The sequence below is a fragment of the Centroberyx affinis genome, unplaced genomic scaffold (assembly GCF_046629955.1).
Source record: "Centroberyx affinis isolate AG114_WGS23_722 - 3 ecotype Tasmania unplaced genomic scaffold, CSIRO-AGI_Caff_v1 ptg004623l_1, whole genome shotgun sequence".
Classification (NCBI taxonomy): Eukaryota; Metazoa; Chordata; class Actinopteri; order Beryciformes; family Berycidae; genus Centroberyx; species Centroberyx affinis.
Window position 1 is genome coordinate 1 of NW_027282230.1, and position 57,500 is coordinate 57,500.

The 57,500-nt window shown below is 43.3% G+C and overlaps 7 protein-coding genes across 13 annotated transcripts; 4 read left to right on the forward strand and 3 right to left on the reverse strand.

Annotated features, from left to right (window-relative positions):
- Nucleotides 1-1,460: 1,460 nt before the first annotated feature.
- On the reverse strand, nucleotides 1,461-14,185 carry LOC139665582 (alpha-N-acetylgalactosaminide alpha-2,6-sialyltransferase 1-like; the record flags this gene model as incomplete). Its single annotated transcript, XM_071544643.1, has 10 exons — nucleotides 14,166-14,185; nucleotides 4,966-5,049; nucleotides 4,392-4,713; nucleotides 3,881-4,043; nucleotides 3,600-3,762; nucleotides 2,588-2,726; nucleotides 2,324-2,427; nucleotides 2,048-2,131; nucleotides 1,841-1,940; nucleotides 1,461-1,652 (listed from the first exon to the last, which is right to left on the reverse strand). Coding segments are annotated over exons 1-10 (1,371 nt in total), but the record flags the coding sequence as incomplete, so codon positions are not given.
- On the reverse strand, nucleotides 5,243-9,443 carry mxra7 (matrix-remodelling associated 7). 3 transcript variants are annotated; one of them, XM_071544648.1, is made up of 5 exons: nucleotides 8,966-9,443; nucleotides 8,023-8,056; nucleotides 7,785-7,893; nucleotides 7,014-7,089; nucleotides 5,756-5,883 (listed from the first exon to the last, which is right to left on the reverse strand). In XM_071544648.1, the coding sequence occupies exons 1-4, from the start codon at nucleotides 9,218-9,220 to the stop codon at nucleotides 7,056-7,058; spliced, it is 432 nt and encodes a 143-aa protein (XP_071400749.1). In that variant the 5' UTR covers nucleotides 9,221-9,443; the 3' UTR covers nucleotides 5,756-5,883; nucleotides 7,014-7,055. The 3 variants fall into 3 exon arrangements, with proteins under 3 accessions (XP_071400748.1, XP_071400749.1, XP_071400750.1); XM_071544649.1 differs by having other exon boundaries at nucleotides 5,792-5,883; nucleotides 7,009-7,089; XM_071544647.1 differs by lacking the exon at nucleotides 7,014-7,089 and having other exon boundaries at nucleotides 5,243-5,883.
- srsf2a (serine and arginine rich splicing factor 2a) lies at nucleotides 10,473-13,539 on the reverse strand. Of its 2 annotated transcripts, XR_011696877.1 has the most exons (4): nucleotides 12,974-13,539; nucleotides 12,211-12,527; nucleotides 11,069-11,163; nucleotides 10,506-10,528 (listed from the first exon to the last, which is right to left on the reverse strand). XR_011696877.1 is itself a non-coding variant. In XM_071544623.1 (3 exons), the coding sequence occupies exons 1-2, from the start codon at nucleotides 13,330-13,332 to the stop codon at nucleotides 12,236-12,238; spliced, it is 651 nt and encodes a 216-aa protein (XP_071400724.1). In that variant the 5' UTR covers nucleotides 13,333-13,539; the 3' UTR covers nucleotides 10,473-11,163; nucleotides 12,211-12,235. The 2 variants fall into 2 exon arrangements, 1 of the variants encoding a protein (XP_071400724.1); XM_071544623.1 differs by having other exon boundaries at nucleotides 10,473-11,163.
- Nucleotides 14,186-14,305: 120 nt separating the features above from the next.
- Nucleotides 14,306-32,120, forward strand: rnf157 (ring finger protein 157). 4 transcript variants are annotated; one of them, XM_071544631.1, is made up of 19 exons: nucleotides 14,306-14,633; nucleotides 17,759-17,877; nucleotides 20,190-20,278; nucleotides 20,648-20,797; nucleotides 20,921-21,038; nucleotides 21,151-21,217; nucleotides 21,372-21,415; nucleotides 21,722-21,769; nucleotides 21,928-21,999; nucleotides 22,133-22,292; nucleotides 22,753-22,865; nucleotides 22,964-23,193; nucleotides 23,638-23,746; nucleotides 24,001-24,109; nucleotides 24,807-25,021; nucleotides 25,157-25,222; nucleotides 25,346-25,394; nucleotides 27,798-27,908; nucleotides 29,896-32,120. In XM_071544631.1, exons 1-19 carry the CDS (start codon nucleotides 14,546-14,548, stop codon nucleotides 30,042-30,044), a joined length of 2,106 nt encoding a protein of 701 aa, XP_071400732.1. In that variant the 5' UTR covers nucleotides 14,306-14,545; the 3' UTR covers nucleotides 30,045-32,120. The 4 variants fall into 4 exon arrangements, with proteins under 4 accessions (XP_071400732.1, XP_071400731.1, XP_071400730.1 ...); XM_071544630.1 differs by adding an exon at nucleotides 29,117-29,151 and having other exon boundaries at nucleotides 24,807-25,222; nucleotides 29,896-30,021; XM_071544629.1 differs by having other exon boundaries at nucleotides 24,807-25,222.
- A 1,340-nt stretch (nucleotides 32,121-33,460) lies between these two features.
- On the forward strand, nucleotides 33,461-38,003 carry LOC139665565 (5-hydroxytryptamine receptor 3A-like). Its single transcript, XM_071544618.1, has 10 exons — nucleotides 33,461-33,543; nucleotides 34,315-34,475; nucleotides 34,666-34,710; nucleotides 34,926-35,035; nucleotides 35,687-35,856; nucleotides 35,984-36,144; nucleotides 36,269-36,479; nucleotides 36,572-36,736; nucleotides 36,951-37,036; nucleotides 37,503-38,003. The coding sequence occupies exons 1-10, from the start codon at nucleotides 33,504-33,506 to the stop codon at nucleotides 37,728-37,730; spliced, it is 1,377 nt and encodes a 458-aa protein (XP_071400719.1). The 5' UTR covers nucleotides 33,461-33,503; the 3' UTR covers nucleotides 37,731-38,003.
- Nucleotides 38,004-42,244: 4,241 nt separating this feature from the next.
- Nucleotides 42,245-47,234, forward strand: LOC139665567 (5-hydroxytryptamine receptor 3A-like). Its single transcript, XM_071544619.1, has 9 exons — nucleotides 42,245-42,281; nucleotides 42,942-43,102; nucleotides 43,225-43,269; nucleotides 43,588-43,697; nucleotides 44,094-44,263; nucleotides 44,413-44,573; nucleotides 44,777-44,987; nucleotides 45,080-45,297; nucleotides 47,007-47,234. The coding sequence occupies exons 1-9, from the start codon at nucleotides 42,245-42,247 to the stop codon at nucleotides 47,232-47,234; spliced, it is 1,341 nt and encodes a 446-aa protein (XP_071400720.1).
- A 657-nt stretch (nucleotides 47,235-47,891) lies between these two features.
- LOC139665568 (5-hydroxytryptamine receptor 3A-like) lies at nucleotides 47,892-52,053 on the forward strand. Its single transcript, XM_071544620.1, has 10 exons — nucleotides 47,892-47,928; nucleotides 49,029-49,189; nucleotides 49,517-49,561; nucleotides 49,777-49,886; nucleotides 50,266-50,435; nucleotides 50,575-50,732; nucleotides 50,876-51,086; nucleotides 51,189-51,365; nucleotides 51,619-51,704; nucleotides 51,823-52,053. The coding sequence occupies exons 1-10, from the start codon at nucleotides 47,892-47,894 to the stop codon at nucleotides 52,051-52,053; spliced, it is 1,386 nt and encodes a 461-aa protein (XP_071400721.1).
- Nucleotides 52,054-57,500: the final 5,447 nt, after the last annotated feature.

Here is a 57,500-nt window from a genome sequence, read left to right on the forward strand (position 1 = left end):
CTAACTAAGTTGTGTCATTGCACGCATTAACGGGTTCTATTAGACAAACCAAACACACGAAGCCAGCAATTCACTTGGTGAAGATTTAAATAGGAAATAAAGGTACTTAACTGATCAACACAACCATCCACTTGTACTTTTCCAGTCCCAAATCCACTCAACAGCAAATTCAACGGTCCGAAAACTGCCCTGTCCAACAGGGTTCACAACTGGGGATTTAAAAAAAAATAAATAAAGAAAAAAGAAAAGAAAACATACAAAACAAAAGTAAACCTATATTTGGAGCTGCCTTCAGTCGCAATGTTTAAATTCACTGGACAACTAGCCTTACATGTAGGCTACTCTAGCTAGCTATAATCGCGAACGGAACAGGTAACTAATGCACGTGCACCTCTGCACATTGGTCACGTGGTTCCTCAACTTGTAAATTTAACGAGGTGAGTAGCAAAAAATGCACAAATGCACTTTTGTGCGTTCTGTACATAATATGCTACCTACAAATTTACTAGGCCAATATTTGATCTTTTTTTGACGATATATCAGAAGTGTAGACATTTGTTGGACACTTATTCTGTTGCATTTATTTATTGAATTTATTGAAAGGAGGACATATAACATAGAATAAAATATGACATGTAATAAGAGATAACCGTTTTTTTCTGGCTTAACCTATTACCAACCCGAAAATGAGTCACATATGGACAAAAGAGCAAATGAACAATGTGAAACCTATATAGTAAATGTCTAAGATAGTACAAGGAAATGGAACTGACACAAAAGCAAAACAGCTCTTTTCATAAATTTGTGGATCATGAGCACTTCAGGTGCCCTAACATTAATATCACAAATCAGCAATGCATCCAATAATCTCTAAAACTGATGACATCCTGCATGAATATAACAGTTGTAACTTTGTAGTTTATAAGCCACCACATAATGTGTCCTATGTGACAGTTTATTGATCCACATTCTCTTTTTGTTTGCCCAAGGTCCGGGTCAGGGTCGACTACAGAACAGAGATAGGGATTCAGTGTCTTGCTCAATGGCACTGAAGCAGGGAGGATGTTCGCTTACAATGGGGCTTGAACCCAGGTTCTCCAGTTGGAGGGAAGTCACATAGGCTATTTGTTCACAGTGATTTTTAATAAATGTCTTTGACAAAGCTGCTCTGCAACATCACCATGTATCTTGATGTTTCCCAATACCTGACAGACCTTGGGCAAAACATATTTACAAGTAATTCTTAGCATAACCCAGACTGAGTAGCAGAATTTAACACACCAGGACAATTCAGACAGTACCATGAATGAATGTTTAAACTTCCTTGTTTTGTCCTATGTGGCAAACCCCACCTGCCTGGTACTGCAAGCAGGGTAAAACATATACAAAGAAGTATTTACTGTTTGACCCAGGTCTGATGCCATTACATCCCCATTGTGTCAGTGTGGCTTCTCTGTTACTCTTTCTGAGTCTCCTGGGTCTTTTCTTTGATGAAGCCTAATGATTTTAGTGTTGTGTAGTTTTTTCCATGTATTCATTTCCATGAGGTAGTCATGGTTGAGGTAGAAGACAACGTGGGTTTTAGCATGCTTTTCCATATAGTAGTTGGGGTATTTACTGTAGTCCTCTGTCATGAATCCATATGCATCCACCTGAGATAGACAGAGAGGGAGAAAGAGAGAGAGAGAAAATCTTTGGTATATATGGTATATATATTACATACTAGATTTCTTGATCTCTATACATTATTACAGGTTTTTGTATCATTCACCATGGTAACCAAATTGGAGGCAGTGATAACTAGGAGATATGTTGACATTCTTAAGTAATGTTAACTTACCACGTCACAGGTATGCAGAGCCAGGAAGAGAGTGAATGCCCCGTTGGTCGGTCTGACTACAGACCAGTTCACATCATTGAGCACTGAAGACTTCAAGAACCTGCGAGCAATGAACAGTGGCAAGTGCACACGCACACATTGAACAGCCTAATAGACACAAATCTATGAAGCAAGTTTGCATATGATTAAATATGAAAGGAGGCTGACCTGTTCCGCACATATCTGAGAAAGTCTGGGTGCAGAACATAGAAACGACTCTCATCAAACTGTCCGGCGTAATACGTCCACGGCCTGGAAGGTAAAGACACAATATTCAGTAATCACCCAGACAGTGTGGTGAAATGATGAGAAGTGGGTGATGCTAAAATGAGAGGGTGAATACTGTCAGAGCTAAAGGAAAATATGTTCTGTAGCAGTGTGTGTGTGTGTGTGTGTGTGTGTGTTACTCCCTCTACTAATAATGTGCAGAGGGTAGATGTTCACCGCAAGGAGTAGTATGGGCCACTGAAGACTCTTTGTCTACTGAGAAGACCCTGCAGCCACTGGAAATCCCTCATACCCTCAGGAATCATCACATACTTTATACCCTGCAAAAGGAAGAGGAGGATAGACATGGTTGGCATGGTGTGTGTGTGTGTGTGTGTGTGTGTGTGTGTGTGTTTGTGCATGTGCGGCTGAGCGTGAAAAACTCCCAGCTTGAAAATGAACCATGATAATATTGCGCCACTGTTGTTTGAGTTTCAGTACTTCATCGTGTGGGATCTTTGTGAATCCATACTTCTTGAAATAATACAGCGATGCGGTGATGGAGTGGGCTGTGTGAACGTATACTGCCGTTTTGTTTCCTACGTCTTCCTCGTAACCCTTAGTGACCGCACCGTTCATCCTGCCAGAAAAAGGGTCAGAGCATCAAAATGACTTTGAGATATCAACACAACATGCACAGGGATTTTCCTTGGCCTAAAACAAAATGGCGTGACACTCACAGAGCCGCATTAGATGTCACATACCCCATGTGTTCCGGGTAATATGAATAGGTCCAATTATATTCTCTTTGTTTGTGGTGAAGAGCACCTCCCATGTTATAATCTGATTCCGACTTTTTTTTTTATCTTGCCTGTGCTTGGCTTGGTCAATACAGGACCTAGATGTGTTTGTTTAGGTGGATGTGGGTGTTTGTCATAGCGTTTCACAACTTATTAATTTTAAGTCTCTCTAACAGAAGCTGGGTGTGAGTGAAGTGAATAAAATCACGTATTTACATTGTGGTGTAGCTCTAGTGCTCTTTTATCTCCTCTTTCCTCCAAAAAGTTAACCTCTTGCTGGGCTGTCTGCGTAAATAAGAATTTCTTCTTAAGTGACCTGTGTAGCTTCAAATACTGTTTACTCTGTATTGTTTCAAATCATCATGATCATTGTTAAAAGATCAAAACCTTGTATCTTCGAAAAAAGAGAGGCATTGTGACTGACTGGCACTACATGTAATGCCACCACTGCTACAGTACACACACTACAGTTTGTGTGTGTGCGTTTTACAAATCTGTGGAAGTCAGATTCTTACAGGATCCCCACCATAGGCAAATATTACCTTGACAAATATTCAGTATAACTAGAGGGAGTGGTCCCAACGGAACTTGCTCATCTACTATAAACTGTAAGTATTGCAATCTTATTGGCCTCGAGGTGATGACTAAGAAAAAAACACAACCTAATGGTTTGGCAGCGTTCCCTCCCTTGTATTTTCCTGTGCCCCTCTTACCTAAACACATAATCGTGTGCGTCTATCTCCTTGCCCATGCCAGAGCCATAGAGGATCCCACCAGTGCCCACCACAGCACAGCGCACACAGCCATCACCATCTCCTCTGGGAAGGAGTAGTGGCTCCTTTGGCTTTGGGATCAAATCCACAGCTGCCTTCACCTCTGCAAACCCAAGCAAAACATGCAGATTAATACACAGTCTCTGCTTAAATTAAAATGCACAACACACACTATGCAATACTGCTATTTGCAGACACACACAACAAACACACACCCCTACCGTTGTATTTGTACTCCATGAAACCAAAGGGGTTGTTGAAATGGGAAAGTCTGTTCCACTCACTCATGTTGAGATTGTCTTTGTGCATAAACAAATATAAGTTGGGAATGAAAGCCTGCATAAAGCTTGGATCTTCAGACTTCTGCAGAGGCTGGGGACAGGTCTTAGAATGCAAAAGAAAAGACTATATTAATCTATTCATCCTAGCAGGAAAAATATAAATAAATAATTGTCATCATATTGGCTAAACCTACTGATTTAGTGAGGGCTCCATACAGTGGAGAAAGAGAGGATGCGTCAATCATCACATAAATGCAGTTTGATTGACTGACTGATTGAAGGAAGCGACAATGATTGTATTAGGAACAGAGGCAAGCTGAAAAACAAATGCAAGCAGGTCACACCATAGCCACACACATATAAGCATATTGCCAGAAGATATCAGCCATGTTCACCCACTCCCGTATTTTTATTAAGGGTCATCTGACCTCTCTTGCTACAGTCTGCTTACTGTCTGTCTGGGTTGGGCATCCTGGATATACACATCTTCAAAATCCCATTGAGGCAGTTTCTTAAAGTCCTTTTTGAAGAGGATAGGCATGGGAGTCTCCTTGAGGGAACCTACAGCATGTGTAGTGCTGTCTCTCTTGACCATTTTATCGGTTTTTAGCTGTGTCAATAGGTGCGTTTTGGGTTGGTTTCTTGCGTTCAACACAGCAGGAGAAGTGAAGTTGTCTTTTTTATCTGAGAATACAGTCGTATAATGGACAACCGACCCATCTTGTCCTCTCTGTTTGGTTTTCCCTGAGATAACAGTCCAGCTGAATTGGAAACTTGGCAAAGAGCAATAGATGCAAAATACCAGCATTAGTCAAATATCCTTTATTCTAAACAACTGCACATGCCTGTAATCGTGAGACTGATTCACTAAATATTTGCTCGAAGAAAAAATTGATACCAGCGTTGGCTACTTATTCACCAGGAAATTGTCACTGCGTCCGATGTCCTGCTGGGTAATTCAGTCTCTTTCATCACCTTCCCTTTTTCAATTACCCATCTCCCACTGCAATCTTTCAACAACTCACCTGATTCTTTGTGATATACGTTCCCATGACAGCGTATACAGCATGATGCCGACTGAGACCACCAACAGCAAAGGGAAAATTCTCCTGAAATGTTGAAATGCCATAGCGCGAGATAGAGGCTTTGTCCGTATAACTGAACACACTGAGTTGTTTGCTTTATACACCACTGGAGAAATAAGTGGGAATGGCTCCAGTACCCAGTCCACACCCTGCCACGGTGAACTAAAGTACATTCATACGCAAATACAGAACTGAAGACAAAACAAGGTGTAAGATGGTTTATTCACAGCAGCTGGTTGTTCATACAGAAGCAGCTTTACAGGTGCCATACCTGCCACAGATGAAGAGTCTTTAAGAAGATACAACAAGATGAAAAAAAATCATGTAATAAATGCATCATATTTATTGCTTTTATTAGTATATAAAACTAATAGAAAGAATAGTCCTTAATCCCTTTTAGTCCTTATTTACATAGGGGTAGCTAGTAATGTCTGCTCTGGGTTTCAATAGATGCAGCTGCTTTGTTTTTTTTCCATGTGGACTGGTCTTTGGATGACAGGTGGATGGAACAGCAACAAAACAAACAAACAAACAAAGCAAATAATATGAAACATAAAGATGGATGGTCGGTCTTGAATATTGTTGAGTGGATTGTATGTACTGTATGTTTCTGCATAACGTGTAGAATGGGTGTATGGAGTTTGTACTTGGTATAATGGAATAGTCCTTGATTAGGGCTCATAGGTATTGAGCACAATCAGAAGATGCATCACAACAAGGAAGAGTGGAGCTGGAGAGCAGTCTTAGATGGAGTAGAGTTTGAGCTGCTCCTCTATGTCTCCCTCGGACACGTCCCCAAACGTCTCCTTGTTGTCCTTCAGCAACTGGAAGATGGCGGCCAGCTGCTCACGCTGCACCCTGGGAAGAGAACACAAATATCGAACAAATCTTGAGAACCCACTCTTGTGAAAATGTTTCAAATATTCAAATAGTTTATATAATTTGCTTATGTAAAGCTACCGAATGAGTTACAGCCTGCATTGCCTGCATGGGCGTAACAACAGGCTAGAAAATGTTATTTTGTGCTCCACCCACCATCTCCATGGTGATTTTACCACCTAGGCCTTACTATAACACAAGGAAAACTCTGGAAGGAAAGATGCAGAGGGAAATGGGAGTGGTGGATTTGGAATATTGGCAATTCCACAAACATGATGAGGTGAAGTGAAAAGTGAAAGGTCATGGTGCAGCAAAACCAAAGAAAAGCCATGCCACATCCAGCCAAACATGCATAAGCAGCTAATAATGACAAGATAAGCAGCATTAATTTGATGTAAGTGAAAGTCCATGGCCAGCATTCACTGACTAATCTAGGACCATTTGTCTGTTGATAGCCACATTACCTTACCTTAGGGTTATTCAAGGGGCAAACAGATCTCATATCACCACTGCTATTCTAAAATAAAATAAATATGAGCTTTCTAATTAACTGACAATATCGCTTAGATATTACTTACCACACAATATAAGCTGTGTTTACCTTTTCTCAATGCAAAAACTTTCTATTTTTCCTCCATCTTTACTATTCCCATGTTACTGAAAAGCTTTGGAAGCCAATTTCTTAAAACACAGGTCACAGTATTGCGTTGCAGTGACTCCTCTAGTGGCGGGACAGAGGAGAGTCCTCAGAGGATTAACTAACACTCCTCTGACCTTCAGTCAGAGGTGACAAGTGGAAACAGCCAATCAACACCTCCACACACCTGAGGAACACCTGCTTATATACACGTCTACAGTGGAGTGATGGGACTGGGCAGCGGGAGGCGGGCAGGTGGGATCAGATAAGCATGACAACACAGTATGTTGGTCGCTTCATGGCCACTTTAGGATCGACATTTGTGGCAACAGCTGCCAAAAATCACTGCTGAGGTCAAAATTTAATGCGTACGCAAATTGAACTGAAGCATCCCACTGGAATAGTTTCCATACAATGGCCAGAAAGTGACACCCCTGGGAGTAATGGGTGAGAATGATAACTCATACTTTACCACATATTTGCTCCACTCTCCCTGCCTGCCTGTCCAACAGGTTTACAGAGAGGTAAAGTCTGTGGTGAACTCTATCCTGCAATGATAAGAGCAGGAGATGCATTACAAAAAAAGAAACCATCATTAACTTCTCGAGTGTCATTTAGTTACTCCTCTGTTTTCCATTTTTCCTCTCTTCCTTGAATAAAATAAGCCACTGATCTATGGACTTGATGTGTAAATGTCATTTAATGAAAAACATACCCACAGAAGCCACAACATGCTTTGAGTAGTTTCCTTAAGTCCCTGTACGTGTTTTTCAATCTCAACCTAATGCCTGGCACAGACTCAATCTGGCCTTACTCAGTCTAGCCCCAAGCCGAAGGGTGACACAGCAGCTAAACGTGGAAGGCTCTCAGTGAAAAGCCAACAACACACACACACACGTGCAGAGGGTGTAGACAAGGTTAGAGGGAGGCAGAAGAGAAGTCGACACTGGACAGTAGGCAGGAAAACTGAGGGGAAAACAGGGAAATTCAGAAAAACTTCTGAAAGTAACTACAATTAATTAAATTTTAACATGTATTTTCAGCAAACTGTTTTGACAAAGAATCTTGTACAAAGGTTTACTACTAGTTTTGGAGCATAAGGCGAAATCGAGTACATTGGGAAAGTGTGTTCTAAATAGTAAAGGTGTTCAAATTGTGGAATACTAATGTTCTGGATTTTTGATAAATTCTGAAATATTCGTAGTTTTCTGTGACACAGGACAGCTCAGGCATTGGCACTGACCTCTGCTCCTCCTCCAGCTCGTCTTTGGACATCATCATCTGCAGATGGTTGGTTCGTGCCTTGCCTGGGACGTAGTTCATGGAATTGTTCGCATTTGATTCCAGCTTATCTAATGAAACAGAGTCATCTGTGATTAGAAATCGACACCTAACCTTTACTTAATTTGATCAAATTCTGAAAAAAAACAAAAACAAAACAATATGCATATATACATGATTTTGAAAGATTTTGTGCTCACCGTTGATGCCCGGGCTCTCTGCGGCTCCTTCGGTCTGGGGGTAAGAGAAAGCACACTTTAGGAGCTCCTTATCAGAGAGCCCAATGATTGACCTACGGCTCCTCTCTGACGAGGCCGCGGATGACGAGTCTACGTCTAAGCTCATGTCCCTAGATGCAGGCCTGTGGATGGACAGGCTAGATGTGGCTGTGGAGTGCAGTTCTTCAGTATGAGGGTGGGGATGTGACTCCTCCTGTCAGAGAATTAAGGGGTCAGATGAGGGGTGTAACACCATCATTTCAAATGTTTTCCCCAAAAAATGTATGCCAATAAGCTTTGTTTTTGCTTCTCAAATATCTGTATGTGCTTGGATCTTACTGACATTACACAGCACAACACCCAACGCTTCTAAAAATGGGTGTCCCAAGGATATATGAATTGTTAAAACCTTGCGGGCAGGCTCAGGCTATACGTTGCAATACAGGGAAAGCTCCAAACAAATCAATTGAACAACTCATGTTACCTTTATACCCCATCTCTCCTGGATGCTGATCTGGCCTAAGATCCCCACGTGTCACCTCACCGGTGGACAGGCCAAGGTCACCTCTCCATACTTGGCCCCCTTGGGTGCTGATTTGACACCTCCCTCCCCATCCTGTTCTGCCCACCTTTATGGTCCTCTACTCTCAGTGAGTTTTAGTAGCAATGGCAGCCATCCAGACATGCTCAAGGACTAAGAGGCTATTAGAGGCTAAAAGAGGGCTGAGGAGATTCATGACAACTAGCTGAGTACGATGCAGTCTAGAAAAAAAGCCATCTGATTGGAAATGTAAATTGTGTTTGTATGTGTGTGAGTGACAGAGATTGACAGAGAATCATTATATTCTATACAATTAAACTACTGCCTTATTATGGCACAACAGACAGCCAAAACTATATGGAAACTGTATAGCAGACTACTTACTGATTGCACAGATTTCACTACATCCCAGTGGTCATGTGAACTCCCCCAGTCGTCCATCGCATTCTTCTTGTCGGGTAGATAGCCATTCTGCTTTGGGCCAGATTTGCCTAATCCTCCCGCTTTAGCGTCTCCCGTGTATCCAAAATAACTCATGGCAAAGTCGGCTGAAGATGACGAGCCATTAAATAGCGATGTTGCCACGACAATAGCGAGAAGGGTGAAAATAATGGCTGATAATATAAAAGTTAGATCCATTGTTGCGGAGCGCGTTGTCTTTTATTAGGCCTATAATAAAAGCCTGTACAAGTCTTTTAAATAGATCTCGGCGGTCTGTGCTGTCTAGTCTGGTTTCCGTTTCTTCTTTGTCTCGGTTCACCTGACTCTTGCATGCGCTCACTCGCTGTTCGCCATCCTGCGGCTTACAATACGCCTCACCAAACATCAACGTTAACGACCAGCGTTTACGGTACACGGTGCAGAGTACAATCTCCCCTCCGTGCAGGACGTCACATCCTCTGGTCCCGCCCCCCTCGGCCCGCCCCGTCCCGTGCGCTCAGTCCTCACCGCTAGATCCCCCGTCTGCAGCGGATCAGGTGGGCTGGCATGGCCGGCTGCAACGTGCTCCACTCGTTACTTTACAGGTAATCCCATCAGCGGTGTGTTGTACAAACAGGGAGATTCAAATGGTTTGTGACAGGATCCGTGCAGCTCCAAGTTGATAAAGTCAAGCAGGGTTTACGTCTGTGCGGGCAGTGTGATGTGCTCACCTGAGGATACACTTCCAGCACCTTCAAATCCGAGTCTGTGCCAGGGACGGGATTGAGACAATAAAGGAAATACAAACAAGAAAACTAAAAAGCTGCATCCATTACACCCCGAAACACCATATCTGTGCTGTTCTCAGTGGTGAGTGTTATTTATATAGCCTACTGACCTATAACCAATGACAAATATATTCACCCATTGGATTGCCAAGATCTGAAGTAGAGTGAAATCACAATTATCTGGTTATTAAACACCAGAAGCAATTATGCAGAAGTTAAATGCATGATATAATCTCACACAAAACTTGAGCCACAGGCTAGACAAAACTCACACAGGCAACTCGTTTACCACAAAGATTTTTTATTAGCATTCACCTGAAGCAATTACAAGACGTTTGAGGGGCTCACAAAGGAATGCAATACACAAACTCATTCATTAAGCAGCCAGAGCTGCCCTTTCAACCCTTCACCTGGAGTCACACTGGACCCCAATTCAAAAGCGAGCAATACCATCAGGAGTGGATAAACCACAAAGGAAAGGGAGAGGAGAGAGGGGGTAAAGAGGAAGGATGAGGGGAGTATTTTGTACAGCACATGGAGGGAAGGAGAGGTCACAAGACAGGAGAAGATGGATGATCTGCCACACCTGTGATCTTACAAACCGGCAAACGGCAGCGGAGGGTCGAGCCCCGGAACAGCGCCGGGCACTCAGCACCGCAACACGCCACACCATCTCACCACCGCACTGCACCGCATCTTAACAGCTAACCAGCATTACTCAACTGCTACACAACTGCGCCTAGTGCACAAAAGATACACAAGAAAGAGGGTTAGAGTCATAGGAAAGCAAATTTGACCAGACAGAAAAAAGAAATTTGACAGAAAGAAAAGAAAATGCTATGCTGCCAGATTAGCAAGTCAGCAAAGTTAAAATGGGTAGCACTGTGATAGTTTCACATTTTGCTTTTGTTACTGTACATTCTCCTACAACAGTGGTACATATTTCTGTTAAGGGTCTGTACATCCAACATGGCACCCTGTTCTACACCAACTCTGCAAATAAAACAAAAACTCCTCTACATCCATCTCAAAAGAGTATTAAACAAGGGATTCGATGAAAACAAATCTACGCAATTCAAAATGAAGAATTTATTAACAAGGAGGTACAAATTAAATCCATATGCAATTAACTCAATTCAAAGGGAGGAAACACCTCACAATTCCCTTTCAATATGCTCACCTAAATGAACAGTTATCACATATACAACAGTACAGAATTTGCCGAAGTAAATTAAATCAAATGAATCATTTAAAACATTTTAGACCAAGTTCCAATAACCTTTTGGTCTGTATTCAGTGGGTGTATAGTGGAGTCCACTTGCTCAATGTTAGGCTCTTCCTGATGTCCTCAGCAAAGGCTCAATCATCTGAGATCTGGAAGGAAAGACAGCACAGCGTTAACCAGAGCAAAGCAACTATCTGGCTTAAGTTCTGCAGCTGACCTGGATATAATAACTATAATACCTTTACTCGTTCCAATATCCGTTTGTTCTTCTTTCCCCCCCCGAGGCTAAACATTATGTAATACACATGTTCCAGGTTGTTGGGTAACCATCTTCTGGAACTGTTCCTAACAGCCTTAGTAATTTTTCATATTTCTTCACACACCTTCCGTGCCCCCCTCCCAAACCCCAGCTCTAACAGACTATAAGACTCTTACACTCGGGCATATTTGAAAAACAAACCTCGGGGTCCGTTCCCTCTGAGTGGCCGGGAAACCACAGACACAGACGGTACAGCGCTCAGTGCGTCTGCCTGTGATCCTGTGAACGTACCTCACCACACCACCTCATACACCAACTGACAGCCCGAACCACCGCCATGACGACCTGCTCCATAGCAACCACCGTTGCCTTGGTGACCTGCTCCTTAGCAACTGCCATCGCCCTCAGCAAACAGGCAGGTCACATGGGCGGGTCACACACTAACTGCTCTCACACTGCCACACCCCCAACTCCTCTCTTTGCAAACAGGACTCCGCAGCTTGGAGGAAAGAATTCCACATTTAGGTGAACGTTTGAGTGAAGCACCCCACGCCACAACCCCCCTCATACAAACCCCCATGACTACAAAAATGTTAATTCTCAATCTTATAATAGGTGACATAGCAAATCAAGTTCAACTAAATCACCAATCTGTATGTGCTTTAGAATGGCTGAACACACAACCAAGTAAAGTACATACAGAACTGGGACTGTAGGGTACATCAATCTCCTTCACTCTTGTTTTTTTTTTTTTTTTTACATGTATTTAAAAAAACAGTCTAATTTCTAAAACAGTCAGAATTCTGCAGTCTTGGGTGCTTATGTGTGAGTGACTGCAATGTAGCATCAAGACTGCAGAATACCAATTCCAGTGAGGACAGCTACCCATTTCACCACTCTAAAGCATTAAACATAATCCACCCCTTCCCATGAATACCGTCTCATCGTGTCCTGGTTTGGGGTTAAGACTCAGCTCCATTGTCCTCTGGGGATTTGGGCCTGCTCTTGGACCTGGATCTGGACTTGGACCCTCTGTTGGAAGGCGGAGTTCGACTCCGGGACTTTGACCGGGACCGTGACCTGGAGGGGGACTTCGATTTGCTCCTTCGGGGGCTTCTGGATTTGGACTTGGACCTGGACCTGGAGTAGGAGCGGGACCTGGAGCGGCTGTAGCGGGAACGGCTTCTGGACCTGGACCGGCTTCTGCTCCTGGACCGGCTGCGTCTGCGGCGGCGACCAGGGCTGGCTGAACGGCTGGTTAGAGACAGAAGAAACATTATGTAAATAACACAGCAAGAACAAAGTATGGTCAAAACTGCATATTAAAGAATATGACTTGCAAACATTAAATGAAACTGCTGTAATAGCCTTGCTTGCGATACGTAACAAACAATTGCTGTACAAGATATCTTGAATAACACGTTTGGTTCAGGACACCATTTCCTGTTTATTTGGAAAAGACAACTAGACGCTTAGGTGTATTGCTGCCCTCCACAGGATAACCTGCTTTTATTTTATCATCTTAAAAGCTTTGGTATATTTTTGTAGTCTTCAGAAACATATTACACTACATATGAGCGATTATTCTCTTTCCAATTGATTTCAGGACACCATGTGCCTATCCATGTGTTATGTGGACCATAATTTCCCCTCACACGGTCGCGAGCTCACCGTTAAAAGGTTACTCAAAGTATTATTACCTCCTGCTTCTGCGTCCGTAGCCTCCAGACCTGCGGGGCGGGCCGCCACCTCTGCGGCCGTAGTGGGAGTCCGGCGGGCGGCCGTAGCGCGCCATCTGCACTCGAAGCTCCCGCCCGTCGAGCAGCGCACCGTCCATGGCGTCCATGGCGTCCTCGGCATCGCGCTTATCGTGGAAACGTACGAAGGCAAACCCGCGACTTTCCTTGGTGTACCTGTCCCGGGGGATGTACACGTCCCCTACCCGGCCGTACTTCTCAAAAACTCGGCGCAAAGTCTCGGGCGAAGTCCGGTAAGTCAGGTTGTCCACTTTGAGAGAGGTCATCCCCTCCACATCAGGCGGGGGCCTTCCGTAGCTCATTTTCTTCCCCTCACAACAACACAACAGACCAGTAAAGACAAAACCTTAAGGTCTTACCGTTTGGTAAAACCGTTATTTGGTGGTTACCAAGCTCCCGTTGAAATATTTCGTTCAAGTTTTAACGGATTTTGGCTCGTTTCGTCCTGGGCGTCGTAGCCCGCGCAGCATGCACGTGAAATGGCGGCAACAACGCTTCCTTTTCGTCTTTTTTTCCCTCTTGGTTCTTTCCGCCTCCGTTGGCCTCCTCTGATTGGCTGCTTGTCTGTTTGACTTCCTGCACATGAACCGACACTGCCCTCTGTCGGCTCGGAGTGGCACAGTGGCAATTTGATTCACTGGGTCGCAATTCTGCCATTGTTCCATTTAGTCTTATTATAAAGCTGTTATATTACACTATTTCACCGTTATTTCTTACACGAGTCACTCCAGACGACAGAATGGCAGTTGTTGATTAATCGATTAATTGACTTTCACATTTTAATTTCTATTATCCTACTTGTTGCCAAAAATAGCGGCAGTCAGCCCATAATTTCATCGTGAGGATCTGTGCCTATGTTCGGCTAAAATATTGGGCCATATGTTCATGGGATTTCCTCTTATGTCCAGGGGAATTATTTTAATTTAGGTTCAGTGTGTATTCCACTGAGCCTACACTGCACTGCAGTCAGGGCTGTTCACACATTTGGTGTAGGAAGGTCACGTTATAAAGCGGGTCGGAGCTGCTGGAGAGGACTGCGCAAAACCACGGTCCGGATTTGTGCCTGACGTCATGGGGAGCAACAGACCTGGTCTCTGACAGGATCCAGCGAAAAGCACCAGGGATAGATATCAACATCCCACGGCCGCGAACCATGTCGAGCACATCGCTGTTTTGTGCCACATAGCCCCGAGCCGCGGACGGAGATTTTCGGTTTTCGCCGCCGCGCGCCGGAGATGCGATTGCGTCGCACAATGAGAGCGGCTCGCCGTTAAAGGGAGTCGGGCTGCTGCCGTTTCTGCCTCAAAACAAGCTGCACCGTTGAACAGGGAGGGATAAGCAGCCAGAGAAACACGACTAATCCCCGGGACGGTCACATTCACACAGGGCCTCGGACCCGACAGACATGGACAGGGCAGCACGAACTGGATTACATGATAGGGAATAAGGAGACGGCGCACACGAAGCGAATGTGAAGTGTTATGCTCATGAATTTGTGCTTTTATTTGACTGGAAATGGGAGCTTTAACGAGCAGACAAAACATAGGCGTGGAAGAAGTGGACATTCCGTCCAATTCGGTGTACCGTTATCCACCGAAATCTGGTAAGTCGCCACACAACAGGTTCGACTGGGGAGGGACACATTCACCAAGGCTTACTGCAGATGGGTTTTGTGCTTTAAACATGCATGGGGGGAAATATGAAAAGTAGCCTAGACATCAGCACCATCATACACGGGGTGATGACAGGCCCGCAGGACGTTTCAGCCCTCGCCTTTAACCTGGAGCAGCTACCTGTGGAGAGAGATGTGCAGAATATTAACTTCATTTCAGGTTCATAGTCTTTTTTTTTTTTTTTTTTTTTTTTACCGTAGGTGGACTGGTGCCTTGACTGCATCTCTGGCATTGCATCATTGCTGTATTGTCTATGGAGTTATAATGGAGTATATTATGACTGTCTGTAACAGAGGGTCTGGGTGTTTATTGTAACCATTTCCACCATGTGTTCATTAATCTGTTATGCCCAGAGGAAATAGGACGGTTCACTCTTTACCTTGGATACTGAATACCACTGACTTGAAAACCAAACCCATCATTTTCCTCCCAGCTGTCTGTTTTCTGAGTGGCAATGACAGAACTGAGCAGCAACTGGGATGGGTCCTTCTGTTGTTGAACTTCTATTGATGGCATCATGACTACCTCTACCTATAAAGTAGTTAAGTCATGATGGTTCCTAATAAGATGAAAACAAATCATCATCATCAGAGATATTTCAGAGCTAGTTGCTGGTTAATGTTGAGTATTTTGAGGAGGTTTTGACCTAAAGACACAGAGACATCCAGTGTAACAGGACCCCCTCCTCACCTGACTCACACACTGTCCTTGGGACCTAAAAGTGTGTGTGATTTTGTCAGGTTATTGTTCCTCTATGTGACATTGTTGATACACATTGTGTTCAAGCTGGCTGCCTGGGCTTGGCAATAATATAATATGCTGTATCCTTGTTCAGTAAAATCGTGTTGTGGAGAAATACTGATATTGTGTTATGGTGATATACAATTCTGCTGTCTAAATGAATGAGAGAAAGATAATACTGATCAAAATCTCTGACAAAATTAGATCTGCAATTAGGGAATATTTGAAAATTAGAGAGTTTTGCCATACTTTATATAACTATGCAGTTCAGTGCGTTGAACATCAATTTAATTATTTGCCATGATTTTGCATGTTATTGTTGTTATTGTTATATATTAATATGATAGTAATTTCTTAGAATTATTGTGATGTTAATTTTGCCCATAACACCCTCTGCCCACCATGCCCCATTTTGATTAAATTCCTCAGTTAGTAAGCACTAAAACCTTTCCAGTCATTCCCTGTCGGTCCCCACCTAAAGGAGGGATGGAAGGGAAGAAGAAAGAAAGTGTTGGCACGTGGCCCGCGTGGCAGCCATTTGTTCAGCTCGCACCCTATTTTCGGTTGAATTAGTCACAGGCTGGGTAATTTTGTGATATAATAGTCATTGCTCCGACCTGGAGGAGAGGTGGGGGGTAGCTGGAGGTGGAGGAAAGGTGGGAGGTGGAAGGTGGAGGCTGCTGGTGAAACTGATCTGTCAGGCCCAGTTCCTGTCTCTGGGATCTGGTGACAGCTAGAGCCTCGGCTCCACTCACCTGTCCCACCCGCTGTAAATAATAATAAGGTGATGAAGGTAGGGAGCCCAGTCATCGGGTTAATCATAGAGTGTGTGCTTATGTTGTGTGTGTGTGTGGGAGGGAGTGTGTTTGTATGGCTTATATGTGTCACAGGCTGGCTGGCTATCTATCTATCTATCTATCTATCTATCTATCACATATAGGGGTTTATGGGTGGATCTTACAAATGAATACGCCATTTGCAAATTCACGTCTTCCTAATTTCATTTGGTTATATTCAATTTGTGGTTTTACACACATTCTAAGTGTTTCTGCTGTGTCAGTGCCTTTTGTCCCTAATCCCTTCAGTCTCCTCATTAGTAATATTAGAGCATCCAAACTACGCGGCCCCTCCAGCAGCGATAAGAGAGATTCAGATCAGCGATGCCAGACCAGATGTCCCTCAGTGCCAGCAGATAGATGACTTGGCTGTCTACTAGTGTGTGTTTAAAGCCCCCCCACACACACACACACAGCCACCGATCCACTATTACGGTCTTATGATATTAGCTGACCCTGTGATTAAAAGGCAGAACCGCTATTTACCCCTGTTGTCGTCAAGCCCGAGTCCTGGCAAACAGGTGGACAGGCTCTTATTCCCAGCCCAGTAACAACCTGACTTGACTCTGAAAGTATTTACCAATCCTTCTCAGGGTTTCACTGTTTGTTAACTAAACAAGGCCGTCTTGAAGTAACTCTATCATGCATAATAAGGAACATTTTGTGCATCTATTATCAGGATGCTCTGACCCTTGTAAAGCTCACTAGTTGTTGGAGATCTAGGAGCTTGAGCTTAGTCTGCTTATTCTGGGTGAGAGTGTCAGTGATGGGTAAAATATTAAAGGAAAATGTCAATGTTTTATCCCAGTTAGGTGCCAGATGGGTAGGGTTTGCACACATAGTCTTCAAATCTTATTTTTTCTCAGAACGAGTGAAAGAATCTGCCAGAAGGGTGAGATAATTTCACTTGTTTCCAATGCAGCTCAAATGCTTTTTTCCAAGAATTTTCTTTAATGAGTGATCTGGCTTAGTCTGTCTCATTTCAAGATGTTCAGACTAGAAAATTCCTGAAACAAGTGAAACTAATCAAGAGGGTGGGGGGGTAGGGACGTCTCACTTTATTACTGTCACTATTATCACTTTTTATTTTTATATGATACTACATTGATGTATATTTTGTAACAATGTGGAATATGCCTGCCCAACCCTGGGAACTTTTGTTGAAAATCTCAATAAAAAGATTTTGAAAAGAAAGAAACAAGTGAAACTGCATTGGAAACAAGTGGAATTATCTTTGTCTTATCTTAGATTTTAAGACTGAATAGGAGACTAAATGACTTGTTGAAAGTCAATTTAGTATACATCAGTGTGCTTGACAACTGATCTGACACAATCTGGATTGTCCTGACATGGTGAACCCACCTGCTACTCCAAAGAATGAGTCACAACTACTATATGTGACCCAGGTCTGGTACAGACACATGTGTCTCACAAGTTTAACGTGTAATGTGTTTGATTGTCACCCTGTTTGTCCGCAGGGAGTTACTTTGCCAGCCATTTCATCATGGGGGGAGAGAAGTTTGACTCCACCCATCCGGAGGGTTACCTGTTCGGGGAAAACACCGACCTTAACTTCCTGGGGACCAGACCAGTAGCGGTTGGTATTCTCACACTGCACACTAACACCTAATTGTTAAATATTGGATGGGACATCAGGCAGTATTGAAATGAAATGCCAAGAAAAGATGTGTAAAAAGATATATCTTATATAATAAAGATACGTAGGCTATAAAAAGAGATATTAAGATATAGTGAAGTCCTGCTTTATATCCTTGTGTTAAGGCTGGTGATCTACTGTAGCAATCTTTTTGCCATTAAACAGTAAGCAGTATATTTCAGCAGCCGTGGCTCCTGCAGGGACAACCAGCGGGATTTCAAAGTGCCGCTGAATGAAATGTATTCCAACGTCTCCTCCTGTCAAACTAATTAAAAGTGAAGCGACAATCTGCCGGCTCCTCACGCCGTGAGGTCGCTAAGTGACGCTTCCTCCGGAGGGCTCGTTCATCTTAATCGTGAACCTGAAGGTCAAACTGATGAGAGCCGCGGTTCAAACGGAGCAGGAGTCCAGAGAGGAGAGAAGAGGGAGCCGAGCGCTCGCCTTCTGCTCGTCTCAGTTTCACACACACTGAGGAGGGCGTTTGTGTTTTCACTAACTGGAGCTCAGCAGCCTGAAATGGGGAGACTGGGCTCTATCCCTCCATTTGCTAATCTCAGCCGCACTGCTGTTTCTGTCTAGACTGGGGATAAAATTAGGAGTGCAGTTTTTCGCCCCGATTATGTGGGTGTTTATAATCCTTCTTCAGTGTGCGCAGAATTCAGTTTCTGGTGGTGTGTTTTGCGATTGTGTGTGTGTGTCTGAAGCTTTCCCAGCGTTATATAATTTCTGGTGGTTTCTAAGCAGATGGTGCTGCAGAATCAGAAACCCGACTAGAGTTGTAGCGCTCTCTGTCTCCCTCACCATGATAATGGATGGGCTATTTATAGGGATTTTTCAGAAACTCCTGCCTGAAGCGCACGGATTTACAAAATGGATTTTACAAAATGGATTTTTAAATTATTTTCCCAAGAACATTCACTTTTGTGTGTGTGAACCTCTCTGTACATTTTTTTGTGTGGTTGTTAATGTTTGTGCCAGTGACAAGTGTGGCAGGTCAAGTGTGTGACAGTGTGTGTTTTGAGTTTCTGTGCTTTGTCCGTCCTGGCAGCTTGGTGCTGTAATTATAACACAGAGGCTGGTAATGTTGCGGATTTAGACGACGCTTTGCCATTCCCATAGCACAGAGTCACTTTCAGACACACACATACACACACACACACACACGCGTACACATACATACACACTATGGTGCCATTTCGAACCGATACTCATGGCTTTTGGAGGCGATTACAAAACTATTCCACACATTTTTATTTAAAAATGAAAGCATCTTTCTCTTCATACTATTAGACGGAGTCTGACTGTGGAAATACACCGCGCTGAGCAAACTGCTAGTGAGTTAAAAAGACTTGCAGTGTGTCTGGATGTTGCTCTGATGTTTTTTCATAAGGTATAAGACCTACACTGTTGCCTCTGAGTTTCCTAATGAATGGTGCTTTTCAGCATCTGTTATCCTGCATGTGTGTGTGTGTTTGGTTTACAGGCCTGACTCCTGCTGAGCCCAGATGTTTAATAATACTGAATGCTGTGCCATTCACACACACACACACACACTCACACTCACACAAACACACACACACACACAGCGGGGCCAGGCAGTGTGGAGGTATCTGACCACATCCTCCCCTGCACTGCATGTTTCTCCTCCACAGACCCTCAAACCACCCCGGCTCTCTTTACGCACGGTCAGCAACTTCTACCTTCAAACACACAACAAAAGAGCGCTGAGGAACGAGCCTCGGACCGGGTCGAGTTGAAAGGGTTTGTCGCATGAGAAAACACAACGAAAAGCAGAAAGTTTAGGAGAGTTAGCGTCCTTATCCGTGACGACCAGCTTCTGAATCCTCCTGATGCGGTAAAACCCCGCCCATCCGGTCCGCCGAGCAGGTTTAAACAAACGCACACACTAATTTGACCCCGGTCCGCTTTACACTCCTGTGGTCCCTGTGTGCACAGAAGTGCGAGAGGCGGCGTCTGAAGTGTCAGCCTTGGCCCTGGAAAGACACGGTCTGAGCAGATTTTTTTGCTCCGGCTCAGCACTCGTCAGCACTAGCGCGATCCGTGCTGACAGGCCGACGCAGTTTTGTGTTCAGGTTCAACCGGGAACCGGCCGTGGCCCCGGCGCACAAACTCAAACTCCCTGCGGTGACGATGAGGAATGTTGAGGGTTGAGGAAAGTCGAATGCTACCACTCTTTAGTTGCATAACATATACTTTACATCTGTAATTTGTTGTGTGTTTTGTTTTTGCAGTTCCCGTATGCGGCCCCTCCGCCTCAGGAACCGGTGAAGACGTTACGAAGCCTTATAAACATCCGTAAGGACACGCTGCGGCTCGTACGGTACGCACCTCTGTCCCACTAAACACACACACACACACACACCCCCTTAATGCTGCGCTGTTGTCCCGTCACGTGTCCACTGAGCCATTTTTAGGTACGGGGTCAAAACAGACGACTCCTAAAAGGACAGCGTGAAATCCTGTATCATCATTGAAGCCTGAAACACTGTAACGGGGGTTGTATTTTCGATTCCGTTTGTAAAACGGAATCGAAACTTCCTCTCCAAGGCCGAAACACGACTAAATGGAGTTTGTATCGGGGTCAGATTTCTCTTCTGCACTTGAAATACCTTCTCCCTCGTCCTTGTCTCCCCCCCCACCCCCCACCCTCCCCTCTATTTATCACATGCGCTCTCCCTGCCACCCGTAGGTGCAGCGAGGACCTGAAGCTGCCCGGCGAGGAGGCGGCAGGGAAGAACAGAGCCTGCTATAACATTGAGTTCACCTTCGACGCCGACACGCAGGTGGCCATCACCATCTACTACCAGGCTATAGAGGAGTTTCACAACGGAGTGCCAATGTAAGCAGCTGTGTATAGATTTGCATTATTTATAGGCTTTCTATAGATGCTTTTTATTCGTATTATGTGTGTGTCTTTGGTTTGAATACTTTACTGAATATACCCGTGTGTGTCCCCCTGTAGTTACCTGCCCCAGGACAGCTCTCTGCAGTCAGAGACGGTGCACTTTAAGAGAGGAGTTTGCCAGCAGTTCTGCCTGCCCTCACACTCTGTCAACCTCAGCGAATGGGCCGATGATGAGGTAAAGGCTGAATATTTAGCCGCTTGTGTGTAGGAGGTTGTGTGAAACCACTTCATACGCAGGACGAGGTTTGATATCTGCTGTGTCCTTCTCCTCCCCTCCCGCCCCTTAGCTGCTGTTTGACATGGACAAGGAGGTGTTCCCCATGGTGGTGCAGGCCGTGGTAGACGAGGGGGAAGGTGAGTTACCGCTTATCACGCTCCGATCTGTGTGTCTGCTTCCTGTTTTGAGTGGGCCGCCGCTTGTTTTGACTGCTCTCAAGGTCTGATGTGATGGTACAACGGCAGAATATTAAGCAAACATGCGCCTGTTGTCTTTTATCTCTCTCCGCAGACCATATGGGCCACTCTCATGTGCTGCTGGCTACGTTTGAAAAGGTAAGGAAGAAGTCACTTTAATTGGCAAGCATGATAAAATTACAGAAATTTGTCTTGGTGACATAGAGAAGATATGAGGACTCATAGACAACATTAGCATGCCACGGTGTAAATACTGTTGCAATGCAATGTTGCAATGAAGCAGTTTCTACTTTCTTCTTATGGCACAAAGGTTTGTTACATCAGATCCAACCCTGACCTCAAAAACACTCCATGTATGTAGGGGTGTGTATGAATCCAGGATATGTGGAAAGACAATTTCCTGAACTGGCAGATAAAGTAATCAAACTGCTCACTCTTTGGCAGCACATGGATGGGAGCTACTGTGTGAAGCCTCTGAAGCAGAAACAAGTGGTGAATATACCTTTTTTCTCTCTTCCCTCCTTTCCTCCTTTTGTGTTACATTTCCTGTTGAAAGACACAGACACACCAAAGCTTTGTTTCTTCCCTGAACATTACATCCAGCCCATGGGGCCTGATGCCTTTATTCTCCAATATGTTCCTTTTCCCAGGTGGATGGAGTGAGTTATCTGCTGCAGGAGATCTATGGTATTGAGAACAAATACAACAGCCAAGAATCAAAGGTAAAAACGCCACGAGCGTCTACACACGAGAGACATTTCTGCCTCTGCCTCTTGGTGCGCGTCAGAACTGACATGGCAGTACAGAAAAATAAAATTCATTCTTTCTAATGTTTAAGCGGCATTTGTCCTCCAGGTTGCAGATGATGAGATCAGCGACAACAGTGCGGAGTGTGTGGTGTGTTTGTCGGATGTGCGAGACACACTCATCCTGCCATGCAGACATCTATGTCTGTGCAACGCCTGCGCAGACACGCTGCGCTACCAGGCCAACTGCTGCCCCATCTGCAGACTGCGTGAGTTCTCATCCGTGTGGAAGAGTTTCGAAATGGCATCCATAGTACTGTTGAAAGTCCATTGTTACAGATCCGCTATATTTTACAGGTGTAAGATGGTGAATTTCAGCTAATTCTTTTTTTTTTTTACAAAATGGATATATGCTGCTTTGTGAATTAACTCTTCAATTTCTTCCTGGAACTTATTTCTCTACTTAGCGCTTTGTCATCATGGATTATAATTTTTAAGGACACAGGACTATTACTGTTACATCTGCTGTCTGTTCACTATGATTTTGACCTTCGCCCTCCTTATTAGTGTTTGCTGGTAATGATGGATGGATTTACAAGGTGATGGTGATGGACAAGAGCGTTAGCGAAGTGCCCCAAAATGTAAATGTCAGTGCAGTTATCAGGGTTTGCCACATGTTCATGAGGTTGTCATCCCATACTTCCCCCCTCGTCTTCCTCCCCTTCCCAGCATTCCGAGCTCTGCTGCAGATCCGAGCCATGAGGAAGAAGCTGAGTCCTCTGTCCCCCACCAGCTTTAACCCCGTCATCACCTCCCAGACCTCCGACTCAGAGGAACACTCGGTAACATGGAACCAAAATATAAATATTTCTAATAGAATCAGGCATTTCCGGTCCCAAATAAACTCGCCTTTCTTTCACCGTCCCGTTCTCTCCGCCAGGCGTCGGAGCACATCCCTCCGGGCTACGAGGCGGTGTCTCTGCTGGAGGCGCTGAACGGGCCCCTCAACACGTCCCCGGCCGCTCCCCCTCTGCACTCCGGTCCCAGCCACGTCTCCGGAGCGCTGCCCCCCTACAGCAGCGAGACCCACCCCGCCCCGGCTCGCTCCCTCTCCCCCCTGGACCACTCCAACTCCAGCCAGGGACTCAAACTCAAGAAGAGCGGCTCCAAGTGAGTCCGCAAATCAAGTCTGGGTCAAATAGCGAGCGTTACTCACTATTAGTGTTTGTTTTAATCTGCGTGGAGCGCCAGGAAGGTGGGGCTTGCTACGTAGGAGAGTGTCTGCCAATCATAGGAAAGTATTTGAAAATCAGTTTAGTAACCCACCCATCTGGTACTCCAAGCAGGTTAAATCAAACGCTAGGAAATATTTTCAAGTATTATTAGACACAAGCCTGCTGCATGTATACCCAAATTTATCAATGCAGGAACATTTACTACAACAGACGTAATAATGTACAGAGTCATGCTAAACATATTCCATCTTCTCTAACTGCATGTTCCTTAGATCATGTTTTTTTTCCCATTCTCTATGTTGTATCATTTCTTTCTGGTACATTAAACCCCTTCCTGTTGTTTTTGTCCTAAGCTAGTGCATTATGTTGTTTATTTTAGGTCACTTTCCCAGAATTCTTCTGTGCTCCCTGAAGAGGAGGATGAGAAGTCTTGCAGTGAATCTGAGGTTCAGGCCTGCCGCCGCAAACTAGCTGTGGACCAGCAGGAGGTGTGTGTGTGTGTGTGTGTGTGTGTGTGTGTGTGTGTGTGTGTGTGTGTGTGTGTGTGTGTGAGAGAGAGAGAGGGAGAGAGTGTGTGTGGGCATTTCTGTGTTTATCTCAGTCTCAAATATCTGTATATGCTATGTATGTGTAATTGCACACAAGTTTGTTTGTGCGTGTGTGTGAGTGTGTGAGTGAGTGTGTGTGTCTACGATTATATGCCGTTGTGAGTGCATGTCTTACCGCTGCTCTTGTTTTACAGTGCGGTGTGACTCCAGAGAGTGAAAACCTGACCCTCTCCTCGTCTGGAGCCATCGACCAGTCATCCTGCACCGGAACCCCACTCTCCTCCACCATCACCTCCCCTGAAGGTAGGCACACACACACACACACACACACACACACACAAATCTCATTGACAAACACAAACATTTCCAGGAACACAACTGAGCAAAGATGGCAAACTGCCACAATGGATGACAACAATTCAACTGGTTGGAGTCTGTTCACTTTCAGTTCCATCAATTCAAAACAGAAAGTTCATTCGCCCCAAATGCTATATATCCATTTTGGGGGAGAAAAGTTTCCTGCAGGTCGTCATTCAATATCTCTGAAATTTAGAGTCTGTAAAATTGTTATCATTTTTACATGTAGCATTTTAACATCAATAAATCATCTCTACTGGCTTCTACACTATATTTTACATTGTGTGACACCGGGTCAGATTTTGCAGGAAATCTGCTGGATTGCTTTACGGCACAAAACAGGAAGAGGGCGCTGTTCTTCCAGCACAAACAGAGCTAAAGCTTTCAGAGTTTCTTGCGATGGAAGATAATGGAACCAGTGGAAGGCCAATGGAAAAATTACTTCCAATAAGCATCTGTTTTAATTTTGTGCTACTGATAATTTTGTGAGAGTAGGAATCATTGTTTTTTTCAAATGGTGGATATCTCACCTCGGAACCCAACTCTCAGTTTTGAAATTGAAGAGGAAATCCAGGTCCTCAGTGGACTGAAGTGAAAGGTGACTTGCGCCCGACCGTGATGTGTGTCTCCGTCTGTCTGCCAGACCCAGTGAGCAGCAGCCTGGCCCAGTCAGTGATGTCCATGGCCTCGTCCCACTCCCAGCACTCCCACATCAGCACTGACACCATGTCCTCCATGTCAGGGTCCTACCTGGCCGGGGCCGAGGGGGAGCCCGAGGGGGACGAGGGGGGCGACGCGGAGGGCGAGGAGAACCAGGACGCCCCCATGGAGAGCCGAGGACCCTCGCAGCAGGACGGGGTGAGGAAGAGGGGGAGGAACGATGAACAAATTAGAAGAGGTGGATTGCATTGTCCTGAAATTGAATCTAAATTTGTCGGCTCCTCATCGGACTGTCTCCCTGTGTATCTCTCTCCCTTTCACTCTTTCCTTCAGGAATTTCCCAAGGACCCAAAGGAACAAAACTTCTCAGTGGCCGTGTCAGAGGAGCAGGACTCAGAGGTGAATATGATGTCCTGCACGTAACCTGCACCGAGCTGTGTGCGACTCTTGCTCATTTCATATAGTTATTACAGTTTTATAGAGCTTTCTCCCTCTCTTTCCCTTTGTCTCTCTTGTCACTAGGGAAACGATGTCACCGAGGAGGACTGCCCCTCCCCGTCTCAAGAGAAAGGTAACTATGGTGGCGAAACCTCACCTTTCACCCCTGACCTGTCACATTCCTCTGCACTTGTCGTTCTCAGGCCATGTGAAAAAAGAAGTACAACTCTTCATAACAAGCTTGTAACCATATACATGCATTATTGACTCAAAGTTTTGAGTGGTATAGCTATGTGATCAATTCTTCTCAAATATTATATTGCAGCACTCTCTGTATATCTTTTTTACCATGGCCGTCTATTGATAACCCATACAACATGAAGGGATCCTGTGTCAGATATTGTCCTCTAGGAGTAGAAATCCCTTTCAAACTGCTCTAATGTTGGCTGAAAACAACACAACATGCAACGTCTTACTGGAATGAACAGCTTCTCATATGTTTGCACTAGAACCTTGTTCTACCTGGCAGTGAAGGCTGGGTTGGTGTAAGGACTGAATAGTTTGAAGTATGTAAATGTCCTGAAATTCCAGGCTAAACCATATTCACAACAGGAAACATTCATGCACAAACATGCTGAAAAGCTCTGTGGAGTTTATTTTGCCGTTTAAACAAGGTTCTATTGCATACCAAGCTACTGATTTGCATTTGCATGCTTTGCACCCCTTTAGAAATGTTTGTGTGTACATTATGTATGTTTGTGTATTTATGTGTGTGTTTGTGTGTGTGTGTGTACGACAGGTTTAACCTTATCATTCGTGTGTTCTCGCTCACAGTGCTCTGCAGACTGAATGCGCTTTTTAACTGCCGCATTTTGAAGTGAAAGCCTCTGCATGCTCCATCTGCACTGCAACAGAATGCTGTTTATGTCCCTGTGTATGTGTGTGTGTATTTGTGTGTATGTGTGGGTGTGTGTCTGTGAGAGACAGAGAGAGAGAGAGAGGGAGAGGGAGAGAGAGAGAGAGAGAGAGAGAGAGAGAGACGGAGTGCTACAGAGAGTGCTGGGGTATATGGGGAGTGTGAGCCCTTGACCAACAGGGCCTGAAGCTCACATCACAAGGTCACCTTACATGAGACAACAGTTTGAAAATTTGTAAATGTATGTAAATTAGTTTATGAAAATGAATGTGTGCTTCTCTGTGGACTGTTTGTGTGTATATGGGGATGTTTGTGAATGTTTGTGTGTCTCCCAAATCTGATACCTTGGGCCAAAGTGAAATGATCACTGAATACAAATGAGTTTACTGAATGACCTGTCAACTCCTTAGGGAACGAGAGGACCTGTGCTGCCTGACATTTTGTTCACTGTGAATGCGCATATGTAGGATGTATGTTTGCACGCACATGTGTGTGCATCTGCACTAGCCCTGCGTGCCAGCTTCTGTTTGTGCCCTGTCTGTGTGCTGAGCTGCCAGTCATTCAGTCATCTTAGCCAGTTTCTCATCATAAGCACACACATACACTCAGGCATGCGTGCACGCATGCAGGCATATTATACATGTCAGTATCTGGTAAACTGGTCATGCTAGAAAAGGCAGGAAAACTGCTAACCTTTAGAGTCTAGATATCCTTAAATTAATACACCAAGGGAATGTCTCACTGGTCAACTTACCCGTTACAATATGAGAACATAGACAAAATGATCCATGTGTCACTGGTAGATGATTCCCTCCAGTGCTCCATGCAAACACTTTAACATACACTTTGCTGAGATATCGTAGGCAACTAGCTTCATCTCAAAAGTGAGAAAATTAGAATTTGTAGCAGCTGTAAAGCTAAATGGTAAGTACTTTCAAATGATATGCGTTTAAGTCTGTGTAGATTGGTGAAATTCACATGAAATATGATACATAAATACTGTACCTTTTTGAAATACAGGGACTACTTTCTCTGTCGGAAGGTCTATATGCGCGAGACTTGTTTTGTTTACATAGGATGTGAAGGGAGACTGTGTTCAGCTAAAAATCGCTGTGCAGCGGATGAATGGGTGGTTGCTCACCTGAAATGGTTAAAACAAATTAAACAAATTAACTACATCATCTATATTGAGTTAATGATATTTCATTTTTAAAATGTATGAATCCACAGGCCATATAATAAAAAATTAACAAAACAACTTTTTTATCACTAAAAAGCCAGTCTTCTTACTGTGGACCTATGCTCACTCAACATAGTGTAAGCTAAAGTGTTAGCATGGAGCTTCTGAGCAAATGCTTAGTGTCTGTTCTCAACCTTAACAGCTAAGGCGACCAACTGTACAATTTCCCCAAAAACTGTATATTCGTTCAAAATCGAATTTGAATTAGATTAGCAGTGTTCTAATGCAAAAATGTTTTATTATTACCATTCCAGCATGGCCACCCAGTGACTGCCAACCTCACCCCCCTTCCCCCCCTTCCCCCCCTCACCTCCCCAGCCCCTCCCACTCCTCCCTGCTGTGCCTGGCTGCTCTTGTTTGACCTTTGCCCTCGCTTGCAGGTGGGCGGAGCAGGTGTCCAGAGTTGGCCAATAACAATCAGGGCGTCGCCCTCTGTGACACGCCCTCTTTGGGGTTGGATAATGAGCAGGCTCCCGACAGCCGATTCGCCGGTGAGTGGCAACCTATCGAACATGGACCAATGAGAGCTGAGGACTGGGCATGAGGGTTTTGGACCGGGGCGTAGATTGAGGGGAGGGGAGGGGGGTGAGAGGAGAGGAAAGGTGGATGGGGGGGAACAGAGAAACATAATGCATGAGTAGAAGTAGGAATATGTGAGACAGAAGAAGAGAAAGGACTGTCAGGGAGGATTGACGACATATTAGCTTGCTCAGCTAACATGATAATGTCAATTAAAGTAGGAGGGAAGCAAGCAAAGTTCTTCCTATTTTTGTAAGAATGTTTAACTGGGACCGACCTGCTTTTCAGACGCTAATGTTCTCTAAGCAACTATCTAGAGAGCTGTAGGTATTGACCCGTTGTAGGATTTTTGCCCAGCATGAAGAACTGGAGCCTTCAGCCTTCCTTCTTCTCTTCATCCCTACCCTTTGGTGTTGTGGTGCTTCATTGTTGTTGTTTTATCAGTAGTGGGTAGCTGTGCACTCTCTCCCTCCTCTCCCCTTAGCAAAAGCCCTGGTGTGTGTGTGTGTGTGTTTAAGTGTGTGTCTGACAGGGGAACGTGTTTCGACGCAAGTGCTTTTTGCATGCCGTTCTTTGTGTGTGTGTGTGTGTGTGTGTGTCTGGTCCATCCCAGAGTTCAAGTTCATGTTCAGCGTCTGCCAGCTCCGAGCCGCTTTGCCAAACATCTGCAACTCATTCTTATACCCCTTCATGTTCCGTCCTATCCCTCTCTCCCCTAATCCTCCTCCCTGCTTCGTACATGTTTACCCTGCAGTGCTTGATGGGTTGCTGTGATGAGAGCCAAAGGCATTAAACTTGATTCAAGATTAGGTTATAGCTTTATTAACACATCATTAAAGTGACAATGCGAGGTGTTGAAGTCAAGTTATCTTGGGTTCAAACTCTCTGTATATCAACCAGACGGCCTTAGCTCTGCATCACTCTCGTAGCTCCCCACCTCTTATCCACCCGAACCCCGATCTCCCCTCATTCCCTTGAACCCTTTGGTTTTATATCGTGGATGTTGTGCGATGTATTCTCTTTGTGTGTCGTAAAAGTGTTCTGTTATCTCTCTCTCTCTTTGTTTCTCTCCTTTTCCCGTCATTTCATCTTCTGCTGTCTTTTCCTGGACATTGTCCTTCTCCCTTCTCTCTCTCTCCTCTGTCTCTCTCCCTTCGTTCGCTTTCTTTCGGATGGACAGATGAGGATTCGTGCCCAGTGCACATTGAGGACTAGGTATGGAGTTACAGCTAGCTGGTAGATCAGACTCCAGGGTCACATATTGTAGTTTCCTTTATCTTGCACTGTAATAATCGCTCCTCTTAACTCCTAGTATTAGCTGTCTAGCATGAGTCGGTAGTATTTTAGATTACAGCTCCCCTTTTCTGCACATACAGTGTAATTTAGTAAATATCAAATCAAATATAGTTAAAATTTGATGCAGCCTATTTTATTGCTGTTTCTAGGCTTATTCTTAATCCTACATTACCAAGAGGAAATGAAAAATAATCCATTACAAACAGAAATTAAAGGATAGTCTTCTCTCTGTTCTTGTAGTATTCAGCATTTCCAAATTCCAACTCATAGTCCCAAACCAGTCGCCTTCATGAGTATGACAAAGCAACATTCACTCCAGAGACATGAGGTGCCAGACACGGTGACCCTCAGTGTTAATGTGATGCAGCCTGGTAGAGAACCGCTATCCTTCGGTACGCTTCAGTCCACTATCCTGCGTTTCCTTCTCTCTGGCAGTTAAGTTGCGCTGGTGAAATTCAGCCAAGTCCCAAAGGAGTTTGTTGTAGTTTCCTCTAGATGGCGACAGTAGGACATAATCCCAAAGCCTGTTGTTAAGCAGAGGTATTTATTCCCTCCTCTCTCTCTCTCTCTCTCTCTCTCTCTCTCTCTCTCTCTCTCTCTCTCTCTCTCTCTCTCTCTCTCTCTCTCTCTCTCTCTCTTTTTCTCTCTCTCTCTCTCGTCCAGGTCTGATGTACCTCAGGGTCTACAGGCCAGTTTTGGAGCCCCTCCCCCACCACGCCTCCACCAGCAATATCAACCTGGAGGAGCAGGGGGCGGAGACGAGGGACGGCCAGAGTCCTAAACACCCCCGCCGCGGACCACTCATTGTGTAGTACAAAACACACGCACACACACTCGTACACACACACACACACACACACACACACACACACACACACACCTAAACTTATCCGTCCAGTGTCAGCTCTCCTTACCCTGCCATAGTGCTGCATCGCTGGATACTGTACTCGCTGAACAGGGAACCCCTCCCCACCCGTCCACCCGCCACCAAGCATCTCCTGGGCTGAATATGATTGTCGTTGCTGGCGCTGGAGCTCTTCTTCTCCAGACCGGAAAGAGGAGGGAAGAGGAACGGAATGGCATCACCTCTCGATCATCTGTGCACTTTTATCACACAGGAGCTCCTTTATTCGTATGGGAGTAACTACCATCAAATTAGCCTGTTGCTACGTTAAGCTATCTGCATTTATTTATCTGTATTACCTGTTGGTCAGACCAATGACAGCTGTGTGTTATGGCACTATCTTTGGAAAACACATGCTGCTCCTCTCCTCTCCTCTCCTCTCCTCTCCTCTCCTCTCCTCTCCTCTCCTCTCCTCTCTCTATTACCAGCCAAACAGTCAGGGGCTACTGTGATCGGCAATCGGATTTAATATTAATGTACTTCTTCTCTGTTATATGTTGAATGAGTGGTCGGACACTATAAAAGTCAGCTACACCGGACTACCTTACCAAACTGGACTGAACCAGCTGACTCCTGTCTTTGGATCAGGGAGCTCCAGTCCTGGTTTCGCATGCAGCTTTCTGATATCTCCACTCACTTCTACTTAACGCTTCTTCTCATTCCCCGCCGCGATTCTTACTCCATGACAACCTGCTCTGAATGTGAATCAGCAAGTAGTCGGACTTGTGAGGTGGTGGACGAGCCCTGAAACAGTGGACCATTGGCCAAAAAAATCGACAGAAACGGACTGTAACAGAGACGGGAGTCTCGCACAGAATGTACGACGAGGACGACGAACAGGGAACTTGCAGAAGGGGAATGTACAGGGAATGTGTTTTTTTTTTCTAGGTTGTCAAACTAGAATAACCTGAATTTATGAACTTTGACACACACCCACCCCCCTCCACCCACCCACCCCCACCGCAACACGCCAGCCTCCCCCTCTGCAGCCCCCATCTTAGCATGTCAGTATTATCTTAGACTGGAAATCACACAAAGTACCACCAAGCAATAAAGATGCCTATGCTGCATCCGCTCCTTATCTCCTCATGTAGGTAGAAGAAAACTCATATCTGCAGTTCTTAACAAAGAGAACCCGTGTTTGCACTGGCCGGCTACATTCACACATTCAGATATTTCAATGTGTTTTTTTTTTAAATTTGCTATTGTAAGGGACTTATGGTGAGACTACGTCCTATGGTGAATTTGTAAAGCCCAAATGTCAGATTTAGGCCACACTGTGGTTAGCTGGCAATTTGTTCACCCTCTTATTCCCTAATATACCGAGCCCTGCGCTGTGCAACAGACGGGGCAGCGAGCCCTTTTCTCCTCGTTTTTGTGAAAACTTTAGTTGGTTTGATTTTGTATAACTTTAGTGTATAGCTCACCTGTTGTTGATGTTCTATGTTCTGTGTTTTATTTGTTGCAAAACACTGTGTTGTTTATTATAACGTGGATGATAATATGTGAAAATTAGTAATGGTTTACACACACATGCGCACGTGCATCCACACACACACACACAGACACACACATACACATAACTGAAAAGGGACGATATCAACATTTAATGCACTATTAGCTGTTTCCTAGACGACACACTTTGCGGTGCATGACGCGATAGTAGAGTAAGCATGTTAGTCTAGGTCAGTCTGCACCCTTCTGTAGAATACACACACACCCGCTGGGAACTTCAAAATGGAACACCTCCATATCGTTCTGTAATGTTATATATTGGTGGCATTGCTGGCACCCTACTCCCTTGGCCGTACTGCTGAGGTCAAGAGTACTGCACTATATTCAAGTATTCAAGGTGTCATGTTACCCAACTGCGATTTTGTGCACAAGACACTCTCAAGATGAACCCTCCTCTTTTACAGCGCTGCAGACAGTCACTCATTTGATCGCAGTATGATATCAAAGGAAACGGGTCCTGATCCGCCAAGACCCCACTTTTCTAGAATTGAGATTGAAAATGTCCACGAAAAACATCAGAAGAACAATAAAGTTTTTGCAACGAAACAGCCGCCTCTTTGATGTGGGACTGATTGATATGCTGTTAAGAGTTATGTTGACATAAGAAGAGGGTGGATTTGTAAATGAGGGCGGGGCGGTGTTTTGTTTCATGGTGCAGAACATGGGAAGCTTCATTTCAACTCCAGGACCTGACCTAACATGGTCATAATCACTGAAACTCCCTCCTCCAATTAATCACTTTGCAACCACTGTGACCTCTGGTATTCAGCATTTTCTCCCCAGAGAGCTCAACAGTTATTTTTACAAACAGACATAATTACATCTTAAGAAATGTCATTATTTGTCTACTAGGCTTTGTTTGCATATGAGTTGGAAGTAGAGGTTTTTAGATTAGGCTTTCAAAACTAAAGGAAGTGAGGTGTGGTGACTACGGGTCCCCAGATAAGCCAATATTGGTAGATTGATTGTTCATGAGCTTCTATAGAGGTACAGTACGTGCACCAACATGAAGATATTTTATGAAAAAAATCACTTAAATACTACATTAAATAGCCCAAAAATCACTTACAAAAGGAGACATTTCATATTAATAATAAATGATCCTTCTTGCTCAGATTGGCTGCGGGTGTAGGCTGGTGATGAGAATGAGTGGCTGTTAATGGGGACAATGTGCATCATGTCATTACTGTGTTTTTTTGGTGATCATGTTCCACTGTAATCAAATTGCACTTTCTTCTGAGCTGCATTTCTCACATGTTACAGTAAATGTTGCATTTGTAACTGTCCAGAGAAACACACACATGCACAGACACACACACACACACACACACACACACACACAGGCACACACACACAGGCACACTCTCTGACCTGATGCAACCTCACCAGTGTCATATCTTTAACAGTGTAATTGTTGTGAGGAGGCACTCAGTTCATATTATCTCTCCTTTCAGACAGACAGATCCTTTCCTCCTGTCCTGCCTCTCAGCTGTAACTCATCTGTCACTCGGCCTTTAAACCAATCACATTCATTCTCACCAGCCTCAGTGATCAAGCCTAAACCTAATATATCTTATATATACAGCATCTCCTGCCTCCCTCCTCTTGTTCTTCCCCTGTTACCCAATAACAATGTCCCTGCTGTTCGCTGTGGGAGGGATTTCTCATCTCAGGCAATGAGATCAAAAGAAAGGCTCTGTCGTTCATTTTGCTCAGCCCTCCTCTATGTGAACTCAATCAAAGGACATAACAGTGTGGATCTGGTGTTATTGCAGCGGCACAGTCTCAGTAACACAGACAGCACAGAGGAGACAGAGACACACACTCATCACGCAGGCTGTTAGCTGCAGTCATGACACGTGTTGCTTTCCTCCTCCTGCTCTTCCTCACAGGTAAGATATACATTATGCTGTGTGCTGTATGAGGTGTGTTTACCTGTTTAAACTCTGTAAACTCTCTTGTTAGGGGGAGTGGTGATCTCAGGTATGAATAGACCATAAGGTTTGTTATTTAAACATCAGCCTGTGCGCTTCATCCGCTAATACATTTGTCTTCTTCAGGGACAAAGGCAGGGAAGTCTTCATGATGCCATTAGTTGCTATGTCTTTGTTTTCCCTTCATATTAGCTCTGTTTACATATGATATGTGAACTGTTTAAGGATGTGGAAGAGTTAACCGATCTAATGGTGCGGTCAAACTTCTCTGACAATTTCTCCTTTGCCTCCCAGTATTCACCATGAGTTTTTTAGTTGTTTCACAGTACCGTCTTTTCTTTTCTTTTTTGCCATGCTTGATAGAGGACAGAAGAGAGCTTTTAACAGTGGGGAGAAAGGAAAAGAAAGTAATGGCTCCAAATGGACCAGAAATCCAGAAACCACCTCTTGGCATAACATCTACCTTTGAAAAATGTATACAGAAGATAAGGATAATTGCTCTCTGTTAGCCAGCTAAGAATACATCATGTTTAGTTCTGATTTTGTGGCTAATGTATGAAAAAGGGAGTGCACAGAACTCAGATAGCAGTGAGTAGTAACTTCTAATTCAGGCAAAGCAAAGGTCAGAAAAGCAGCATCACCTTCTCTTATTAATGAATAACTTATTGAGCTTTTAAACAACATACAACAACATAACACATATTTTCTCTGATGACTGCTGTAATCTAGGTGGGGTGTCTTCTGAGAAAGTATGCAGTTACCAGGACGTCCTAGACTACCTGAACCTGACCAAAAGTAATGAGGTGTTTACATTAACGCGGCCCATTCTGGACCACACACACCCCACCATGGTAAAACTGGATGTCATCCTCTATTCCATTCTGGCTGTGGTAAGTAGTATGTGTGTGTGTGTGTGTGTGTGTGTGTGTGTGTGTGTGTGTGTGTGTTGTCATAGACAGTATGTCTGTTAAGTGCTGGCACATAAGTGATGTGTGTATGCAGACGGTTGTGAGGTTAAGTGTGTATATGTGGGTGTTCGCTGCAGTGTGTCTTCTTATATGTTTATATGTTCATTCATAGATTGAGAAAACCCAGACCTTTGTTCCTTTCATCTGGATATTAATGGTGAGTTGATTATTTTACAAAGTATACATTATTTTCATTCAAAACATCCAAATATTTTCCTGCTAAGATGAAAATCACTCTCTTCTTTTCCTGTTGTTTCTTTTTGTCTTTGACTCCATTGACTCTGTCACTCGCCTCTTATTCAATCTTTCATTTCCAATTTGTCAGTAATTCAGTCTCTCAGTTGTTGGTAATTGAGCTCTAATTTTCTGTAGATATGGAACAATGAGCGCATCTCCTGGGACCCTTCTGACTTCTGTGGAATCAAACAAATTTCAATTCCAAGAGAAATGCTGTGGAGACCGGACCTCTTCATCTATGAAATGTGAGCTGAGCACATACGTGCACGCACACATGTACATGCACATGCACATGCACATGCACATGTACAAACTCACACACACATACATACACACACAGTACTGTTCATGTTCATTTGCATAAAACCAAAAACTATTACATATTGTACAGGTAAGATAGAAAAACACCAAGAGGCTTATTGAAAATATAAGTTCAAGATGACCAAAATTAAACTGAGTGTCAAAAACAAGATCCATAATGGAAAAGTAAGGAAAATATATTAGACCTAATGCGTTGCCTGAAATCAAAGGGAAGGTGAGAGTGCACTAGTGAATGGGACACTGTGTGTGTGTTTGTGTGTGTGAGATGTAATTTAAAGGCTCATATTTACTGATACTACCACTAAACAAAGACTCCTGTCTTTGTTTAGTGGGTGAATTACTACACTGTTTGCTCAGTCTGAATAAAGTACACAACGTGGTTATTACAGTCATTATAATCTAACATTTATCTTGCAGTCGTTCTAACAGGAGACACACCACAATGTGTTGATTCAATGCATGACAAATGTCAAATGTGGTTGAAGATTTTGTGTATGTTTGTGTGATGTATGTGTGTGTGTGTGTGTGTGTGTGTGTGTGTGTGTGTGTGTGTGTGTGTGTGTGTGTTGTCCCAGGACAGAGAAGGATGACGCTCCTCAGAATCCCTACATTTATATGTCCCATGATGGGACTGTGATTCTTGAGGAAGACATGAAGGTGGTCAGCACCTGTAAGATGGACGTCCACAAGTTCCCCTTCGACACACAGCGATGTAACATCACTGTTGGCTCCGCAATACACAACGGTGAGGGAGTGAGCATTTGTGTGTGTGTGGCTTCAGACGGTCTGTACTGTGTTAACTGTATCCCTTCTTTCTTCCAATTCCCTGCCTACCTGGTATCCCTTCATATCTCCCTCTCTCCGCTCTTCAGTCGGTGAAGTGCGGCTCATCCCTTTCTCCAACTCGTCTCGGGCCACACAGTTTTCCCGTAAGGTGATGCTGACCCAGGGAGAGTGGGAGTTCCTCGATCTGTCAGTCACCAACGACACTCTCAACTTCGATCGAGGACAGTGGGAACAATTAATATACACTGTATGCAACCCAAGGACTTGAAGAGATAAATACAGGCTTCTGTTTTTGATTCCGACCCCCAAAACCTTTGTAGTTTCTGTTGCATTTGGCAGAGCCAGCCTGACCCTTGACCTTCTCCTCCTAGATCACCATGAGGAGGAGGCCCCTCCTCCATGTCATCAACTTTCTGTTGCCCATCCTGTTCTTCCTGAGTCTGGATCTGGCCTCATTCCTCATCTCAGATCATCGAGGGGAGAAGCTGGGCTTCAAGGTCACCGTGCTGCTGGCCATCTCAGTCCTGCTGCTCATCTTAAACGACATCCTGCCCTCCATGTCCAACAAGACTCCACTCATAGGTACAACGCAAACTCACACATTTAGCTTAACTGATTTCTTATTCATATCAGCCATAAGAGTACGTCTATTTTATTTGTTTTCCTCCTCCCAGCGACGTACTGCATTGTGATTTTTGCTCTGATGCTGCTGAGTCTCTTGGAGACGATCTTGGTGACGTATCTGATGGAGAAAGACTCTCCATCCCAGGAGAACCTCAGCCTGAGGGACGACTGTGAGGACGAACAGGACAAAGACAAATCTCATAACTGTGGCAGAGGTGAGACCCACTCTGGCAGAGGAAAGCTGATAAAATTCTGTACCAGGACAAGGATTACTGGGTGATCCATCAATTCTGTTTTATAAATTGTGGGCTTTAGAGCTTTTCCCGTTACTCTTTCTGGTGTTAATAGTTCTAATACATATGGTTTTAATATATGATGATGAATCATATTGCTTGTGTAATCATTCATGTGTCAAACCTATGTTTTCAGAGGAGAAAATACGGACTCTCTGTTCCTGCATCTGTGATGTGTCTGGTGGCGACGCATCATGTGAACTACTACCTGTGGCTGAGGAGGTTAGGATTGTGTTGCTGTTGAATTATTGAACTTTTGTTACACTTCTTTGTTGAACCCCATATCGCGTATTGAATCTCTACAATTCGATAAGTGATATGGGGTTCATGATACGATACAACCATGATACGATGTAATAAATAAAAGTCTGACTGTGCAGAATTATGTTTATTTCTGAGCCACAAATCTTTCTAGCGATGGCATTGGTTTCCTAGAATGTAAAAAACTATTTAAAAATGTTATTACAAAGTGAAAATAATATAATTTGGATGGAGAGCTTGTGAAATTGTGATGGGCGAGCTGTCTCATTTGTGATTACTACAGCAGAATAAAATGGAGCTAATATCACAATTCATTTTTCTGCCCCACGATACGTATTGTCACAGTTTTGTATTGCGATAGATTGAATTTCGACATATCGTTCCATGCCTAACTTCAACGTTCTTCTACCAAATCCATTCTGTGCAGGTTGGTAACGGCAGACAGACAGGTGAGACTGGTGTGTTACTGCTGATCCTGGAGGAGCTGAGGGAGCTGCAGAAAAGCCTGGCTCCGCTCCTCAGCAGCAAGCAGGAAGCAGGGAAGACCGGCTACTGGACCAGAGTGGCCAGAAGAATCAACACAGCTTTCTTCATTTTCTATGTCATCGCTGTCTCACTTTTTCTAATCCTCATCTTTATGGGATGGAGCACTTAGCGATGCTATGTCAATGTGGAGCATTACAAGGTTTACCAGTTGCCTGATATATTTTAGCCTGTGTGTATTATATATATATTTGTGCCAGAACATGTTCACAAGTTTTGTTTTGTTTGTTGTAGTTGTTCAGTAGGCTACATGATGCAACATTTTCATTGTAATGTTTACAGCTGTGTACAGTGTTATTTAAATCAAGATTGTGCATTTGTGTTATTGTGGATCTACTTTAGTTCCCTACTCTACTTCCCTTAGGTGAGATCATTTGCATTCTAGATGCCCGAAATTGGAAGTGTTGTTGCACCATTGTTGTAAGAGTATGCAGAGGGAAATATGATACAGTTGTGCTAAGGTTATAAATTAAAGATTTTATTTATTCTTTGAAATGGTGATGGAGCCATTGCCTCTCTAAATAACAAATGTCCAGTCAAATGGTCAGCTAACCAGGTCTCAGGAACCCTGAATCAGGACTCTAGAAAGAGTGGAGAAATTATGAAACTCCAAGGCCTGAATCCAGGCTACCTTCTCCTTGAATGTGGTGCTGTACGCTCTTTAATACCATGTGCCATTAAAAAAATAAAGAACATGGGAAAAGATAACCTCATCTATTGCTTTGATATAGTGTTTTGATCAAAGAAACGTTAGTCCCTCTTTAGGTTAAGACAATGCTTTAGGCAAATTTTGCCACCAATATTTGTAGACATTTTACCAGAAAACTAAATTTAAAAAGAAAAGGATCTCACAATGACAGCGAGTTATTTGAGATGGTTGGTTTCTTTGTATACACACTGCCACAATTTACCTGCATTTTGCTGGTGGCTGCTGTTCATTTCCATGCCCAATTGCAAAATTCCCAAGCAATGATATTGATACCGATATTGGGTCAAACAAAGAAGTCAGTTTAGGTTATAAAGCCACTGAAAAACACTCCATACCAATCATCCAAATACTCTGCAGATTTGATTACAAGATCAAACTGCAGGCTCTTATCAATTCATATACTGATGAGTATTGGGGGCACTATGCTCCTTTATAGGATTTCAGCTGCAAGTGAAGCGCTCCCAGGCCAGTCAGTGGTCATTAAACTGTTCAGGTTCTGCACAATTAGCTATAAACAAGTTGTCAAAAGTTCAGCATAACATCTTTCACGTGTGAGAGTTCCATTTGTTTGTCATCTCTAGTGGTTTTCCCCTATCCAGAACCCACAGTAATTGTGATACGCTCCGTTTGCCTTACGAATGCACTAGAGCCTGTTGTATAGCAGATGATCTGACTAACATGTTCTAGCCGAGTAGTGGTTGTTTAACTAACCAGGTGCAATTGATTACATATCCTGTGTAGCACATATTGTAATGTGACAAAGTTTACCATTTTGATCAAGTCATAGTCTGTGACATTCACACATGTAGTCCTCTTGCATCTTCTGCAGGGATATTGTACTTCAGGATGCCTTCTTTGTATGCACTTGTGGTGAGGTGGAGGTAGGAGCAAATAGAATATAGCTAACCCGACAACAGCACCTAGGGAATTTCACCCCAGGAATTATATTGAGGAACCCGGGCTAATACCTCGGTCATACACAGGCTACACAAGTTTGTTGCTGAAGGAAGACAGAGGCGTGTTTACAAAAGAAATGCAAATTTATTGCATAGTTAATGACTGGAAGGGTCTGTGGAGAGGATTGGTTAGACAAGGAAAATTATTCAAACCTATGTGAAAGGAAGTAACAAAAGAGAAACACTTCCAGTATTTAAGGGAAAAACTAAAAACAAAGGGGAGAGTGGGGTTGAGGCCAGCAATGGAGAGGCAGACTAACTGAGGGTTTGTCCAGGGGTGCAACCACTTACCTACCACTTATCTATTCACTGGGTGAATACACGTGTCCCAGTGCTCTTTTACCATTACAAGCTGTGAAGGGAACCGCACCAGGGTGTCTAGCCTCCCCAACAAGCAGTGGTGGAAGAAGTACTCTGATCCTTTACTTAAGTAGAAGTATCAATACAGCAATGTAAAAATACTCCATTACAAGTAAAAGTCCTGCATGAAAAATCCTACTTAAGTAAAAGTACATAAGTATTAGCAGCAAAATGTAGCTAAAGTATTAAAGTAAAAGTAGTGATTTGGTCCCTCTGACTGATATTTTATTATATATGACATCATTAGATTATTAATATTGAAGCATCAGTGTGTAAGCAGCATGTTACTGTTGTAGCTGCTGGAGGTGGAGCTAGTTTGAACTACTTTATATACAGTTAGCTAGTTTAGTCCAGTGGTTCCCAACCTAGGGGTCAGGCCCCTCCAAAGGGTCACCAGATAAATCTGAGGGGTCATGAGATGATTAATGGGAGAGGAAAGAAGAAAAAACAAAGTTCTGATACACAAATCTGTTTTCAGTTTTTGGACTTTTTCTCTAATCTTTGATTTTGGCTGAAATATTGGATCATTTGAACATTTATTGAAATGAAACCATGTGAAGTTTAGAGGGAAATATCACTATTTGGTGGAGCTGTTAACAACTCATAGACATCTGGAATGTGACCCTGACTACACACTGCTTTTTGTAAGACGTCAAAAGCCAAAAAGGTTGGAAACCACTGGTTTAATCTTTAACAATGTGTTGTATTTTAAAAGCTTGTTATATTATCCATTGTGTCAAATCTCCATCTGAAAGGTAACTAAAGCTGTCAAATAAATGTAGTGGAGTAGAAAGTACAATATTTCCCTCTGAAATGTAGTGGAGTGGAAGTATAAAGTATCATCAAATGGAAATACTCAAGTAAAGTACAAGTATCTCAAAATTGTACTTAAGTACAGTACTTGAGTAACTGTACTTAGTTACTTTCCACCACTGCCAACAAGCCAGCACTCGGATCCACTATAGGGAGATAACAGATATATTAATCATGGAGCAAAACATAAGGGTCATTAATACACAAACCAGTCGGTTCACTCTAAAAGGTACCAGACACAATCAGCTGGCAACGAGGTAAAACAAGACAAAAAAAGGACAGCAAAGGCAAAACAGCATCTGATCTAGACCTACAATAAAACACATTAGTAAAAGGTCCTCAGCAACACTGCAATAAGCAAAATTACCTCGGGTATGTATCATACCCTACTTACCACTAACTGAGTAATCAGTAACTTAACAATGAGTTTTGGCTGAGCAGACTCCAGGGGTATTCATCCAGGTCACCCAGTGAATAGGGAAAGAGACTAATACCAGTTCACATATGCCTAGTATATATCCATATTTGCAACACATACCTTTGGAGTCGCAGAACTCAGCCAAGCAGACACCGACAGGCAGTAAACAGGCAAACAGAAAACTATTGCAAACAATTAACACTTAATCACTGGGTACAATTATAAACTTTGAACAACCTCATGACTGCACTACCTACCTCAGAGCCACAAAGGAACCAATATGGCACACAACAGGGAGAAGCAGAGAAAAGACAGCTATGATACCACAGCTGCTTTAAATACCCTCATAAGCCAATTACAGGGCTGGACCAAGGAGGAGTCAATGTACTGTGAAGGGGTGTGTTCAAGAGCTAAGAGTATAGCTAAACTAAAGAGGAGTATTGTTAATGCAATCACACAAAAAGTGTTCCCACCACACACTGTATTCCACTCTAGTTTACTACTGACGTCCCTCAGTGCAAATGAATGGAGGTTGAACTCTTCTGCAAAGATGAATGTGAGAAAATTCCTAAATCCAGATGTGTTAAATTGGAAGAGGCTAATCCAAACAGTATTAATTGAAGGGTGTGCACATTTTCGCTACCTAATCTAAATCATATAATCAGATGAGAAGAAAAGAGGATATTTTAACCTAACAGTTACTGTGGTACAGGCTGAGTGCTGATTATCTGAGTGAATGGGCTCTAATGGGGGCATCATTTTACTTGGCCAAACTTCCGCTCTAATCAAATTCTTCACGTTGAGAACAAACTTGCTGTATGTACAGTACGCACTTGTTGCACGCTCCAGATAAGTGCTTCAATGGTAATTGTAGTGTAGACCTGGAAAAAAACAACACACACATACACACGCACACATACTGTATACCTGCCAGCCTTATGCAACCTCACCAGTGTCATATCTTTAACAGTGTAATTGTTGTGAGGAGGCACTCAGTTCATATTATCTCTCCTTTCAGACGGACAGATCCTTTCCTCCTGTCCTGCCTCAGTCTGCTTGAGCTGTAACTCATCTGTCACTCGGCCTTTAAACCAATCACATTCATTCTCACCAGCCTCAATGATCAAGCATAAACCTAATATATCTTATATATACAGCATCTCCTGCCTCCCTCCACTTGTTCTTCCCCTGTTACCCAATAACAATGTCCATGCTGTTCGCTGTGGGAGGGATTTCTCATCTCAGGCAATGAGATCAAAAGAAAGGCTCTGTCATTCATTTTGCTCAGCCCTCCTCTATGTGAACGCAGTCAGACAGCACAGAGGAGACAGACACACACACAAACACACACACACTCAGGTGCAGTGATGATGCGTGCTGGTTTCCTCCTCCTGCTCTTCCTCACAGGTAAGACAAAATTTAATTATGATTCAGTGTGAGGTGCTGATTAAATATTCCCCTCCATTTTGGATGCATGCCACAGTACGCCTCCTTCCTAACCTTTCATGCCATATTAGATATGAAAGAATGACTGTCAGTCCGTTCAGTCAAATATCAGTCCATTTGCTTTTTCATTAAGTCCATTTGTCTGACTTGAGAAAAGGATTAGTGATGTTGTTAATTGCTGCCATACTCTTGCTTTGCCATTTTTGAGACATAAAGTAACTGATGGTACAAAGCAAACCAAACTTGATGGGTTTTTTTTCATGCTTGACTTTGATAGATGACAGAACAGGGCTTTAATTGTGGTGACAAAGGAAATGAGAGTAATCGCTATATATGAGAGGTCAAATGTTTGTATTTAGCTGATAAATTACTGACTGCCACCAGACATCTGCCGATAGAATAGACATAGACTGATTACATGCAAAAGTTGATATTTTTATTACAAATATATTACATGAAAAGTGGAGCAGCTGACAACATCATCAGGGTCAGAAATTAAAGGTTGATAAATGTTTGCTGTAGCTGCTAATTGTTTTTTTTTTTTCCTACCAGCCACTTCTACCAACCACAGATTTTATTGCGCCTTTATGAAGACACTGTGTCTTTTTTTTTTTTCACTAGATAAGGTGTATTCTCAGAAAGTGTGCAGTTACCAGGATGTGCTAGACTACCTGAACCTGACCAGAGGTAATGAGGCGTTCACGTCGACACGGCCCGTTCTGGACCACACACACCTCACCACAGTACAACTAAATATCTACCTCTATTCTATTTTAGCTGTGGTAAGCCGTAAACTCATGCAGTGTGTATGTGTACATGGATGTATATGTGTGCTTTTAATTTAAACTGTGTGTAGTTTGCGTGCTGATCTGTGCTCGAGTGTAAAGTGTGTGTTTGTTCATAGACTGAGAAAATCCAGACCTTCATTCCTTTCATCTGGATTGAGATGGTGAGTATGTAATCTATACTCTTTCCCATGCTTCCCACTCTTATTGTCTTCTTAGAACATGTTGGAATTGTTTGCTATTTACATATAACACGACTGTTTATATTCTATTTTTTGTTTTTATTTGCTTTTGTTGTTTTTGCATCTATGTTCTATTTTTTTCTCCCCTGCTGTATCCTATGACATTTTCTCCTGCAACAAACCAATTTCCCCATAGGTTTCAGTGAAGTTTAATCTAATCTTACCTTGGTTTTGACTTTGACTTTGTCTCTTCTCTTGTTTCGTCTTTCTTGATCATTGTCTCCTGCCTTGCTGCTGCAGAATTGGAACAATGAGCTCATTTCTTGGGACCCTTCGCAGTTTTGTGGAATCAGTCAGATTTCTCTTCCCAAAAATATGCTGTGGAAGCCAGATCTCTTCATCTATGAGATGTGAGCACACACACACACACATACAGCACACACTAATTCATGATGAGCTGATGACTATGCTATACATTGCCTATTTTGTAGGAGGCTGAACTTGAGCGTAGTACTTGTAGTACAGTACATGACAGCTGCATTGAGTAAAGTATGAGTGATTCAACTGAACTGTAATACGGCTAATATTGGTATACGCTCTCTTTGTTTAGCGAGCAAGCTGACCTTATGTTTAGACTGACTTAAGTACACAGTGTGGTTATTATAGTCATTGAATTCACAGATGTACTTAGCAGAAGTTTGTTTCACCAGAAATGACTGCAGTGCATGGAAAAATTTGCTATTAATGGAACCTGAGAATCCTATGTGTGTTAATGTGTGTGTATGTGTGTGTGTGTGTGCTCCCAGGACACAAAAGGATGAAACCACCCTATACCCCTATCTGTATGTGACACACAAGGGAATTGTCTCCATTGAGGAAGGCATGAAGGTGGTCAGCTCCTGTAAGATGGACGTCCACAAGTTCCCCTTCGACACACAGCGATGCAGCATCTCCTTCAGCAGTGTCATGTACACTGGTGAGTGACTCAACATTTGTGTGTGTGATTTATCCACCTTAACTCGAACAAGTTGGACCTTTCATTTGTAGGCACCAATAGTAAGCCTCCAATTTATTCCTCCCTGCCTTCCCGGCTTCCCTCCATATCTCCCTCTCTCCACTCCTCAGTCGATGAAGTGCGGCTCATCCCTGTTTCCAACTCGTCTTGGGCCACACAGTCTTCTCTTGAGGTGATGCTGACCCAGGGAGAGTGGGAGTTCCTCAACCTGTTAGTCACCAACGACACATTGAGCTTCTATCGAGGGGACTGGGATCAGATAATATACACTGTACGCAACGCAAGAAGACATGGAAAAACAACACTTTTGAATTCCAACAGCAAACCCTTAAAGGAATGCTGTAAATTTTAGATGATTATTTTTCTTCACTACATACCTGTTGCATTAAGGCAACCCTTTAATAGACTCTTCTGTCACATTCATCATATTTACCTCAACATCATCCAGCCTGACCCTTGACCATCTCCTCCTAGATCACCATGAGGAGGAGGCCCCTCCTCCATGTCATCAACTTTCTGTTGCCCATCCTGTTCTTCCTGAGTCTGGATCTGGCCTCATTCCTCATCTCAGATCATCGAGGGGAGAAGCTGGGCTTCAAGGTCACCGTGCTGCTGGCCATCTCAGTCCTGCTGCTCATCTTAAACGACATCCTGCCCTCCATGTCCAACAAGACTCCACTCATAGGTACAACGCACACTCACACATTTAGCTTAACTGATTTCTTATTCATATCAGCCATAAGAGTACGTCTATTTTATTTGTTTTCCTCCTCCCAGCGACCTACTGCATTGTGATTTTTGCTCTGATGCTGCTGAGTCTCTTGGAGACGATCTTGGTGACGTATCTGATGGAGAAAGACTCTCCATCCCAGGAGAACCTCAGCCTGAGGGACGACTGTGAGGACGAACAGGACAAAGACAAATCTCATAACTGTGGCAGAGGTGATGAGGCTTACTATAATGTACAGAGAAAGAGGAAAGGTGACAAAGAGATTGTTACAACCAAGTTATGCAGAAGGTTACATTCTCTCTAACTGATTCTGTATTTCCAACTGATCTCTATCCATTCCTGGCCCTGGATCTCTCATTACCTGATAATGTAATGTGATACTAATATTCAAAACTGTGTAATTGCTCTGATTATTACGCCTGCCATCAATATGATCTTGACAAAAATGACTACCTAAACGCATCCTAATTATTTAGTTGGTTGCAAACAACAACACAAGGTAGGAAATATATATCGCCATCATCATACATCTCTCTCAAACCCTTTTCTACATGTCCATTGCTGACCCTTTGAGTTTTTACTGGGTCAGTTCAGTATAACCAACACTTTTGTATTTCCTCTCTTACGGTTGCTGTATTTTTCACATGAAATGTTACCAATATGGTATGGTAGGCACTCACTTACACACATTATTATTATTATTTGAAGCTGCTGGAGAACATCCTCTAAGTTTACTATGTTCCCATATTCCCTCACCGCTTTCAATCTAAACTCTGGATTCATACCATCTTTCCTGACGTCTTACCACAAGGGGGCGTGATCAAGCCATTTCAGCCTGCATTGTCAGAGAGACAGTGGTTTGGACTGTCCTACATTTCCCATTGCTTTGAAGTTCCTCATTGTGTTTGAGTTAATTGGTCTCCTCCAGCAGGAAGAGGGAGCTCAATCCTCACGCTTACAAAACTGATATGCAGCACTGATCATTTTCGTAGCAGCACCTCTAGTTTGTAACAAAGATAATTTTGTCCATGTTATCAGGTACCTTCCATCTTATAATGGTTTTACAGAGAGAATGAATACTCAGTAACTGTGTTTTTAGGTTGTTGGCTGTAATGCTTTTCTCAATACTCTGACTCAGGGTGTGCTGACGGTTATAAAACATGAATGGTGGTGAATTATGTTTCATGTATAACAACTAATGTGTCAGTCCTGTGTTTTCAGAGGGGAAAAGACAGACTCACTGTGCCTGCATCTGTGATGTGTCTGGTGTCAACACACCATGTCAACTACTTCCTGTGGCTGAAGAGGTTAGCATTGTGTTGCTGTTGAAATATGTAACTTTTGTTATACTTGTTGCCAGAGGTGGGGACTCGAGTCTTGACTTGATGCATGAAGAGAAGACTTGAGACTTGCCTTGACTTGGGTTCTGGTGACTTGGGACTTTAGTTTGACTTGTACTCTGATGACTTGAAAAGGTTTCTAAAGTCTTGACAGAAGATCTTGTCTGTTTGTGTAAATGACGTGAAAGTGATCAGATTTGTTCCACCAGACGACTGAATTTAAATTCTTTTCTCTGAATTTGTATGGAGTGATTGAATTTATTAAAGTTGAATCTGATTATAGAAATCAAACTCACGATGCTCTTAAGTTTTTGGTTTTATCCTATTAAAACCATATTGCTTTGAAAAGTCCTAGATATTTAATAAAGATAAGATATTAAATTGATACTGGACTCTTGATTTGTTCTGACTTGACTTGCTGTTCTACATTTAGACTTGAGACTTGACATTAATGACATGGACTTGACTTGGTTATATACATTTAGATTTGGGACTTGACTTGAGACTTGCCTCAAGACTTGAGCAAAGTTGACTTGGTCACACCTCTGCTTGTTGCAAAAAATAAGTGTCAAATACAGTATCATCAGTCTTAGCAGGAGAATAATCAACTTCAACATTCATCTGCCAAATCCAGGTTGGTAACAGCAGACAGACAGGTGAGACTGGTGTGTTACTGCTGATCCTGGAGGAGCTGAGGGAGCTGCAGAAAAGCCTGGCTCCGCTCGTCAGCAGCAAGCAGGAAGCAGGGAAGACCGGCTACTGGACCAGAGCGGCCAGAAGAATCAACACAGCTTTCTTCATTTGCTACGTCATCGCTGTCTCATTTTTTCTAATATTCATGTGTATAGAATGGAGCACTTAGAGATGACAAGAATGTTATATCATTGTTGGAGTTTTGTAAGCTTTACCAGTCACCTGATTATGTTCACCTGTATGTGTGACATTTTGTTTGGGTGAAAAATGTCAACTAAAGCATTCACAGTTGTGTTGTTGTTCATTCTCTGCTGTTAAACAAGGCATTTAACAGTTGTTGTTTGGTGCATTGCATTTATTATGATTGTTACTTTGCTGTTTGCCCAGAACACATGGAGTGTATATTGAGATGCCATTCTCACCTGTCTTTGTGTGTTATATGTATTCTGTTCAACTTCCTGCTCCCTACTGTGGCATTATGCTGTTAAACATCGTTATGGCCCAGTTTTCCCCTCAGTCTCTTTCCAACACAGCTCCTGCCTCCTCCTCTCCTATCAGACCATTAACAATTACTGTGTTATCCGTTGTGGGAGTGACCGCTAACTTCAGATGTCTGTTACACTGACCAATAAGATTAAAAAAAAGGTTTGTCATTCAATTTGCCCAGCCCTCCTCTAGTGTATAAGTGGCATTATTGCTGCAACAGACTTATTGACACTGTCAGACAGCAGGGGAAGGAGACAGAGATACACATTTGCTCTCTCCTCACATACATTACACTTCACATGCTGCTCTACACACATACACACTCACAGGTACAGTTAAAATGTATATTGGTTTTCTTTTGCTGCTCTTCCTCTCAGGTAAGCTATACTAATGTTCAGTATATTGCATGGTGTGTGAGGTGTTATCTGGAAAGTTCCTGCAGTTTGGATGAATGATAAACTTCTTTCCTAAACATTCTGGTGATGAGTGCTGATAACTTGAAAACTTAATTAAACAGCAGTGCCTTATCACTTTATTATATGCTGTCTTACTAAAAACTCTAAGGGTAAGAAACTGGAAAGATGTAATGGTTTTCTGTGTTTCTATGCTCTGTTTTTTTTTCTATTTGCATGCCACTGTTTGGCTCCAGCAGAAAGGGTTTATGGTGATGAAACTAATCAGTAGCCACAATAAGACATCCAGTGTGAAACTGTCTGCAGTAAATGTCTTGTTGACAACATGTATTTCAGGGTTTTCTGATTAATACCGAATACCAAATATTTTTAAAATGAGAATTGTAAAAGATGAATATGAAATTATCATTATTTCTTTTCAAAATGACCTTTTAACAGCTTATATTTACAATCAAGGGCCATTAGATTGCATTAGATTAGAAGCATCTTGGGAGAACCGAATCAAGCTTTTAAACCCATAGCTGGGTAGAAATGCGTGCTGCTGGCCTTGATTCGATCAACATGCAACATTTGGTGGTATAGCAGCTCTAATGGAGAGCCTTAATTGAACTCAAAGGACTGTAAAATGCTCATATTTAACCATCAATCAGTGGATTGATATAGAGCGAATATCCCACATCTGCCAACGCCCAAACTGTCAGAACTCATAATGGCCTCTCTGTGACCACAACCAGCACTACTTGAAAGGATTTTGGCTTTCAGAAGTGACTGACTTTCAACCATGGATTCATACTCAGAGCAGGTAACAATTTGCAGGGTGTCTGTAGGATAGGCTAATGTTGCATACTTAGGAGACAAGTACATAAATAGATTGAACTAAAAGAGCACATAACTTTGACCTCAAGACAAATATAGGGGCAAGTAAATTGTAGTTTAAAAGCAAAATTTAGAGCTTGAAAATCAGCATTGAATTTCCCTGTTAATTCTGCTGATGTTTTAAGAATTTATATACATATAAGAATATTTTCTCCCATAGAGAAACTGTGTTGATATTTTGGCTGTAGATGGGGTGTCCTCTCAGAGTGGCTGTAGTTACCAGGATGTCTTGAACTACCTGAACCTGACCAAAACTAATGAGCTGTACACAATGACACGGCCCGTTAAGAACCACACACAACCTACAGTGGTAGAGCTGGATGTCACGCTCTATGCCATTCTAGATGTGGTAAGTGGTTTAAGGCTTTCAAATCATGTCCATTTGTTAGTGTATCTGTGTGTCTGTGTATCAGTGTGTGTTGTCGTGTATAGAATCTGTATGTTTATCTGAACTTGAATATAGTTTGCTGCACAACAATTTTTAATTGTTTAATTGTTAATGGTTTGTTCACTCATGGAGCTGCTATGGCTCTAAAATGTTAAATTAACTGGTGGGTGTGGACACTCTCAGAGTTGAATTCACACTGATGATTTTGCTGTGTGGGGGTCATTATGCTGGTTGTGCTGCCATGTTTGCTGGCCTGAAAGATTCTAACACATATTTGTTTACTCATAGATTGAAATCGACCAGAGATTCGTTCCTTACATCTGGGTTGAGATGGTGAGTTCTCTCAATGGCTCAGGATGATTCACTTTGTTTAAAACAAGTGATAACACGATGCATCTCTGACCTCTCCCTGTTAGGAAACTCAAGTGCCTTTCTTTTTCTGTCACTCCCACATTACTATTGCCCCTCTTTCTTGTTTTCCTTGTTATTTACTTTTTTCTTTCATTGCTTTCATTTGTTGGGAATTTTCCTCTGGTTTTCTTCTGTAGTATTGGAAGAATGAGTACATCTCCTGGGAGTCGGATGAGTTCTGTGGAATCGATCAAGTTACTCTTCCTGTTGAAGCTCTGTGGATGCCAGACATCAGTATTAATGAGATGTAAGTGTGAATGTATGCGTGCGCACATGCATACACACATACACACACACACACACACACACACAATGTTTATATTCAATGAAATAGTCATTTTTATTGTGTCACGTATCCTTACTGTACAATGACTTCTAAGTCTGAAACCCATAAACATCACCAGACTCTTGTCATACCCTCTCTTTGTAGAGAGAGGAAACTGGCTATATTGTTTACTTTCTGAATATAGCATTAAATGCATATATTTCATATCATATCACACTGTAGATTTAGTTATGCAGTATTCCATAAAGAAAGAGGCATCCATAATATATTGATGCAAGCAAATTGCCAAAATGTGTGTCTGTGTGTTTGTGTGTTTGTGTGTGTGTTTGTTTTCTTCTAGGACAGAGAAGGATAAGGCCCCTCCAAGTCCCTATCTCTCCATTAATAGCTATGGGGAGGTCCATGTTAAGAACGACCAGGTGATGGTCAGCAGCTGCAAGATGCAAATCTACAATTTTCCCTTTGACACCCAGAACTGCAGCCTCACATTTAGCTCGGTCATGCACTCAGGTGAGGGAGAGGCAATCTGTGTGTCCAAGTGCGCGTGTCTGTGTGAGTGCTGCAACAATTTTTATGGCTTATTGTCTACGTCACACACACACCACCAGGCACCTGGGTTACCTCAGTATTTCCTTCTTTCCTGCCTCAGACAAAGAACTGCAGCTCCAACCTCTCGGCGGCTCAAAGTTTACCACAGAGTGGTCCAAAATGGTGATGCAGGGCGAGGATGAGTGGCTGTTGGTCAACGTGGCAGTCGAACCCTTCAAAAGCTACGTACAAGGGGATCGTGACTGCATCAAATACACTGTACGCATTACAAGATGGACACATGAGCAGATTAGTTCAGATTAGTTGTTTTTTCCAACACAAATGCTAAACAGTTGCTTTGGTTGCATTCGTCAAACCCGCCTGAAGTCCATCCAGCCTGACCCTTGACCTTCTCCTCCTAGTTCACCATGAAGAGGAGGCCCGTCCTCTACGTCGTCAACTTCCTGTTGCCCATCCTGTTCTTCCTGTGTCTGGACTTGGCCTCCTTCCTCCTCTCAGACAGTGGGGGGGAGAAGCTGGGCTTCAAGGTCACCGTGCTGCTTGCTGTCACGGTGATGCAGCTCATCCTCAACGACATTCTGCCTTCCACGTCCAACAGGATTCCACTTATAGGTAAAGAGCTCCGGCTCGGTCGTTCATATGAACAGGAACAGTACATACTGATATAGAGAGTAGTTATTTGTGTGTATTAATGATACTGCTTGCTCTTCACAGCGTCCTACTGCATTGGGATTTTTGCTCTGATGCTGCTGAGTGTCCTGGAAACGATCTTGGTGATGTATCTGATGGGGAAAGACTCTCCATCCCAGGAGGAGGCAGACGCTGGCCACAGCCTGAGCGAGGACTGTGGAGACAAACAGGACAGGGGCAACTCCCATAACTGTGACAGAGGTGAGACCCACTATAACAAAGAAAAAGAGGAACACTCATATATTGATGTGCCAGACCACAAAAAGATTAGTTATCTTCCAGACAGTTATCAGGTCAATTTGTGCAGAGGCCAAGAGGCCACTCCATTATTTTTATTTCTATCATAATGACTACATTCATTTATTTTCTGTCACATGCAAACTTATAATACATAATGGTGAATCGTGTTATTTTGAATATTGTAATCATCCTTGTGTCAAACCGATCCTTTCAGAAGGGAATAAATGGACTCGCTGTTCATGCCTGTGCGATGTGTCTGGTGGCGACACACCGTCTGAACTACTGTCTGTGGCCAAAGAGGTTAGGACGGGGTTGCACTTCAATTCTGGTTCACAAAAAGCTCAATGTCAAATGCCTGCAATCTTAGCAGGGTCATAATCCACTTCATAAACCTTAATCTCCCACATGTCTCTTGTAGGGTAGTAGCAGCAAACTGACAGGAGAGTCCCATGGCTCGGAAAGTCTCTCCGAGGAGCTGAGGGAGCTGCAGAAAAGCCTGGCTCTGCTCCTCAGCAGCAAGGAGGAAGGAGGGAAGCCCGGCTACTGGACCAGAGTGGCCAAAAGAATCAACACAGCTTTCTTCATTTTCTATGCCACAGCAGCCTGTGTGTTTTTAGCCACCATCTTTATAAATTGGAGTCTTGCATAAAAAATGTTAGCTAGATAATGAAAAAAGCATGATTTAAAAGCTTTGCAACAGCATCGAACTGAACTGAATTACTGTTTATTTATTCTGATGTGACTCAGGGCTGGAAGAGTGGGGTTTTTTTGTTGTTTTTTTGCATCTTGTTCCACTGGAAGAATTACACTCTAAAAAGCATAGCTACACTGACCTTAGCAACACTGATGAGGAAAAGAGCACATGGCTGTTCAGATATATCACTACACAGGTCTTCAAATCCATGTATACAAAAAGAATTTGGTGAAGCATATGCAAAAAGTCATTTCTAGGTCTTGACTGCAGTATGGAAAAAAAACGGTTCACAGACGTAGCTAATAGGGGCTGGGAAACATGACTGTCTGCATAAATCATATAGAACACTGGAAAAAATCTTGAAACCAGTTAGGAAATGAAGGTCTGAAAAAAGTATGGGATTTTGAAAGCAAAACTGTGTAGGAACCTATAGCCGTAATCCTATTTTAGTCTTTCAGTAGTATTGCAAATATACACATCTGTTATTACAGTGCAACAGATCAATTACTTGAAATATCCAATATTTTGACACTGTCTGTATGATATCTAGTCCTACATTAATGTGTCTTTAATATGTAACATACAAAGAAGGGCTCCTATTAAAAACATGTAGTCATAAAAATAGCCATCAAAATGAAGCATGTTGGTATATATATGCAAATGTTCTCACAGGTTCCTTAGATTCCTGTAGGAACCGTATGAAGTTCCTTTAAGATTCCCTTCAAGTATGGGAGGAACTGTTGCAATGCAGTGTTATTAATGGCTTTTGGATTCATAAAATGAATCTGCATATGATGCTGCATGACGCATGCTGATACTGCGTTGGGGTATTTTTTGAATAATTTATGGAAAATTAATTTTCTTTCCATCCAGCAAATGAAAAACAAACAAAAGGAAATTGCACATCTACATATAAATATGCATATAGCCAACATAATGTATTCATTTAATGGAATGAGTGTCCTATGAACTGTTCTACATACCGGCTTGGATATGTATCGGACGCTTTCTGCTGTGGAAATAAAGAATAAAAAAAAAACTTAAACAATGCCCTCTAACATTTCCCATCATTTTACTTGATCAAACTTCCTCTCTAATAAAATTCTTTACTTTGAGAACAAACTTGCTGTATTGTTGTTGTACGCTGTTAGAAGGGGGAGTAATGAGACACAAGGCAAATTCATGTCAGTCAGTCAGTCAGTCAGTCAGCCATCTGTCACTTTGTGAGATGATACGCTTTGTGAGATGGCCTACAGAAGGTGTCTTTGACTGCCAGATGCAGTGTTACAGGCAAAAAATCAAAAGTTGGTCATTTTATAGAAATTGATCTAATTTGATCTCTAATGCGATGTGTGCACATCATGTTTGTCATTTGGAGATGCACAGACCAGGCAGGGACATCTCCCTGCCACTCCCTACAGCTGGCCTTCGGGTCAGTTGATTGTTCCCCAACTCCTATCCTTCCTCCTGAGCCACAGCCAGAAGCTGCTCTTCTCCGCTTCCTCTGCCAGCTCTCTTGTCGCCTTCTGCAACTTGGCTCCTGTGACTTCTGTGTCCCTGAGGAGGCGTGTTGTCGATGTACTGACTAAGCCTCTGCACCCTACCTCGACACGGTAGATAATGGACCTCCAGCCAGCCTCCCTGCACTGTAGCTGCCTGCCGAGGTCAACCCTCATCAAGCCTCTGTTCGCTTCCTGTCTGCTAACTTCCAATACTTCTGCCAGCTTCTTCAGGACCTGGTCGTGCCGCCATCTATACCGCCCTTGGAACAGTGCGGTCTTGCAGCCTGACAGCATGGAGACTTGCATTGGGGGTGCTGCAGAGGGGACAGCTCTCCTCGTTGCCAAACCACTGGTATCCAGATAGGAAGATATCCAACTTCTGTAGTTTGATAGCTAGCCTAAAGCTAGGTAGCTGATATTTGCTAGCTAAGTTTGTAAACTTAAATATAATTTCACCATAGGCATATTCCTCCACCACAAGAACATAGCGGAGACATGCAACCCTCCGCTATGTTCTCTTCTATCAATAAAAAAGCTATTTGTCAGTTGAAAATCACAGTAGCGGGATCTGCTGTTGAATCTGTTCACAAACATGTTAAATGTCAGTTATCAGGTTATTTCCGTGGCCTCATTCAAATGAATTGGAAGTAACACTACAAACTTGTCCCAGCTGCATCCAATCTTGGTGATTAGTTTATATTATGGTTTTCATGGCGGACAATTGCCAAACAACCCCCATGTTAAAACTAAGTGGAATATTACTTTAAAGGTGAAAGAAAAGGTGAATTGGCTCAGCTTACCCTGAAAAAGAAGGAGATAGAGAAAGTCTTAAAGAAGACAAGAACAATGTGGTGTTAATTGAGGAAGAAACACTGTTTGTGTTTAGTAACCTCTGCAAATTTAAAGAGATCAATGCAGAATTATAGAGAGAGAGTTGGTTGGAAACTGCTCGCTCAAGGGTTTTGGATAGAAAGGAGAGAAGAGATACAGGTCTGTAGTTATGGATAGCAGCAGGGTCTAGGGAGGTTTCTTAAGAAGAGGCTTGACTCTGGCAGTCTTTAGAGCAGCCGGAACAAGGCCCGAGGACAGGGAGGAATTGATAAGGGCAGTGAGCAAGGGAGTGATTTCGGTGGAGATGGTTTGGAGGAGAGTGGAAGGGATAGGATCAAGGGGGCAGGTAGACCTGACAAGTGTGAAGACATCTTCTGGGGAGAGGGTAGGGAAGGAAGCATGCCCATGGACAAGGGGCAGAGAAGCAGATTTGGAGTAAGGAATAGCATTGTTAGTGACCGGATAATGGAGTATGTGACAAAGTAGGTGACAAGAGATCGTCAGGGCACTGCGATTTTCTCCATTTCCTCTCGGCTGCCCGAAGCTCTGCTCTGTTCTATGAGTTTGCAGAGATTCAGACAGCCGAGGAACGGGTGGAGTTGAGCTGGTTTAGTGGTGAGTGGAGAGAGTCTAGAGACGAGGAGAGAGAGGAGAGAAGACTAGTGGACAGGAGAGAGAACTGCTCGGCTGAGGGAAGCGAGGAAAGTATAGCAGAGGAGAGAGTGGTAGGTGAGAGAGTTTTTAGGTTGCGCCGGGTGGTGACAGTGTGAGTGGATGTTGAGTGGGAGGTGGGAGGTGGGAGGTGAGATGGGAAGGGAGAAGGTTATAAAGTGATGGTCAGATACAGGAAGAGGGGTAACAGTAAGGTTGGTGGTGCAGCAGGATCTGGTGTAGATGAGGTCAAGCAGGTTCCCTGCCTTGTGGGTCGGAGAGGTGTGAAAGAGGGATGACAGTGTAATGGTGCTTTTCCACTGCATGGTACCGGCTCAACTCGACTCGACTCTACTCACCTTTTTTGGTTTTCCACTGGCCAAGTACCAGGTACCAGGTACCATGTACCATATTACGTAGTACCTGGTACTTTTTTTGGTAGCACCTCCGTCGAGGTTCCAAGCGAGCTGAGGCGATACCAAACGGTGACGTAAAAACACTGCAGACCACTGATTGGTCAGAGAATCGTCATCGCGACACGGGACGTATATGCTAACGTTAGCTACCAGGCTAGCTTACCCTCTTGCGTCGCCTTGAGCAGCCAGAGAGCAGTCTGCTGTCTCGCTGCCTTCAGCCTCTTCTGAAATAAAAATCTGTCTCCTTGCTGTGACTTAACAGCCACATACCGAGAATCAAGAACACCATCGCTTCGATATCCTCCATTGTAGCTGTGTGTCGCGTTTCATGCAGCGTCGCAGCGTCGCTATGACGACCAGTTTGGGGGGTGGGGCACATTGAGGGGGTACTATCTGCAGTGGAAAACCAAAGTGGTACTACCAAAAGCGAGTAGAGTCGAGTCAAGTCGAGGCGAGTTGAGCCGGTACTATGCAGTGGAAAAGCGGCATAAGTCCACTTGGGTGAAATGAGGAGTCCAGTGCCTCCCCCCTGGCCAGAGGCTCTGGGGGTGTGAGAAAAATAATTTTCAGGTATGATCCAGATCTCAGTGAGGGCCAGAAAGTGGAGGAATTGAGATAAAGCATGTGCTGAGATGGTCTCAGTTTTCTTAACTGCCTACTGGCAGTTCCAGAGTCCTCCAGCAATAGCAAGAGAAGGACTGTTGGTACGAGTTGGGTAAATACAATTACATGGGTTCCTACACCTGAAAATAGTGCCATGTCTACGGGGCCTATGAGCTGATTTTACAATGGGGATGGGAGAGAGACACATAGTGTAGCAGACAGAAAAGCATAAGTAGGAAAGGTAGTTACAAAAAACCCTAGCCAACCCTAGCCGTGTGTCCCTATTCTTTGGCCTACCCTCAAATGACTCCCGCAGATAGACTCCCTAGTGTTTGTGCGCCTGGAGTCAATCGAGCGCAGAGGCTGACAACAAGAGGCTGACACTGCAGCTGACACTGTAGAATGACTGTGCCCAAAAAGTACCAGTTCACCAGTGGAGTTCAAGCCACTCCCAGCAATTAACCAAGCACTTTGAAATTTAAATGGTTTCACCTAAACTAGTTTCAGCTAAACTACTCAGCACCAAACCAAACACTTTCAAATTAAACACAGATTTAACTAAAACAGGAATATAGCAAAGTAACAAACAAATAGCTCACCAAGTGCTGCTTGATCCCAACAAAAATTGCTCTACTGAACCACGCTGAGATAAAAACAGAAGATTCTACACTCCAAAATGTGTCTGCAGTTAACATTCAATCATCTCTTTCAACCTTCACAATTAGACTTGGCATTTAAGGCCTGGCATAGATGTGGATTGGTCTTCTTCATTGACTTATTTGATGATAATTCATTCAGATCATTCAGTTCTCTGTGTCAAGACCATAAAATGCCAAATAGCCACTATTTTCGATACATTCAGACTCGCAGCTTCGCCTCCAAATATTTTTTGTCCTACCCCAATCCCCCCCAGAAAGACCCGACACACCACATTCTTAATCTTAATCCATACAACAAGGGATTAATTTCCAAAGTGTACAATGTGATACAGAATATATATTCCCCTACATGGGACAACACAGAGGCTACTTGGGAATCAGACATAGAAGAGGAAATCTCAGATGAATTGTGGGACTCCATTATCTCACAGATTCACTCTTCATCTTTCTGTGTAAGACTCAATCTGATACAATTTAAAATATTTCATCGCCTGCATTTTTCCAATGATAAATTGTCCAAAATGTATCCATCTGTCCGCCCAGAATGTCCTAGGTGCCATCATACCCCAGTTTCTCTAGGGCATATGTTCTGGTCCTGCCAATCTCTAAGCAGCTTCTGGTCCTCAATCTTTGAATGTTTTTCATCTCTATGCAATACAACACTGAATCCTAACCCCCTTACTGCCATTTTGGGATATGGGATAGTCCAGTCAGAGGGGGGTCTCCTTGGTCACCATAGA

What these genes read in the sequence shown, in the direction of transcription:
- rnf157 (XM_071544629.1), top strand. Translation starts at nt 14,546, where the DNA reads ATGGGAGCTTTAACGAGCAGACAAAACATAGGCGTGGAAGAAGTGGAC. An exon ending in ACAACAGCCAAGAATCAAAG is followed by an intron (nt 22,000 to 22,132) that starts GTAAAAACGCCA and finishes TTTGTCCTCCAG; the next exon opens with GTTGCAGATGATGAGATCAG. An exon ending in CACCATCACCTCCCCTGAAG is followed by an intron (nt 24,110 to 24,806) that starts GTAGGCACACAC and finishes TCTGTCTGCCAG; the next exon opens with ACCCAGTGAGCAGCAGCCTG.
- LOC139665567 (XM_071544619.1), top strand. Translation starts at nt 42,245, where the DNA reads ATGCGTGCTGGTTTCCTCCTCCTGCTCTTCCTCACAG. An exon ending in GGGATCAGATAATATACACT is followed by an intron (nt 44,574 to 44,776) that starts GTACGCAACGCA and finishes ATCTCCTCCTAG; the next exon opens with ATCACCATGAGGAGGAGGCC. An exon ending in GGAAAGGTGACAAAGAGATT is followed by an intron (nt 45,298 to 47,006) that starts GTTACAACCAAG and finishes TGCCAAATCCAG; the next exon opens with GTTGGTAACAGCAGACAGAC.
- LOC139665568 (XM_071544620.1), top strand. Translation starts at nt 47,892, where the DNA reads ATGTATATTGGTTTTCTTTTGCTGCTCTTCCTCTCAG. An exon ending in CTTACATCTGGGTTGAGATG is followed by an intron (nt 49,562 to 49,776) that starts GTGAGTTCTCTC and finishes TTTCTTCTGTAG; the next exon opens with TATTGGAAGAATGAGTACAT. An exon ending in TACTGTCTGTGGCCAAAGAG is followed by an intron (nt 51,705 to 51,822) that starts GTTAGGACGGGG and finishes TGTCTCTTGTAG; the next exon opens with GGTAGTAGCAGCAAACTGAC.
- mxra7 (XM_071544647.1), bottom strand. Translation starts at nt 9,220, where the DNA reads ATGGATCTAACTTTTATATTATCAGCCATTATTTTCACCCTTCTCGCT. An exon ending in TAGTGAAATCTGTGCAATCA is followed by an intron (nt 8,057 to 8,965) that starts GTAAGTAGTCTG and finishes TCTTACCCCCAG; the next exon opens with ACCGAAGGAGCCGCAGAGAG. An exon ending in AGAGAGCCCGGGCATCAACG is followed by an intron (nt 7,894 to 8,022) that starts GTGAGCACAAAA and finishes CTGTTTCATTAG; the next exon opens with ATAAGCTGGAATCAAATGCG.
- srsf2a (XM_071544623.1), bottom strand. Translation starts at nt 13,332, where the DNA reads ATGAGCTACGGAAGGCCCCCGCCTGATGTGGAGGGGATGACCTCTCTC. An exon ending in TACGGACGCAGAAGCAGGAG is followed by an intron (nt 12,528 to 12,973) that starts GTAATAATACTT and finishes GTCTCTAACCAG; the next exon opens with CCGTTCAGCCAGCCCTGGTC.
- LOC139665565 (XM_071544618.1), top strand. Translation starts at nt 33,504, where the DNA reads ATGACACGTGTTGCTTTCCTCCTCCTGCTCTTCCTCACAG. An exon ending in TCTATTCCATTCTGGCTGTG is followed by an intron (nt 34,476 to 34,665) that starts GTAAGTAGTATG and finishes GTTCATTCATAG; the next exon opens with ATTGAGAAAACCCAGACCTT. An exon ending in GGGAACAATTAATATACACT is followed by an intron (nt 36,145 to 36,268) that starts GTATGCAACCCA and finishes TTCTCCTCCTAG; the next exon opens with ATCACCATGAGGAGGAGGCC.